The sequence below is a fragment of the Hoplias malabaricus genome, chromosome 1 (assembly GCF_029633855.1).
Source record: "Hoplias malabaricus isolate fHopMal1 chromosome 1, fHopMal1.hap1, whole genome shotgun sequence".
Taxonomy (NCBI): Eukaryota; Metazoa; Chordata; class Actinopteri; order Characiformes; family Erythrinidae; genus Hoplias; species Hoplias malabaricus.
The window spans coordinates 28630400-28688851 of NC_089800.1; the positions used below are offsets into that span (position 1 = coordinate 28630400).

The 58452-nt window shown below is 43.3% G+C and overlaps 1 protein-coding gene across 1 annotated transcript; it reads left to right on the top strand.

The window, feature by feature from the left end:
* The first annotated feature begins 24961 nt into the window (after positions 1-24961).
* Positions 24962-51928, top strand: kirrel3l (kirre like nephrin family adhesion molecule 3, like). The gene is made up of 15 exons (XM_066682348.1): positions 24962-25019; positions 25761-25905; positions 28584-28777; positions 31458-31615; positions 35362-35512; positions 37029-37134; positions 37682-37830; positions 38315-38442; positions 42620-42746; positions 43416-43516; positions 45641-45839; positions 48146-48253; positions 48469-48578; positions 49003-49092; positions 49266-51928. The coding sequence occupies exons 1-15, from the start codon at positions 24974-24976 to the stop codon at positions 49764-49766; spliced, it is 2313 nt and encodes a 770-aa protein (XP_066538445.1). The 5' UTR covers positions 24962-24973; the 3' UTR covers positions 49767-51928.
* The last annotated feature ends 6524 nt before the right edge of the window (positions 51929-58452 follow it).

Here is a 58452-nt window from a genome sequence, read left to right on the forward strand (position 1 = left end):
TATTTATGTTTCTGGGTTTTTTTGTGGGGGGGTGGGTAGCATTAGATGTAGATTAACAAACACACACACACACACACACACACACACAGGCTACATTAAGCACAGTGTTAATTACCTTTGCAGTGGTATAGTCAAAGCCTGACCGACTAATTAACAATCGTCCAGCAGTACACAGAGCAGTGTTTGCTCTCTACATCCCACCCCTAGACTGACAACTGCTCTCGTCTTATTGGAATCAGAGTGTGGAGTGTGAGCTTTACAGCATGTTTCTAAGCAAATATAAAATGAAGGGCTTTCCAATAAATGGATGAATTCATGTCCAAAACATATTATTCATTCATTCATTCATTCATTATCTGTAACCCTTATCCAGTTCAGGGTCATGGTGGGTCCAGAGCCTACATGGAATCATTGGGCGCAAGGCAGGAATACACCCTGGAGGGGGCGCCAGTCCTTCACAGGGCAACCAAAACATATTAGTTGTACAAAATTTTTTTTATTTTAATTTATTGTCTGTAAGTGCTTATCTAGTTCAGGCTCGCGGTGGGTCCAAATCCTATCCGGAATCACTGGGCGCAAGGCGGGAGCACACGCTGAAGGGGGTCCCCAGTCCTTCTGAGGGCAACACACACTCACACATTCACTCACACCTATGGACACTTTTGAGTCGCCAATCCACCTACCAACGTGTGTTTTTTGAACCGCGCCTGGATTAAACCCACGTGGACACAGGGAGAACACACCCAACTCCTCACAGACAGTCACCCGGAGCGGGACTCGAAGCCACAACCTCCAGGTCCCTGGAGCTGTGTGACTGCGACACTACCTTATTTATTAATCTTTTTTAGTTATTAATGTGTTTATTTTTGTGCAATGCATAATTCAAGCATTCTCCCACTCTTGTTATTTAATGGCAAATGTTGCATATTATTAACAATGATAATTGTCATTTTATTCAAAAAGGGGAAAAATTCCAAAAAAAAAGTTAGCATGAAAGTAAGTCGTTTGAAGCGAGAGAAAAACAAAAAACATTCATCTGAAACAACACAATTTAAGACTCTAAAGTGGTCTTCACATAGGAACTCTAGAAAATGTCTGGAAATTTATATCCAGAGTTGCTGTTTCACACAAGTAATGTACAGTGGGAGATTTTTTCCATGTCAAATATGTTCTTGCAGCTGGAAATATTCAGTGTATTTTACACATGGGGCAGTTCTTGTGTAGCGCATGCAGGAAGTCTCTGTAAATTCTCCAGAACCAGGTCTATTCACACATGCGCTCACTCTGACATCACTCAGACTGTACTAGGGGGATGGTAGGTGAAAGTTTGCGTGATGGCTGGTACATCTGTATGAAAGAGGCTTCATTATTTACAATTGATGGACACATGGAGACTCTAGGCCACTCCCTTATGTCCTCATTGAGATCTGTTGGTGATTCATGAGCAGTTGTGTCTAAACTTTTGACGGGTACTGGAAGCATCAGCCTTTCTCTTTTATTCCTGATTATACAGGGGCCCTCCACAGGGGCCTGTCACAAGTTTGTTGGCTAATGCCTAGGCAGGTTTCATGGAAAACTGCCAGACCCATTTAGATCTCGATCAGGTGTAAACATTTTTGATCAGTGCTACATTAAAAATAAAGGCAAAGCCCATGCATTATATCCCTTTGTTGCGATGTCACTCAAACCTTTCAGGAGTTCAAAGAATCTCCAAACCCTAAGAGTTTCAGTAAGTGCTTTTAAGCCTAGTTTAGAAAAACAGTGGTGTCATTATTCAGGCAGAAGCTGTTCCTCACACCAAGGAAGACCCTTTGATGAGCGTGAAGCTTTTGACAGGCAGCGTATGTATGTATTTATATAAACAGCAGAATACAGAGAGGAAGAGCCTTATTATTATCGTCATCTTCTGAACTCCCTCTCCCTCCTTCCACGGTGCTGGAGCTATCCACCCTGAAAGCCCTGCTGGAATGTGAGCGCAAATATTATTCCAGCGATTCAACCATTAAACACAACACACAGCACTGGAGGCAAACGCTGGCCATGGCTCCTCCACCACATGGAGGTGAAAAGCCCCTCTGCTTTGTTTTCAGACAGCTGGGGGTTTCTAGGCAAACTAGGAAACGATACGGCATTTCATTCCGCTTTTATATTGTTGTATTTTCTTTTAACTGAAATATTCTTGGAACCGGCCCCCCGCCCCAATCCCCCACCACTCCTGCATCGCCGGGATGTCGCAAGTTGGATTTGAAAGCCGCGGTGGGAGGCCGGGAGAAAAGCTGGCCAATTTGCTATCAACTGAGGGGTGTCAGTCAAAGCGCATCAATCACGCCTTTAACCGCTGCTCTCTGCAACTCCGAGCTTAGTAATTTTTATCGAACGCTGTGGAGATATGAGAAACAGTCAGGAGTCCTCTTTTTCTTATTTATTTATTTTGATGTAAAACTCTGGGTGGGTGGAGGACGGTTCAGATGCTTTAGCGAGCCAAAGTGTGTCGTCAGAGGATGAAGGGAAAAGAGGAGAAAAGGATGACAACAGAATGATAACATTTACCTAAAGGTACAGCAATTTTCAGCATGGCCTTGACAAGGCTGGTGCAGATAGATGTGGACCAGACTGTGTAAAAAAAACTAGAAGCAGAAGAGAAAGAAGAAGAAGAAGCCAAGCAGGGGGTCAAAGAGATTAACTTCCAATGGCTTAGCCCAGAAGGTAATGGATACCCTTGTACCAAAGTGAAGAAACCCCTTCATTTTATTCCTCCCTTCCCAAAGGATAAAAGGGAACAACAAAGTCCCAGCTGCCGAGGTAGACTCCAGCTGAAATACGAGAGGGGCACTGAAACGAGGCATTTTCAACACCTCTGGGGCAGAAACCTAGCTGTAACTAAGTAGCTGTGGACACTCTGGTTCTTTAAGGGTGGGATACAGGTGAATAGAATAGAAAAGATGGTGGGGGGGAGGGTGGGGGGTATATCCGTGACCTGAATTCGATCCCATGCCTCTTTCAGGCAGTGATATGATGCTGGGCAGTACCCATAGCCCTTTTCTCAACTTCGATTTCCAAGAACCCTGTGTCCAAATGATCCCAACTCTGCACCCAGCAAGAGACAGAAGACTTTCTAATGGCCTGTGAATGCTGTGGTGCAGAAGCATCCAAAACCCCACTGATCCCTGGGGAAAGAGGAGAAAATGCAAGCATGAAAAATGCACACATCCAAGGCTTGTGGTAGAGCAGTGATGCTTCTGGGCCACAAAAGTCACAGACCATTAGAAGCTCTTCCAGCTCTTGCTGGGCGCAGGGTTTGGGTCTGAGAGGCTGCAACGTATGTCTGAACAAAAGGGAAAGCCAGGAATATTGACTGGGAAAGCAGCTAGGGGCATTGAATCACAGTCTGAAAGAGGCTTGGGATCATATTCAGGTCATTGACACCCACACTCTGCTTCGCTTTTCTTTTCTCCAATCCATCCCGATCCCACCCTTGTAGAAACTGTGTATCCAAAAATTGCTTCCAGTTACACCTTTGCCCCTAGGGTGTTGAAACTAAGGCATCATGGTGTACCACATGCTTGTATATTGTGGTGATCTTCCTGCAGTAACACACCTGGTCTAACTTAAATTCTCATTAGAAAGGCCTCCAACAAGATCCCCAAAAATTAGTACATGTAAGGGGAAAAGTAGCAGCCCAGATATTCTTAACATTTCCATGTTATGAATCGTAGTCAGGTTGTGAGCTCCTATCCACTGGTGGCGCTCTATTATTTACCCAGAAAAATATAAACAGAAGCAGTGATGTAAACTGTTGTGGGAGAATGTTACACAAGAGACAAACCTGCAGCTTCTAACATGCTGGAGCTTACGTTTAGTTAAGGTTTAGTTAGTTAAGGATTGGGGCCAGGTTAAGATAGATTATACACATTGTTTAGGCATTGGAAATACATCCACAAAATGCTAATTATATTTTGTATGCGTAGTATAGGGGCCAACTGTATTTTGTACACACTGTATAAAATTCTGGGAAAGGACTTCAAGTAGGAGTCAAATATGTGCAGATTCACACTGAGACGAGGCTGTAGAGAACATTATATTGATGTATTTATAGTCTTTACAACTTGAAGAATGTTGTATATGAAGCAGGTATTGGTGGTACGAGCTAAAAAAATTCTATTTCATTCTTTTTTACTGAGCGCTTCTTTGCAAATGTGAATGCATTCATCACAGTAAAATACCATCCATGGGCTGCAAATGTGAACAACGCAAAGACATTAGCAGTAAAGGCAGCGGGTGATGAGCTTGGAAAAAAAAGTCAGTGTTTGAGCAAGGGAAAGCACTAATGAAGATATTCCTGGACCAGGATGTGAGCTGTTTACTTTTGAAATACCATCCCCAGCCAAACTTGCAGTGGGTTGCTGGTGTGGGGCGGGTTGTCACTCAGAGATAATGACAGAGATAAGACAGCGGAGAGGGAAAAGTGAGAGAGTGGGACGACAGAAAGAGAAAGAGACAAAACAGACAGGCGGTGTGTGAAGACAAAGAGCAAGTGAAGTTGTTTGATTAGCATGATGACAGGGAGGTACGCTCGCGGGCAGGTGACAAACACGGAGTCGGAGAGTGTTTTGAAGCAAGCGCACTTTGAGAGCTCTGGAACTTTCTTTAGATGCAGCATTTTAGCTGCAGACAGCATCTAGGGAAGGATGCTAGGCCGATTCACGGAGAGCGTCCAGCCTCATCCATCATCCGCCTTGGTGCAGGAGCCCATTTGCACCCATTGTTCCTTTAATTTGTTATGTGGAAGTGGAGGAAGGGAGGGGTCTCCGGCTGGCGGCCATTTATCCAGGCGCTAATTATATAAGAGGGACAGCATAATTAGACTTATAGATAAACAGACAGGAGCAGATAAGGCCAGCAAACATGCAGGACAGGAGATTGGAACAGAGGGAAACATGGTCAGATATCTCAGGCGCTAAATGGGGGAAGGGTGGGCAAAAGGCTTACACTTAGACTTAATAGCACTTGAAAACACTGCAATGAAGATGTTTGATATTAATGAAGACATTCGTTGTTGATGTTGCTGTTTACAGACTTTCTGTAATTGTTTTCAAATCTGTGTATGATGGTATGAATATTTTATGCAGTTGTTTAGAGTTTCCTGACCAGGCTCATGATCATCTGTCTTGACAGAAACCAATAACGATAACAAATCATGACATTACCCACCTCTTGTGAACTGCTTGGGGGCATGTAGACACCATAATGATGTGGCTATGAAGAAGCCTCCTTCATATTTCACCTCAGCAGGCTTTACCACCACCACACAGTGTTCTCTCACCCCTCTATGGGGCTAAAACAGCTTTTCCAGGGTAGCGGTTGGGTGTCTGTGGGAAGCTCTTGTGGGCTCTGTGCACCGCAGGCTTATTGGGTTTCAGCTAGCCCTTCAGGGGAGTGAGACAAAGAAGGAAAGAGAAAACAAGAGAGAGAGAGAGAGCAAGAGAGAAAGGGTGTGGTGGTCAATGAGGAATGAAAAATGTACAAGGGTTCAGCTATCAGCAGGTAGAGCCTGGTAGATGAAGGGAGGGATGTGAAAAAGAAAGGGAAGCAAAGAAACTTCCTCATCATTTCTGAAATGCCACTACCAGCAGCAGGCAGAGAGATGCTCTACTTCAGCATGCTAGCCTCAAGCTAACACTCGGAGCTCTCTCCTGACTTTCAGGTAGCATGCTGAGAAGATAGAAAAGACTGATTCATGAAGCAGCCCCTAAAAACAGGGTGGGAGATTGTAAAGGGCTTGAAAGTATAACATCTCCAGCTTGTATGGAGCTGGAGCCTTGAGGAAGAATCCATGAAGGCTCCTTAGATAACTGACGAAGAACATGCTCGTCTTTAAGATCTCGCTGTAAGCCGTCACATCCATAACTTCCGCTGTGTATGGGTGTACACGAGAAAACTACTCTTGTAATGAACTCAGACGACATTAAATGTAATGTAATTGAAGTGGACGAGAGCTAATTCAATATCGCTTGTGTGTGCTGGCGTGTGTTGAGGTCCGGTGTGCGGACATGCTCTTTCACTGAGCTAGCTTAGAGGAGTGATAGATGATCCCCTAATGGTCTACTCAATCACAAGCTACTTAAGCAGGCTGACCAGCAAAGCGAGGGGCAATCAGGCAGTCCCCGAGTTCCTTTCAGCTGAGCCGGAGGGAGGATTGCCGATCCGCTACGCTGGCCGATTAGCTTCTCAGGCGTCCGTATACCTCCGGCGAACTCCCAGCGACCAGACTCTGGGAAGTGCCACGGTTTAAAATTAGTGTGAAAAGGGTCGCTGGCTTTGTAGAACCAGGTCCTCCTCTTTATTCCCCCCAACCAACCCCACAGCCCCTAGAGATCAGGGTAAAGTCGGCCCTTTTGTGCGGCCGAGAAGTGGCAGCCTGGTGCATAGCTTCTTTTGTCTTGCTAATGTTATTAACGAGCTCGCTTAAGTGTAAAAGAGGAGCAGATTTGGCTTGGGAGGGGGATCTGAAGTGGGGAAAAGAAAGGAAAAACGAGGGCGAGAAAGAGTGGGAATTTCTCAGCGCTGGTCTGAAATGTGGCGGTGGCATTCAGCAGACCCAGCGGTATCCTCCAGAGGCCTTCTGAACCTGTCCCCAGCAATGTGGACTTTAATACATTTCCTATGGCTTTGCTCTGATGAAGACAAGAAAAAGAAGATGGGGACACCGCCGGCTGTTTTTGCACAGTGGAGGGAGAAGAAAGGTCCATTAGCCGTTCCTTCAAGCCAGGCAGGGGACAGAGTGAGGCTAGCACTGAACTGCGATTGTCCTCGGCAAACAAGCTGTTCTTTATATCTCCTGCTTCTCTCTCTCTCTCTCTCTCTCTCTCTCTCTCTCTCTCTCTCTCTCTCTCTGTTTTTCACTTTTCTGACTCTCTCTCTCTCCCTCCTCCTGGTTTTTTCCACCTCTCCACGATTGAATGTATTGTGTTAACAAGAGCTAGCCTCATCAAATACAGACAACGCAGGCCTGGGAGTGTGTGTGCGCCTTCACACCAATTAACAACCCGCTTCTGCTACCCACCGAGGTGACGATGGCCTGTCTCTGACCATCCGTGTGCTGTTGCGATGCAAGTGTGTGTGGGGGTGATTTTCTTTTTTGTCTCTGTCATGTTAGGGCTCTGGAAAAGTGGGCAGCTCGCCCTTCGTGTTCATTAGTTAGCAACATAATTAGCAGCGGTGCAGGCTAGCTGTGTGGACGAGCATGCCGAATAAAGGCATAAAGCCAAAAAGGTCTAATAAGTGCAGCGCTTAGAACAATCCGTCCTCGCAAAGTTCACACACCGAGCATTGACGAGCCTGCCTCTTCAGCAAATTAGTGCCTCCATCCTGCCTCATATCCCAGGCCCTTAAGAAGCGCCAAACTCTTCCACCGGCTTCGAGTTTAGAGGCCATTAAAATAAGGCCGGTCCCTTTCCTCTTCACATTGGCACAAGTTGCTTCCCTCCTGGCAGCAGTGCTGACAAATGATTCTGTCCGCTATCCTACTCTCTCTCTCTCTCTCTCTCTCTCTCTCTCTCTCTCTCTCTCTCTCTCATTCTCTGTCTCTCTTTTCCTATTTCTACCCCATTCTTTCCTCTCCCCAATCTCTCTCAATTGAGATAATTCAATCTGTCCAATATCACATAATCACCCGCAATTTTTCAGCCCATTTTAACCTTATCGGCCTCACTCTTCTCCTCGAGAGAGAGAGAGAAAGAGAGAACCATGGCTCATTCCACCTTGTTAAAAAAGAATGAGAAAGAGAATATAAGAAAGACAAAGTTAGAGAGAGAGAGAGAGAGAGAGAGCAATAACCCAAGAAAAGAGGGAGGCTGGGTGTTAGATATCCCTTTTAAGAAGAAGGGAGAACACTCTCTGTTTGCCATTCTCACCAGGCACATGCAAAGGAGAGCCAGAGTCTTTTCTTGTTTGAGGTTCAGGGGGAAAGCAAGGCGAGAGGACGGAGAAAAGGAATGAGAAACTGACACAAAAGAGAAAGAATGAGGGCTGTGTGAGGGAGGGAAAAAAATGGACTGCATTTCCTGGACTGGTCAAGTGGTTGAGGAACTGGGGGCTCCTTTGTGAATCCCACTGCCCTTTTCTCTGCATGGCCCCAAATGGCCTCAACACGGTCTCTGGACTCCTAATTAAAATCCAATATGCTTCACGCCTGGTGGCCATTGTTCTCTGACAGTGTTTTCCCTGTCCAGAAGCTCCGTTGGCCGCTTAATCTTGCGAGAAGCTCCGGGTCGAGAGGTCAGAGCCCACACTATGACCATGGCTACCAGAGAATATACGGGGAGGCCCCTCTGTTTTTCTTTTTTTCTCTTTTCTATTCTTTAGCTTGTTTGCTTTCTCTCACTTGCTCTATCCTTCCCATCATCCCTCTCTCTGTGTATATCTCCCACTGCCCCCCCCACCCCCACTCTTGCCTGACTCCTAATCCGTCCTCCTGATTGTTCTAAGCTGATTTCAGGCCTGCCCTAGGGAAGAGATGGGCTTTTGGAGTCGGTTTTAATTAAGATTTTAAAAAAGAATCCTCCCTCAAGAAAGGAGATTGAGTGTTTTTTAAGACGTGGACTCCAAGGCCGCTCGTTCTGGATAGAGGGAGGGAGAGTGGACGAGTGTAGGCGGAACAGATTGCGCAGCAGAAGACAGCAAGCGCGAGAGGAATAAGCAGTGGAAGAGTGGAGGAAAGCATATTTTCTCCTTTGCTGTCTCTCTCCGGCACCATTTTACCCTCTCACTTCCCCTCCTCCTGTGCGCAAGAGATACCCTCTAACCCTCTCCACTCTTTCATTCTCACACACTCTCTCCCTCACTTTCCCTCACACACAAGTACCCACTGAGGTGGATAAGCCAAATGGGACTTCTTCTTCTTCTTCTTCTTCTTCTTTTTTTCACATTATCAATCTATACAGATTGATCTAGACTTCCTCCGACTCAACCCCCATATCCTGTGAAGCCGGTATTGGATCAGCACAGTAGAGCCGCAGGCAGGCAATCTCCAGGTTATCTGGCCACTCTGTCTAATGATCAATAGTGGCATCTGATGGTTTAAGAGCCTAGTGTGCCTCACTTGTTTATTGGCCTATAAGGCTGAGGCCCGGGAACCAAATATAAACCGGCAAATAAAGTTTGTTTATTTTGTGATTGTGAACGTTTTTTTTTTTTTGTTTTTTTTAATTGACTCATTCCATGCTCTGCCCATGAAAACCTGTTTATTACAAGGGTATTAATTAGGTTGTAAACACTTTAAAGGACATTAATAATAATTTGTAACACATTATCACTGATGTATAAAAAGACACTGTTGGTGGTTAATGCGTTAAATGGGTAAACATATATCAAAATATGTGCTGGAGCTGACGGGGTTAATGTCAACTGATGGAGGAGAAAAACCAAGGTCAGCATTTGGCAAGATCTGAGGTTTAACTGTAGATGGATATGGGTTTACTATTTGGCAAGCAACAGGTCACCGTTGCCCTTTCCATCTGTGTGTTATTGTGTTAATGATTATCAATGACTATTAATGAATTAACAACTTTATAAATAACTATTAATAAAAAGATTTAATACCATTTATAAACCTTTATAAGTGTAGCCTTATTTTTAAGTGGTAAAGCGACAATTGTCACATTGGGCGAGTGTTAGGAGAAAAAATGTACGGGGGGGGGGGGCTGCAAGGCAAATGAATGAGATGCATAATTCATGTCTCAATTATTCCACTGTAAAAGTGATGTCACTTTGTTTTGTTCAATAAGAAGCTACAGTTTTGTACGAATTATGGTTTAAATTCTAATTGAAGCTTCCATCTGAATTATAGTCTAAGAAAATATGGTCACATAAAGAGCATAGTTCAATCATCATGCTCTGAGGTCGACCTAAGTTTAACCTGATTTAAACATGATCCTAGCCTGTGCAGACCAGGGGATTTGAGATAGATCTGGCAATGTTTGGGGCCAAGACACAGAGATTATCTTTATGTTGGATACTTTGTCAGAGACCTAGACATTATTATATCTATATAAATGGCAGGAGAAGGCTAGGATATTCATATATTTAAGCAGCAAAAATCATCATAGAGGGGGTAGGTATATAGCATTAGATTTCGGCCAAACTTGTTCAACTTGGCGACAGTCGCTACAAGTGCACATTAGTGCTGTATTTTTTTTTATTGTTGTCATACTCATGTAGAGGAACCAAAAGTGTTTTAGAGAGTCCCTCTCCCTTTTTCTTTCTCTTGACCGCCCTCTAGTTAATGGCCTCGTACATGGGCGGCCATGTCCCCTCGACGGACACCCCTAGACGTCCTTGTTAGACACTTAATTAAAAGGCTTATCACAGTGAGACATGCTGAGACACTCCAGCATGAGCCTGAACATCAGAGATACTGGCACCACCACCAAGCATCCATCTATTACTGCTGCCTGAGCAGCTGTCCAGCTAAACAGTGTGTGTGTGTGGATACAGGGAACAAGGAGGGAACATTGAGACAATAAGAAAGAGGAGGGGACATATTGGAGGGAAAATGCGCACTTGTTGTTTTTCCAAGCGAGATAAAGCAAACAAACCAGGTTGAGGGAGCGGAGGAGAGGACATGGAATGGACACTGTGTCGTCAGTAACAGCATGTACTGTAAATTTACAGCTATGGATTTGTGTGAAAACATCCACTCCATCTGTCTTCCTTTTCACATCTCACACTGTGGCCTCCCCATCACCCACAGTCTTCATTATCCCCACACCCTCCGCACTCTGTTAACTGTCAAAGCTGGTGGCCAAAGGAGTCTATATAAAGGCCCACAATGAAGTGTTTAAGCTCATCAAGCTTGAACTGGGGTTAAAGCAGGCTAGGTGTTAAAAGGGTTGAGTTTTTCTGGAGGAGGGGTCAAGCATCCCACCCACGGCATTCTTTAGCAGGGCCTAGCTGGGACCGGCACACAGTAACCATATGTCCAAGAGCAGCAGTCAATGGACCAAGCCAACTGGAAGGACAAAGGGTTTTTTTTATTTTTTTACTTGATACAGACTGGGAAAAGCTCTGTGATTCCATGCTGCCAACGCAGGACCAGTCAACGGGAAGATGAAGAGGAACGGGAGGGGGCGAGAGACATAGACACAGATAGTTAGAGCGAGCGAGCTTGGTCTTTTCCGTCACATTAACTGCGAACAATCCTGCTTCACAGCCTTGAGGCCCCTGCTCTGTCTTGTTTTTTCCCCTTCTTTTTCTCTTTTTCTGTCTCTCTCTAGGTCTCTCTCATTTTTCCTCCTCTTCTTCTTCTATGGCTTCCCTGCATCCAAAAGCCCCTGGAGATTATCTCCAAAGCATTTCGCCTGCTCCTGCCGGTCAGAGACTCTGCTAATAATGTCACAGCCAAACTGCTGAGATATATAACGCCAGATAGCTAAAAAAAAAAAAAAAAAGAAGCCCAATGCTGGGGCTGTTCTCTGGGGGGAACAGCGGGGCTTTATAGGGCAGTGTTGCTTTTTTTTCTCCTTTTTCCCCCCTTAATGCTGCTGTAAACTCACACCCATCATAAAATAATAGTGGGCGCAAGGCGTCCCAGAGCAGAGGTGCGCTCATCAGGGGGAGCTGGATGGGGCGAGGAGGAGGAAGGGTACAGAGGAATGAAGAAGAAGGAGGAAAAGAAAAAGATGGCTGGGTAAAGTGCACCGAGTTCCTAAGGGAGAAATAGATCAGGCGTGTGTTCTAGCGAAGCAGCGATTAATATCAGAGGAGGAAAAAAGGTCAAACTTGACTGGAAAACGCTACAGTATATCATCTTCACTGGCACGGCCCACATTTCATACGCCGCAGCTCGCTGGGCAGCACCGGAGCGTCTCCAGCGTCTCCTTCATCTCCAGTGTCTCTGCCATTTCCAGTGTCCACAGTCTTACTGACTGAGTTTGATCAAACACTGATAGTGTGTCACCGTTGGGTGGGAGCGGGGGGTGGTAAATTGGATGTAGAGTTTGCCCCTGACATGCCACTGGGTTACAGCAAAGTCACTGGAATTAGATTATTTCTACAATAACGTTGGTGAGCATAAGTTTCTCAACACGGATTTAAAGGGGACCTCTAGGCTAAACGATTCACTGATTGATTCACTGACTAACAGACTGGTTATTTGACATGTCAGTGGATTGATAGACTTTGTAACTGGGTGTAGATGGGTGTACTGGCTTGCTGATTAATTCGTTATCAAATATATTGATTCACTATAAGTGATTCACTGTCCAACCCTGTCCAACATAATGGGTGATTCATGATCCAGCAGACTGACTCACATTCAAATTACTGGCTGATTCACAATTAAACACAGAATGAGTCAATATCCAACACAAAGGCTGATTCACTTTCCAACACTTGTGATGATTCACTATCCAAAATGAGTGTTTCACTAAACAACATGATTCATTGTCCAACAGACTGACTCACTTTCCAACATCAATCAATAAATGACTCACATGCTGACTCACTGACTTAGTAGCTAACACACTGACTGGCTCACTGAATCATTTACCAACTGACACAGAGTCAACGTATGATCCACAAACTGAGCCACTAACTGACATACTGAGTGTCTGCTTGACTGACTCTCTGATTCACTAAGACTGACTCACAAACTGATGCAGCAGCTGAGACCACTGCATTGGACCCTCTGTCCATTGTATTGTCTGAGTAGCTCATGTCAGTCCCTGGAATGTAAGCTTTGTCAAGCACTGGGAGGTAGTTAGAAATGTGTTTGTGGGGACAATATTGACAGGAGTGTTTGTTAGCTCAGAAAGCTAGGGTTTTAGGCTAAAGCAGACTGTCCTAGACTTGTTTACACCGTACTGTAGTCAATGGTCTGACATTTCCTTCACATATCCATCTGACCACTAGGAACCACCAGACCAAACACACAGTAAAAAGAAGTGAGCCGGAGTGAATGAGCTCCAAAGCCCTAGCTGCATCCATTAGGAGCAGCATGTATTATCTCCCCACCGCTTCTCCTCTTCCTCATCCTCATCCTTCCTCTCCTTTCCTTCGGAGTGCTTGCTTAATAATTAATTGATTAATTAGTTCTCCCATTAATCATTTATTCATTAATCAGGGCCTGATTTTTCTAGAGGAAACGGTGCAATCCGAAAAGAAAAGAGGAGGAAAAAACCCCTGACTTCACATTTCAGCCTAATTACGTTCCTGCGCTAATCAACGCTAAAGAAATGGAGTTTCAGGAAATTACTTTTTTTCTGCCTACTTTTCCACTACACAAAGCAGGATGTATTGAGGTCGACTCGGTAGGTAACGTTCCTTTTCCCCCCTCCTTTAGTTTCTTTTTCTTCACCATCTCTTTCTGGTGTGAGTGTGTGTGTGTGTGTCTGTGTGTGTGTGCCAGCCAGGAATGTATCACTTTGTTGGGACCAAAAGCTATTTACACACTCAGAGTGTGGGGACTTGCCTTCCTTACAAAGTCCTGGTCCCCACAATGTGATCAATACATTTTAAGGTGAATTCATGTTCTGTTAATTAATATGTAAATGTTTATGATATGTCTCCATAATGTCCTCATAATACACATATATAAGGATTGTGTGTGTGTGTGTGTGTGTGTGTGTGTGTGTGTGTGTGTGTATTTGTGCCAGCCAGGAATGTATCACTGTTGGGACCAAACCCTATTTACACACTCACAGTGTGGGGACTTGCCTTTCTTTCAAAGTCCTGGTCCCTACAATGTAATTATTACATTTAAAGTGTGTGTGTGTGTGTGTGTGTGTGCGCTCTCTGGAAGTTCTTAGTCATCAGTAATTGGAAAAGAGCATTTCAAGTCCAGGGCAATCAGATGAGAAGCATAAAGTTGGTGTTTAATTAAAGCTGCGGTTTCTTTCCCCGTCGCCGCTGCTTCGCTCGCACCTTGATAAGAAAAAGAGCAGATATTGTTGGAGATGAGAAAAAGGCCCGACATTGATTAATTCGGGCCGGCTTGAAGGCCATCTGCGTTGGCCTTTTCTCGGTCGAGGAGGCGCTCGCCGCCTCGGCCCTCTCCTCTCCTCTCCCTGGACAGACGGAGTCATTTGTTTAATCGTTCAACGGGTGGCGGGAGGAGAATAAATAAGAGGGAAAGAGGGAGGAGAGGGACTCGGGAGATGCTGGTGATGAGCGCATATCAATTATTTTAATGTAAGACAACTTTAGAGCTAATGTTTTCTCTCTCTCTCTGCTCACACTTTCAGGTTCATTTGCCTTGTTGTGCACTTCCTGTACTCTGTTTTCTGTCATTCTGCTACATCCTCCCTCTCTCTTCTCTTCTCTCTCTCTCTGTCTTTCTTACATTTTTCCCTGAAATACACACACACACACACACACACACACATACACACACACACAGATCCAACAAGCAGGAGGGGGAGCGAAAAAAAAAAAATACATATCAAATTAGTGGGAGAGCTTCAATAGAATTGAAGCCAATTCCGCATTAACCTCGAAAGCTTTAAAAAGCACACACATTAAACAACCTTAACGAGATGCTCATTGAACCCGTCTCTCTTTATTTTCAAAGGCGCACCGCAGCACACATGCACACACAGCTTCGCCTCAAAAAAAGAGAAAGAAAGGAAGAGAGAGAGAGACACAGAGAGAGAGAGTGAGAGAGAAAACCACGCCGCTACCAACTGAGGTTAGCGCTGCCTTTCATTTCTGCGCTGGTGTAAAAGCCGCCGCTTAGAACAACAGCAGGCGCCAGGCCTCTGCGTCTGTAATGAGATGCATACATTTACAACATCACGCCCTCATTAAAAAATAATAATGATAAAGAGAGAGCACGGAGAAGAAAAGGATTAATTATGGAACGTGCTTTTTTTCTGTTCCTTTATTTCTTTCTTTTTTTTCATATTTCCAATTGCGGAGTGCCACAGGGTTCTCCACTGGGCTCAATTAGAAAGTGTAGGCCGCAAATCCCCAGACTAAATTAATTGACACCTCAGGGCATTGGGCCCGGCGTCCCAGCGGCTCATTCTAAGCGTCAAATTCCTTTTGTTTTCATTTGCGAAGCCTTGGAGAGGGCGCTGTCATCGACCCAGGGAATAGTGGGAGGCACGCTCTAACGTGATCGTTTCATTGTCTTCATGGATTTTTAATCGCGTTGTCTTATTTATCATGTTGCTTTATTTTCTCGCATTGTTTACCCACCACCGCTGCCTGGAGGAGAGAGAATGGGGCGCAAACATGAAAATGTTTTTCTAGCTCTTTTATTTGTTTGTTTATATATTTATTCCTTTATTTATTTATCTGTTTGCCCATCACCGTCTCCTTTATTTCATGCGTGTTCTCCGTGGAAAGGCAGCACATGAAGGCGTCTACGGAGGAAACTGAGGACGGTGCTCCGCATCTCGGCAAAGACAAACACACGCTTGCTTCTGTAAACAGAGCTACAGTTAATGTTCTAAAGTACTGTAAATCATACTGGGAGACCCTCGTTGAAGCAGAGAGAGAGAAGAAAGTAGTAGTAAGAGAGAAAGATGGAGAAGCCATAGTAAGACAGGAGGAAAAGAGAGAAGATTAGAAGAAAGAGAGAGGAGGGGGGCGAGAGAGAGAAATGCAATAAGGAGATAGAGAAGATATAGAAGTAGGAAATACAAGAGAAAAAAGACTAGAAGTGAGAGAGAGAGAAAGAGAGAGAGAGAGAGGGAGGGAGGGAGGAAAGAGCATCCGCAGCACTGGTACAGAAAGCACCAGGGGGCCGACAGGAATGAAATGACAAGACCGGCTCAATCAACATCACGTCAAGACAGTTGGTTGATGTGTACAGACAACCTTCTCCTCCTCCTCCTCTCATTCACTATTCCACTTCTCCACCTCTGCACCTTTAACTCACTGTGAGAAAGTTCTTCTGCAGGAAACAGAGGAACAACCATAATCTTGGATGGATCTTGGACCTCCATCATGATATAATTACTGGCTTAGTGGCCTCCCACTGGGTGACCAAACACTGACCAATCACATGCTCCGGAGCAGTTGGGCATCAAGCTCAAAGCCAATCATTGGCTAGAAGGGTTTAATGCCCTCTAGCATTGAGCTATGGTATATAAACACACACACACACACACACACACACACCATGGTCTGGTGCGGGGGAGGGCGGATGATGCATTCTGATGATGTCATTAGAGTGACTGACGGTGTGATTGAAACAGTGTGGGAACATGAGGGTGTGTTTGACGCCTTCAAGCGCTTTCTCTGTGTTTCTTCATTCAGCACTAGGCCACTTTATCAGAAATGCCTCCCATTTGTCTCCAACTTGCTAGACTGGAGCTCATCTGTTGGTGTAGACTGTGTCTTATTCTCAGTGACACTGACCTGGTGGTACGAGTGGATTAGACACAGCAGTGCTTCTGGAGTTTTTAAACCACTTTTTGTCACTGCTGGAATTAGAAAACTCCACCAATCAAAAGTGGTCAGTCCTGTGTCCACTGATGAAGGACAAGAGCGAAACACACTGTGCAGCGACACGGTCTCTGACGTTATATCTACAAGGTGGACCGACGAGTTCAAAAACTCGAGGAGCACTGCTGTGTCTGACCCACTCTTACCAGCACAATACCACCACGTCAGTGCCACTGCAGCGCTGAGAATGAGTGTGTCTGCACTCTACAATTCCACAGTTACACACTGCTGTCCACCTGTTTCTCTGCATACGTTCTAATCCCACTTGACCCTGCTTTGACCCCCACAGGACCCCCACAGAGCAGGCATGATTTGGGTGGTAGGCAGGTGTTCTTAATCCAGTGATTGTTCAGTATTTGTGTGTGTGTGCGCGTGTGTATACCATCCTCCAACTGCTACAGGTGATGTAGATGTGGTGGTGTTGTTTCCCTCCTCTTTTTTTCCCCCTCCATCCTCCGCTCCCTGTTCCTCGCTGACAGGCCGACACCAAACCCCTGTAATTTTCCCTCCTGCAGACAGGAGAAACAGCCGGGAGCTTGTAAAAAAAAAAAAAAAAAGCAGCAAACCAGCAAAAGAAAGCAGAGGGATGAAGGGATGAGGCGTGTGGAAGAGAGGGAGAAGAGCAGGAGCGAGCGTGGAGAAGGCAAATCAACAATTGGTCACACCTTACGTAACTCTGAAAAAGAGCAGCCTTGTGCAGAACTGAGGCTGGGGATCAGGGGAAAAACAAGCGTGGAGGTGGTGGTGGTGAGGCGAGGTGGAGGGGGGCATGTGGAAGGATGGACGGCGGTTAGATGGATAGGAGAGGGGATGAATAGGCGGTGGAGCAAAATAAAAAAAAAAAGAGGTCTCGCTCCGTGCCAGCAGCCTGACAAAAGAGCGGAGCGTGAAAAGAGGAGTGGAGCAGGATTAAACTCCACTGCTACAGCTTTTAAAAAGCTGTTAGGCTGCAATTTAGACACAAAAACAGCTCTAAAGAGGAGAAAAGAGAGAGGGAGAAAGGAGGGGACAAGAAAAGAGAACAGGAATGTGAGGGGGGAGATAAGACAGAGGGGGAGAGGGGGAGAGCAAGAGAGAGAGAAGAGAGAAAGTAATGGGGTGAGAGACTCAGAGAGAAAATGAGTAAGAAGAGAGAAAGTAAAATAGAGAGAGAGAAGGAATAAGTAACAGTAAAAGATAGATAGATAGATAGATAGATAGATAGATAGATAGATAGATGAAGTGAGAGGGATACAACAGAAAGGCAAAGAGAATACAGTGAGAGATGTAAAAAGCAAGTGATTTGAAGGACGGAGATACATTAGAGAGAAAGAGAGAGAAGGAAAAAGGGATGATCTGTCCAGGCCACGGAGCGACAGATTGAGACGCAGGTGGCTGTTCTAAGCGTCCGCTGAAGAAGAAAGCACTTCATTATCTTTTGGCAACATTGTACTTGATAATCATTAAAGTTAGCATGAAGCGGCCTACCCATGCCCCTCCCACAAATATGTTCTTCCATAGCAACAGTCACTAGGTTGGACAAGCTAAAACATTGCAGCACATCACACCAACTAACCTTAGAGAACATTACCCATATATTCCACATATAATCATAGAACTACGATTACGGCTACGGCAGCTCTGTCCAAACACCAATCACGTTTCCAACAGAACGGTAGTCCAGCCCAGGAAGTCCTTATATGGTCATGAGACCTGCTACAGAATGATGGCCTAGCAGTGACCCTGCTTAAAGACAGAATAATCTGGACCTGCGCATACAGCCGCGTGCCTAACCAATATTTTTGGTGTCACACACACTCCAGCACTCCCCCAACCACACCCCCCCCCCCCCCCCCCTTCACACACACACACATGCACACACACTCCTCACAATAAGAGTGAGACAAAAGGGTCCTCCAGCGCTAAACAAAAGGATAGTAATTCCATGGTGCGAAATGGAGCTCACTCTCTATAGCCGGGGTTTAGTGGCCTTATCTGAAGCACACACAATGGATCACTTTTCGCCAACACGGCCCAAGCCTGATAGGGCTTTTTCTCCCCCTCTCTCTTTTTGGGTGCTAATTTTCTCTCACTCTTTTCTTCTCCATGCTCACATCCCTCTTTCCTCTCTCTACTCTCTCTCCCTCTCTCTCTGAGTTGATATTGGAGGATCTGGTGCTGCTGAAACTGAGGGTGGCCCTGGGTGGCATGCGCTGCTCCTTTTTTTTTTTTTCCCCCCTCACACGCCTGGTTGAGTTATTAGTGTGTGGAGCCTAGTGGCTGGTTGAGTGGAGAGCTCTTGTGTGGAGGGATGCAGAGATGGAGGGACGGGAGGGATGGAGGGATGCAGCGCAGGCACATTTTCCTGAGAGGATGATGGCTGAGCGTAATGGATATGAGGGCGCGATTCACACGGGGTCAGCATCGCTGAGGCCAGCTCACAGCACAGAGTGGCCAGACTCGGAGTGTGTGAGTGTGTGTTTGTTTTTGTACCTTTCTAGGACAAGCATGCCATCTTTCCTACTGGAAAAAAAAAAGGGTAAAGGGAAGACTGTCTGAATGTATTGGCGTCTCAGTGGAGCTTCCTTCAAGCTTCAGAAGCAAGTGCTCTTGGATATGTTGTGGTAGCTGGAACACTGGGTATGTACACCTTCCCTGAAAGTGTACGAAAACAAGTAAAAATGCAAACACACACAGAGCTTTACGCTACCAAGGCTCTCGGTGCTGTCTCTGGTGAGAGTGGCCAGAAAGGATCACTGCTAACATCTGTCCACTCGTTTTACCAGAGTCGAGGACATGGCAGCTGTACACGGAGCTCTAAAAATGGCACAGAGAGAGAGAGAGAGAGAGAGAGAGAGAGAGAGAGAGAGAGAGAAGATGTATAAAGTAAAGCTCTTTAATATAGCATGCTGGAATTGGACCCTCTGCACTTAGCTCGGCCTGAGTTACAAAAAAAGCAAAGTCAGAAGTCAAAGTAGCTGCTAAATGTGCCCTGCAACATCCCCACAGCACAGCTGCCCTATTTACAGCACATGCACACACACACACACACACACACACTCTGCCCCACTGCCATCCAGGCCTGTGAAATGATATTCCATTTTGAAAAATCCGGATTAAAGTGTATCAGGCCAAGTGTGTTTTGACCTTGTTACTGTGGGATGAGAGACGGGGGAAACACACACACACACACACATCCAAGAGATCAGGCGTCTTCACAAGTTCTCACTTTTCTCTTTTGAAACGTTTTCCATTGACCTATTCACTGTCATTTAAAGGCCCTGACCTCACTCACTCACTCACTCAGTCACCCACTCATGTTTAAGCACTGCTCCACAAGGGGGTGCTATCAAGCGCTTCATGTCCTTTAAATTAATTTTTATTTACTGTCTACCTATCCATCTATCTGTCTTAAAGCCTACATGTCTACGTTTCCATCCCCCTATCCACCTAGACACCATTAGGTTTGCACAGTTCTAAAAGCTGAAGAGCTTCCAGAAATGTCAGGCAGCTCCCCTCCTTCCCCCTCCCTCTCTCTCACCTCGTCTTTCTCTCGTTCTTTCATCCTCCTCTTCCCCATCAGGAGCGTACTCATGTAATTAAGCTGCTAACACAGCGTCAAAGAATTGGCTAATTCAGCAAGGAGGAATTATTCCAATTTGAAATGAGTCATTAACCAGCAGAGACGTGGTGTTGGGCTTTTCTCTGAGATGAGATTTTGGAGCGCGATGAATCAGTGCTTATGGTGAGAAGCTGTGTGTTTGTGTGCTTGTGTGTGTGTCTGAGACAGGATTAACATTTTTGGCTTGGTCTATAGTGTCTAGGTGGATTGGTTTTAAGACGGGAACCTACAATATACTGGGTTTTGGGCCGGGTTCGGGCCAGTTCCTGATGTTCTGCTTCGTGCTGGTCTTCGGTCTTGAGTTTAGATCAGTTTTTATTTGAATACATTTGTCTACAACAATTTTCCACTGATGATACATGTCCCTCACAACATTCGACTGTAAAACATTGGGTGTTCTCTGGAAAGACGGAGCTACATGAATATGGGTGGTGTTCGTAGTCTGGAACTGATTATCCATCTTGAATAATAGCTACCTCTCCTTATTAAAGTTTATGTGGCTGAATGCCATCCAATTTTTACAGCAACATTAGAACACCTACTGTAAAATCATCCTAGAATAGCAAGGAACAATCAATAAATGAGATAACATCAAGAATACTTTGTATTTCTTAATCTTGGAGAGGGAAACTGGAAAATGGCATGTTTGGCTGGTAGATTGTGCTGTGTGTGTGTGTGTGTGTGTGTTAGAGAGAGAGAGAGTTCTGCAGGGTAAATGAACACAGCGCACTGATGTCTCATAAGGGAGACGTCAGGAGAAGTGTGAATTCGTAAATACCAGGCCGTTGCGATGAATTATCACAAGCCGTAAACATTAAGATACTGGAGCAACATGCTTTAATTGCAATCGATGCTTATACAGTACCTACAGAAACTAATGCAAAACCCATAATCCCTAAAGCACAGCACAATTACAGAGACTGTGAAAAGGCTCAATAGCTCATAAAAGAGGAGCAAAGGGGGACGAGAGCAGGGAGGAGAAAAAAAAAATAAGCGCACATCATTTTAGAGCACGGCTCGAAAAACGCCAGCTCAAACAGAGCACGAGTAGTTTAGTGCTTGATGAAAAAGCATCAGATTGTACTCTTTTGATCTACCACAGGCGCGCACACACACACACACACACTTGAAAAGCCCTTTGAGATGGATTGAGGAATAAGACCTTCCACCATAGCTGTATTCTTCTCTCTCTCTCTCTCTCTCTCTCTCTCTCTCTCTCTCTCTCTCTCTCTCTCTCTCTCTCTCTCTCTCTCTCTCACCACTCTCTCCTTCGCTCATGGAAGAAGACAGTCAGCACAGGCAAGAAGAAAACAGAGAGAGAGAGAGAGAGAGAGAGAGAGAGTAAAAGAAACAGTAAAGAAAAAAGCAAAAGGCAGAGAGAGAGAGAGATGGGCGAAGGGAAAAAAGAAAGATAGAATGAAGGGTAGAAAAAGGAGGAGAGGAAAAAAGAAACGACAGAAAATGAGGGAACAAAAAAGATTGGAGAAAGGGGCACAGAATGAGATTTGTGTGTGTGTGTGTGTGTGTGTGTGTGTGTGTGTGTGTGTGTGTGTGTGTGTTTTAGAGGGGGGTCTTTTCTGAGCCCCTCTCGATGGAGTGGATAATTGAGTGCGGCCCAAACTCTGGCAGCCAAGCTCAGAATCCCCAGCTTTTCAAATGAGAGAGAAGAAAAGAGAGAGTGATGAGAATGACTGAGAGAGAGGGACTCGGTGTGTGTGTGTGTTACAGGAGGCGGGGTCAGTGAAAATCCCGCTGTCCCTCGGGGGGGCTGGAAAGCCGCTATTGAAAAGCCATTAAACTTGCATTTAGCAGGATTGATTGGAAATGAAGAGGCCTATTAAAAGCGAGGGACAGGGGGACAATAGCGCATCTCTGGCCTCCGTATGTTGCCCTGCTTTTCTGCTTCTCCTCCTTTCTGCGCCTCAGACACCCCCCCAATCCCTCCAACCCTTCGTCTTCTCGTCTGTTTAAACACCCCAGGCTTAGACCAGACTGAATGGACCCTGGCTTTATCCTTCACTGGCTCCTTCAGTCTATTTAACCACACACACACACACACACACACACACACAGAGAGAGAGAGAGAGAGAGAGAGAGAGAGAGAGAGAGAGAGAAATTTAAACCAAGAAAGGGGGGCATTCTCTTTTACAAAAGCAAATGCCACCCCTCAGTCCCCAATACAGCCCCTAGGACAAAAACACACACACACACATACTTTCTCTCTCAAAAAATCGTAACAGCTCCAGTGTTTTTTTTTTACATTTTGTTCTTTTTCTTTCTTTCTTTCCCTTTTCTCTTCTTCCTCTCCTTTATTCCTCACTCTCACGACTCTCTGACTCCTTTTATGCACTTGCTTTCTCTCTCTCTCTCTCTCTCTCTCTCTCTCTCTCTCTCTCTCTCTCAACTGAATGGATTAGTCTTCTCCGACTGCTCGCCACCTTAAATCCAGTAAGGTTTTGAAGGCCACAGTGATGAGAAACATGAAGTGAGGAAAGAGCCGCATTGATACTCCGTGTGTGTGTGTGTGCATGAGAGAGTGAGAGAAAGAGAGAAAGTGAGAACAAAAGAAAGGTGAGAGAAAACAGGAACTTTTTTTAACTAAGGTTTTGTAAATGTGTTTTCAGTCGTGAATTGATTAAGACTGGAGAACTGTTCTTGCATATGTAATTCAGAAGGAGGTGGGGGAAGCAGGAAAGAGAGAGAGAGCGAGAGAGAGAGAGAGAAGAAAAAACAGAACGAGAAATTAAAAGAAGTCAAGTGACAACAACAGGGGAAAAAACAATGTTATGGAGAAAGCAAAAGGAACTCAATGGAAATAAAGTGAGAGAAAGAGACTGAAAGAACTGAGAAAGACAAATATAGCATTGTGTGAGAGAGAGAGAAGATGTATAAAGTAAAGCTCTTTAATATAGCATGCAAAAATTCAGAGAGAGAGGGAAGCAGCAAAATTCAGCTTGAGACTAAGCAGTAAAGAAGCAGGTGCTGGACTCTCACCCACTCTCTCTCTCTCTCTCTCTCTCTCTCTCTCTCCCCCTTTCTCCCTTTCCCTCCCTCCCTCCCTCCCTCTCTCTTTGCCCACAACGGATGGCTCTCATGGGATGCCGAACACTGCTTTGATTGTTTAACATCCATTTTTACAAAAGCCCCCTCACACACCACACCCCCCGCCCCCCACCCACGCAGACACACATCCACACACTCGCCTGGCGGAATGGTGACGGATTCCTGGGCATGGCTTCATCGGTCCACACAGGCCGCCATATGGACGGAGGAAAAAGAGTTAAATAAGTCATGACCAGCTGACACAGAACAGCGCGGGAATCCAAACTGTTGTGAAACGTGTGTCTCTCTCTCTCTCTCTCTCTCTCTCTCTCTCTCTCTCTCTCTCTCTCTCCCTCTCTCTCTCTCTCTCTCTCTCTCTCTCTCTCCCTCACAAACTCTGCCACAGCAGAATGATGCAATGCTAGCCCCTCTTAAGTCAACCTGATAGCCCCCACTGTGTGTGCCATCTCACACTGATACAGGACTGCAGACTGGTCCTAAAATAAGTTCATCCGCTCATTTTGCATTTGCATTCACACTTACAGCATTTAGCAGATTCTTTAACACAGAATGAGTTATAATAGTTAAAAAAGTTAAAAATTAAATGTGACTGAATTTGCTTAGGGCGGCACGGTGGCGCAGCAGGTAGTGTCGCAGTCACACAGCTCCAGGGACCTGGAGGTTGTGGTTTCGATTCCCGCTCCGGGTGACTGTCTGTGAGGAGTTGGTGTGTTCTCCCCGTGTCCGTGTGGGTTTCCTCCGGGAGCTCCGGTTTCCTCCCACAGTCCAAAAACACACGTTGGTAGGTGGATTGGCGACTCAAAAGTGTCCGTAGGTGTGAGTGAATGTGTGTGTGTCTGTGTTGCCCTGTGAAGGACTGGCGCCCCCTCCAGGGTGTGTTCCCCGCCTTGCGCCCAATGATTCCAGGTAGGCTCTGGACCCACTGTGACCCTGAATTGGATAAGCGGTTACAGATAATGAATGAATTAATTTGCCTTGAAAATGCAACTTGAAATATAGGAAAGAAATTGACTAACTAAAAAGATGCCCTAATATGTATAATATATTATACATATACTTGGTTTGGTTTGTTTGTAGATGACAGAGGAATACTGCCACTTATGGAGATTGTTGTTAACTGTTGGAAATTGTAGCTACATTTGCCTAGAAAAAAGTCGTTAAGTTAGACTAATTAGTGCATCACTGAAAAGAAAACGCTGAATTTGAAAAGAGCCTCTTTATGGTTTGTATAGTGCTAAGGTAGATTTATTGAAAAATAGTAGCTAATTTAAGTTGGTTTTTCATAGCTGGTTAAAATTTGCTAAATGGCATATTGTTTGCGTACGTGAAACCTGCCATTTAGCTCACAATTACAGAAATGTTTTATTTTCCACCAGAGAGCATGTTAGCAGCAAAAGCACTTTTGTTTATGGAGCATTTGACTCATTTTTACAGCAATATTTTAGCACTGATTTTGCATAATTGAAAACGTTGTTGGATTATGTATATCTGGATAAGCGTATTTGTTAGTTGTGTATAGTTGGACAGCATTTGCTTCATAGCCATGTTTGCATAGCTAAAATATCACTTGGCCAGCCATAAGCGATAAGTATTATTTAGAACCTGGAATAATATTAACAGCATATGCTCATAAACATTAGCAATAAGGACTAATAAAATAGCATGTCCATTGACTACATATGAAAATACCTGGCAGGTACTCTACAAATGTTCAGAAGTTCCTCTTAAATTAAACTAATAGAACACTGGCTATTAAAGACAGTAAAGATTGATGATAAAAGCTTTGGCAGATGAGGAAGAGTTGAGCTAGTGTTTTGAATGGACCATTGCTCTCGCTAAGTGTTTCAGAGTGAGGAGCTGATGCTAGCTCTGGGTAAAGTGACAGTGTCCACCTGGAGCCAGCTCTGTGAGTAATGCTGGTGTTCTGGCTGATGTGTCCAGCTATATTGGTGACAGAGGAGATTGTGAATAGATATGGGTTAGTTTTTGCTGATGCTGCGCTAGCATGCTAACGTGCACTGTGCCTTCTACCATTCCCTCTGCTGCTGTAAAAAAATCACTGACCTCAAAGCACTGGTGCAAGCAGCATGACAGATAGTCTATCAGACTGAGGGAAGAGTCTCCCATGATGCTCCTGCAGTCTGAACAGCTCAGCTGAGAGAAGGAATCAAGCTGGACATGAGGGGAAAAAAGCCTCACACTGCTAGGACTGATGCTAATGAACTCTTTGACATATAAAACCAGATCACATGACTGAGAATACCACTCACTGGTGGGAAAAGTCAATGGCGCTTATCCTTTAAACTACAGACATTTATACTTGCTTATAAAAGTGAGAAATTGTAGTCTTGATCCACATATGGGCCCTTGTGGTGTAACACATAACTTAGTGGTAACATTAGCCTTGAGGAAAAAATAGAGGTAACATCATCCTTCATATAAAAATGTGGTGAATGTTTGTGCTGTAGTTAATAAAGGAAAAATTCAAATTGTATGTGTCTTTTGAAATTTTGGATTATTAGCATCTCAGCTAGTTTATTTGTAAAATTTCTAGAGTTCTGAATTATTTCTAAAAGTGTTTAAAAACTTTTGAATGTTCAAAAGTGATACTAACCTGTTTTCCATTCTGTCTTTTTTCTCCTCACAGTGGCTAAAGCAGCCTACTTTTCCCAGCAGCCCCAGGACCAGGTAGTTGTGGCTGGTCAGTCGGTGACGTTGCCCTGTGTCATCGTAGGATATCGAGGAATGGTGCAGTGGACAAAAGATGGCCTGGCACTTGGTGGAGAAACCAGGTGAGACTTTGAATTGCCATAATAATGTGTGATAGAACATATATGTATATTTATCTATCACATTGGTCCACTATACATATAGAGAGTTAGCCACTATATTATTATTTAAATGCCACTATTGGCCAGATTTGTTTTTATTGGTATACTCTTGTCAGTGCAGTGGTGTGACCCAAAAAATATTCCATCGAGCACAGCCATTATTTAATGTTTTGTCTTGCAATGGCACGTCACACTACGACTTCTAATAATCACCGTAGTCTCAGCACATTTGAGATATGTTGGTTTGCACAACTCTGTTCATTCTTGGTTAATAACCTGGTTTTCACTGTCCACTATTCATTTTTTATTAGCACACCATTTAAATTAGCTTTCCTCAGACTCACTTTCTCCTAAGACAGCTGTTTCACACCTGTGTGTGAGTCTCAGCGCTCACCATAATGCACTGAACTGATTGCCTGAGAAGTGTCTTGCGTGATTTTGAAAAAGTAATACGATCGATTTGTGCGTTTCCTGGGTTGATAAACTGGTACTGTTAATGCAAGATAATATCTTCATTTAAAATAAAAACATGCTGACAAAATGAAATAATACTATAATTTATTGGTTCTAGGGCCAGGTCCTGGTATGACATCTGGGTCTGGGCCTGGACCAGTGTTCCCCTATTAGTGACAGAACCAATCCCCTATTCTGACTGTGCATAAAAAAGGGGAAGCTACACAGGGAAGGGTGGGTGGTGGGGTTTCCTAATAAAGTGGTCAACATAATCATAAAGTTTACACTCCATGGCTGGGTCTACACTGTAAATGCCACAGAGTTAGCAGAACGGTGTGTATCAGATGAAGTGCATACTGCTCTACAGGAGTCCATTTATAAAAGCCAGGCCTGTTCCCATCATCATCATAATCTTTCCAATTATAGACCAGGAGACAAAATTCATTGGAGATCCGACAGGTAAAGGGCATCTTATTGTAACTAGCACTCTCTGTGGGAGATAAAGTGAGTGTGTGTGTCAGAGAGAGAGAGAAAGAGAGACAGAGAGAGAGTGTGTGTGTGTGTGAGTAATGTCATTGGTTTTCCCACTCTGTGCCTGCTTTATCGAGTGGATGAGCGGAAAAGGCAAAACAAACTCTGCATATAATACAAACGAGCGTTTAATTTGTCTAATCATCTCGGCTGTCTGGTCCGGCTAAGGTGGAGAATCAATTGCCGCTCGGCCGCGCACTGACATTTAAAGCGATTTCCCGGTGGCTCTGGACCTTACTGTGTGGGCAGGCGATAGCATCACTATGGCATCTCCATGGAGAGAAATCAGACGTCCACACGCGTGAGGCGTCTCACGTGTGCTTCGGCCCAACATGCTAATGAGTTAAAGCTGAATCTCATTGAGTGGGGGCCACATACAAACCAGGAATGCTAGAAAACAATGTTTAACAAGTTTTTTCCAATGTTATTTTTCCCATATTGAGCGAAAAACATGAAACCAGATTGCTATTTGCCTGTGATTCCTCAGGAAACATTCATTCATTCATTATCTGTAAGCGCTTATCCAATTCAGGGTCGCGGTGGGTCCAGAGCCTACCTGGAATCATTGGGCACAAGGCGGGGAATACACCCTGGAGGGGGCGCCAGTCCTTCACAGGGCAACACTGACACACACCTACGGACACTTTGGAGTCACCCATCAACCTACCAACATGTGTTTTTGGACCGTGGGAGGAAACCGGAGCACCCGGAGGAAACCCACGCAGACACGTGGAGAACACACCACCTCCTCACAGACAGTCACCTGGAGCGGGAATCGAACCCACAACCTCCAGGAGCTGTGTGACTGCGACACTACCTGCTGCGCCACCGTGCCACCCCCTCAGGAAACAAAATGCTTTAAATAGAAATTCCATGTGTGGTATAGCTAAATAAGTCTTGTAGTCATGTTGTGCTTTTTTCACTACATGGTACATCCTCGACTCAACTGGGCTTTTATGTTTTTACATTGGGCAATTTAATACCTGGACTACGTTTTTAGGGACTAAACTATGATTTGATTGGCCAGAGTGACTTGTCAATCACAACAAAATGCAGACTTTTGAAAAGGTTCAAATGCTCCTTGAATTGGTTGTCTTCAGCGAGAAAATCTTCTGATCTGTCTGATGGGCGGAGCACACAAATACATGATGAGTTAAGAGCTCTTGACAGTTGCTGTTGCTAAGGTTTCCAAATCTCGAGACAGTGTATTTTTTTACCTTCACTGGCTGCATTTGCATGGAGCTTTACTTAGGGAAAAGTGATCAGGGACCAGGTCCCAAGAAGTGTGATCAGCCAAGCCAAGCCAAGTAGGGACCATGCATTGGAGAAACACCAATAAGCAGGTAACACTGAACCAAATGAACATAGTAATACTAAAACCATGAGTTATTACAAAAGAATTAAATTACCTAGAGGTGTGATCCCCAACAATAATGTATTTATAATCTGCAGCCAGTGCAAAGAGGTGCAGCACACCATCGTATGTTATGGACATGGCTTTTTTAACACAAAATCATCACTACATTTAGTTTCAGCACTACAGACACATGTAAACAATGAGTTTTGTGGGGCATGATCAGTGGTTGCTGGGCATGACCCCACTAAATGACCACCTGCCTGCGTTAATTACCAAAGTGCCGATTGAAAAAAAACAGCCCCAGTGCTTCACACTCTCCTATTGGTATGATTCCTTCTCCAGGCTGGGCGCGCTACTCTCTGCTGGGGGATCCTTCATCAGGAGAGCACAGTTTGGTGATTGAGGCGGCGGAGCTGGCGGACGACGCTGTGTACGAGTGTCAGGCCACACAAGCAGGACTGCGCTCTCACCGGGCCAAGCTCACCGTTTTGGGTAAGTGCAGAGTGTGTGTGGGAGTGTGTAAGAGCGTTAGGAGCTGAAAGAGAGAAGCCCTCTGCTGCGCACCTCTCCCAACGTAGCGTTTATTAACTGCCAAAGAAATTACAGCATTCCTCATAGTCGCCAATTTCATTAGCGGTGTTTTAAATACTGCCTGAAATGTGGTGCACTGCAACTTTTACCTCTTGCTGCATAAACACTTCCTAGCATCCCCCCCACCTTTCACACACACACATACACTCACTGTAAGTCATGGCTTCGTAATTTATTCCCAATTTTAAATCATACCCCAGCAGTATTTTATTATTGTTATTTTTTTAACCAAGCAAAACTGACTCGACAGAGCCGGTGAAGAAAAATATCCCCCCCCCCCCCTCTCTCCCTCTCTCTCCCTCTCTCTCCCTCTCTCTCTCTCTCTCTCTCTCTCTCCCCCCACCAATAATCAAGCCTGTGAAGGGCCGGGATAATGTGATTGCCGCAGTCACAAATGACTCGCGTGGACGGTTAAAAGTCAAAGTCTGCACAGTTAGCACATTCTACAGTGACTCACAAAATTTGTCAACCGCAGGGCGGCTTTTACATTAACGCAATGTGAATGATCTACATATTCACTGCCATTTAGTGCTGGGGTTGGTAGATTGGGAAAGGGGGAAGGGGAGGTGCGAGGGGTAAAGATAGATCCATGGGGGATTTAAGTTGGTGTAACATTACTGACACCTAGTGGATGGCAGTGGGATTACAGTGACCAGGTTTCAATTATTATAGGCTTTTTATTTTTTTTTTTTTTTTTTTTCCCCCCTGCCTGGAGTGTAACAGTCTACTAACAATACTACACACTAACGTGTATGGGCACTCTGTAAAATCACCACTGAATTGCAGCCTCCGTCAGAGAGGGCCATACGGCTTTGTGTTCCTTTCCTGGGCTTGGCAGCAGTGTTTTTCTTTTTTCTTTTTTTCTTTTTGGCGAGTTCCCCCCGACAGGAGAGGAGCAAATGAAGCTGGTGTGCATGAGGGAATGGCCTGTATGTGTGCGCCCGTGTGAGGAAATCAATGCGGCCGGATGAGACCAAAGCAATCCGATGCAGTCAAAAGAGTCAGCGGCGAGGGTGCAGCCAAGGGAATCCACATGGAAATTAAAATCACCTAGCGCTCGGATTCCATTAGTGTCCGAGTGGCAGGAGCAACAGAAAGAGCCTCAGACAATTCTGATACAGCCACAGAAATTGGCTTGGCGAGGAAACGAGAGAGAGGGAGAGATAGAAAGAGAGAGAGAGGGAAAAAAAGCAGGATGCATGTATGTGTAGGACGCCTTCATCAAAGGTGGCATGCACTGCTTGCCGGAGGGCTGCGGGCACTGCCATGCAAATAAATGAACAAATCAGTAATTCAGATGCAACAGGGCCGAGTGAGAGGCTCTGTAAACAGAGTCATCATGACAAAAACCTTGCCCCCGTTAAAAGGCCAGAAACACAAGCCTTGGCCTCTTCTCCCGGAGAAATCGCACGACTCACTCAGTCTCTCAGCCCATTTGCCAAGACGCCCCGCTCTATATAGGTCAAATATCCGCCAACAGTGATGAATGCTTTAGCGCCGTTCGCTAGGAAAGGCCTCTGTGGGCAATGCCTCATGTGAAACACTATCTCCGCCGCAAGTCTCAACCCTGAATCATCTCCACTGCGCATAGCAGCCCACAACAGCTACAGCTGAAAGGAACCATCTGGCTATGCTTCCATTTTAGCAATGCCATATAGCAGTTGTCCATTTTAACATACAGCGTTAAGTTGTTAGTGGTCAGAAACTACGCAATCACAGATGTTTCTCAAGCTCAACTACACAGTTTGAGGCAAGTGTAGTATTTTAACCCTGTCAATTAGCAGAATACTATTTTTGCATCTATTAGCACCAGTTTGCACAATGCTAATTTGCAAGATTTACAAGCCTGTATGACTTGTTAGCAACATTGGCCTCTTAGCTTCAGTGAGAAACTAAATAAGTAAACTTCACACACCAGATATGTCCTGTTAGATCCTGTATATTTAGAGACGGAGGAGGAAACAATGTTTTGACAAACAGTTATTTAAGACCCAGATTATGCCTAGCCCCACTGTGAAAGGCATGTTCAGGAAAAAATCCATTTTAGTATTTTGTGAATGTCCAAAACTAGAGGTAAACCTTTGAAATTGGCTTCCTGGAAAGGTATTAAACCAGTGTCCGCAATGCCTCCCTATTCACTATTCCCTATAGTACTCACTATACAGTGCACTACTATAGAGAACTGAGCTCAGGAGGGTAGTGAGTGATTTTGGACACTACCACGTGCGTTTTTACCAAACAACATGGTGGATTAAGGGTATCCAATATCCACTTGTGCACATGGGTTGTACACTACACTAATGCGGTGCATTGTGGGATTTGTTTGAGTGCACTGAAAATTGTCCACTGTTTTCAGACACTACTACAAAATGGTGGAACCCCAAAATAGAGCACTATTATATAGTGAATAAGACACAGTTTCAGACAACGGTGCAGAACTGGCATGATCCCTTTCAGAAACTGACCATAGTGGAGTGAGAAATGTGGGCAAACGTACAAACTTTAAACGTCAAATTTCATTAACGTGTTGTTAAAATCAGCTCACTGTTTTTATGCTGATGCTGGATTCATCTTCCGTCAGTACCACCATCTGATCCCATTGTTGAGGGAGGTCCTGTGGTCCGACTGAAGGCTCACACACCTCACAACTTGACCTGCCGAGCAACTGGAGCTAAACCTGCTGCGGAAATCACCTGGTACCGGGATGGAGAGATCATGCAGACTGCTGTCTACTCTAAGGTGAGGTTGCAGTGTTCTTGTTTCTTGTTGTCTAGATGTAGACAAATTATAAGAAGAAAATTAAAAATAAGAATACGTTTCATTTATATAGAGCCTGTCTCAGGTCACTTTACATCAGTACAGGAGGAAGGGAAAGAACATTGCTTTGTTTACATAAAAATGCATGTGCTTTAATGTTGGTATTTTATATTGTCTTTCTGACAAAATGCAATACTCAACAAGAAGCACGGGGGGCGATATTGTTTCCCCTTTCTTGTTGCAAATCATTGTGGGCAAAGAGGTATGTATGCCCAGTTTGCATAATCACCACAGAAATGACGTGAAACTCTCTGGAGCAGCTGTACATGAGCTTAAGGTCCCAGACTAAAGGAATAAATATCCCGGACATTGTGTGGTGGAACAGTGGAATTGTGTACCTTTTAAATTAGTTGGAATAGAGTTTGTGATCCAGAACTAATAACCTTACATCAATACTTGACCTCATCTAACACTCTTATGGCTCAATGCCATCACAGAATTGTTCCATCTTCTAGTTCAAAGCCTTTGCAGAAGAGAAGACAAGGGGGACAACCTCTTAACATCAGGAGAAATGTTGGACGAGCAGGTGTCCAGACAATTTGGGCTGTATTATATTGTAGCTTAGTCAAATACACAGTTGGAGAAATGCTGGAGCAGACGGAGTAGGGTCTCAGTGGTATCATGCGCAGACAGCAAGTCTGCAAAAGTTGAATATCTGTGAGGCAGCAGGTCAGAGCTCAGCTGGATAGGTCTCTCTCTCTCTCTCTCTCTCTCTCATATCTGTCTTCACCTCCATGGCTTGTTCTGTACCACAAAAGTTGTAACATCAAAAAAATCTTTATATCACTCTTTCTCTCTTTCTTCTCCCTCTTCTTGCACCTTTCATACATTTCTGTCACTGAGGTGTTACTCTTTTAGCTTTTCCATCATTCTTCCCATTGCACTCACTCTCCATCTCTCACCACAGCCCATCAAGGACCCGACCTCCACCTATCTCTCTCTCTCTCTCTCTCTCTCTCTCTCTCTCTCTCTCTCTCTCTCTCTCTCTGCTCCGGCACTCCAGCATAACTGGAGCATGGTGAAGCTCAGACAGGCATAAGTGTTTGATACAGTGGAGTTTCTGCAGAGGGGGTGGGTGGGTGTGGGGGGGGGGGGTAGAGTTAGCGAGGAAGTACAGAGGGAAAGGGGGGTTAGAGAAAGGAGAAATCAGCCACAACAACTCCGAAACACAATGGAGAATGCGGCAGAGCGTGAACCTGCGACAGCCCTGAAAAGTGTCACATTTGTCATGCTCCCTGACCACGCTAAACACCACTAAACTCTACGTTTAAGGAGGCAGGGAGAGGAAGAGAGACAGGGAGAAAAGAGAGATAAACAGAGACGAAAGAAAGAGACTTGATGCCACCACGTGATGGAAAGAAAAAGAGGAAAAGGCACTTGTTTAAGAGAGTGGGGCGAGTGACAGGAGGAGAAGGATGACAAAGAAGCAGGTGAACAATGGGAGAATAAGGAGTGAGAGCGAGAATGAGGGAGTGGAGGAAAAAAGGAATGGTGGCAGAAGGAGGAAAAAAGAAAGGACAAGGCAGGCAAATGATAGAGAGAGCTGGAGAGCGGGACAGGTAGGCGGATGAAGACAAAGAATGCTAGAATGCAGGAATGGAATATTTAAAGAGGAGTAGTCGAGAGGAAAGAAAAGAGAAACAAAAAAGAAGGGAAGGGATTCTGGTGAGAGGAAAGGAAACATAGAAGGTGAATGACAGAGAGGGACGAGGCAGGTATGCAGAGGAAGACAAAGGGTGGATGAGAATGTGAAGGGAAGAGAAGGTGAAAGAGGAAGGAGAGGGAGAAGGAGGACAGGCTGCAGAGATAGGGTGGAAAAGAAAGATGGAGAGAGAGAGGGGGACAGATTGGATGGGTGCTGACAGAGAGCAATGTGATTCAATCTAGCATAAAAACGCTCTGAGCGAGTCGGAGGTGAGGCTGAAGTGACTTGGGCATCGATTGATGCCCCCCCCCCCCCCCCCCCCGCTGTCCAGCCATACAGACAAAACACCTCAAATACAGAAAATGTAGTACTTTATTCCTACATCATCTGCAAGCTTGCCATAAATTCACTACACACTCAGAACACAGTTCACAACTATTCAAACATACACTAACTCTAAATACAATATACACAATATCAGGAGAACACTACACAGCAATAAAACTGCCAAATGATACAATGATACACAAATGATACAAATGATACACACTGTAATGCATGTGAAACCAAATACAGTGACTGTGACATCACAATGGTTATCAACATCACAGTCCAATTGTGACATCACAATGTTTAAAAACATCAGAGCCCAATTTATCACAGTGCACCTTGCTAAAATTTAAAGGATTGTTACAGGATTTTTTTTAGAATTTACAAAGATAACAATTCAGAACATTCAAGAAACAAATTCAAAAGCTTAAATTCAGCTTTGCAAAGCTAGAAAACCTCTCAAATTCAACACTCCAAAAAAAATGAAAACCATTCCAATTCCTCAATCCTAAACTGAAATACTGTTCAAATTCAGTACTCCAAAATTAGAAAACATTTAAACAATTTTAACAGCCCAGAAAACTTTGGGTAAACTGAGTATTTAAACTCTGTATTTAAAGGCAACACCTACAATTGTGGGGAAACAACCTTCTCTCATTTGTTTACGTTCAGAAGCTCCACATTTTTAAGGTGGAATGTTGTGTTTGTGGGGAGTGGCACTGTAATTTGTTACTTGAGTTGTTTAGTTTTGTAGCACACACGAGTGACTGTGAGAACACTCACCCCTGGAGCAGCAAGCTGCCAGATATTCCTGGGGGAGCAGTGGGATATTAGGTGCTTTTTAAGGGGCAATGTGCCATGTATGTTGGAGGAAGAACAGTTATTTTTCCTTCCAGTCATGGAGATCAAACCAGCAGCCTTCAAGTGTGCTTCTCTAACCTTATTTAACATCCACTCCAAACAGCAGTGAGTGATTCTACTTTGTTGTATGCACCAAGCTGTACCAAGCTGTATGCACACTGAAAATCAAAATCAGAATCAACAGACAGGTTGTAACTGAATTTAAATCCAGTTCCACTATCAGAGCTTCAGTGGTGTTTTAGGGGTGGCTAAGCCCAAAAGCAGACCACAGCCTCACTTAGCCGTATCGATCCAGACGTGCACAATAAACAGATTTAAAAGATGATGCTGAACAGGAAGAGCTGATGGAGGACTCTCTGGGAAAAAAAATGTGCTCGCAGCAAAACAGCATCATAAAACACTGGAGCTCACCTGCCACACTCAGGAGAACTGCGTTCTAATCCTGCTGAGTACTCACCGCGCAGAAACATCCACATTCTTTCAGGCAGGATTAAAACGAGCTGTGGCCAGCTGCCTCACAATATGATGAGTCTTCATGATACGTGACTTAGGATCTGATATGGCAGAGCGGTTCATGATATCGTACCTGGAACCATATCTTCAACAGAAATTATGAATTATGATGGCACTAAAAGGTTTACAATAGATGTGTAAACATTGCTGTGAGGATTTGATAATATTCAACATTTTCCTGACACTACCCTCATTTTTTCATTTATAAAATTTGAAAAACCTAGAAATAAAAGATCAATAAACACAATAAATGAAATGAGTAAATAATACACCGCACTGTAATTGTCCTGCCCTAACTCATGTCTACTTTGTTCCTCAGTCTCTGATGGAGGATGGGAAGAGAGAGTCAGCGGTCAGTCTGTTACCCATGGTCCCTGAGGACCGCGACTCTGGACGCACATACACTTGCCGAGTCCTGAACCCAGCCGCCCCTGCTGGACGTCAGACCTCCGTCACCATCAACGTCCAGCGTTAGTGACCTTTCAGCTGTTCACAACACAACACTCATCACGATGTTAGGAGCTTTAGTTCAGCTCAATTGCCACCATCTCATTGTGGATGTATTGAATGGAATGGTGTGAGATAAACCTTTGAGAGAGATAAATCAATTCTTAGACCATTAGTCAACTTTAGGGACTTCAGGTGCCAAAGAATAGCTTCACAACAGCAAGCAGGACTGTGGTCTAAGTATACAGCTAAAGCAGCTGGTTCAAAGAAATCTACTAACTCATTTCTGACTCAGCACACACAACTCAAATAAAAACTGTGATGTTTAAATAGTGGTTTTGTTTCTTTCAACACTTTTAATCCTATATATACATTAGAATTAAAGAATATAAGTATGGATTCCTGACCCCATTTATCTATGTCACGTTTTAAAACAGAGCTCTGTTCATCAGTAAAGGAGCTTGGGCTCCATCCCAAATAGTGCCATACACCTCACATAGTGCACATAATATTTAATAACACTACATGAGTGCAGTAACTATTTTATGACCTACACTGTACCCTACAGAGGGTGTAGGAATTCTTTTGGGATTCAAACTGGACTTTGCTGCAGCAAAGAAACACCTCTCACTGATCACCCACATTTTCAGGCAAGAAGAACTACTTTATAAACATTAAGCCAAATCAGAACAATAATTTAGGCAGACAGTTGTGATAAAACATTATCTCCAAGAATCTTTCAATAACTCAGATATTTAACCTGTAAGCAGAAGGAAAAAATTTGAAAAATATATATGGCTTGAGTGAAAATACATGATTTCTGAAACTTGTATATAATCTGAGTATGAATAACTCACTCGGATTTGGTCCTAAGAGCAGAGAAATATACTGCTATTTAACAGTTTTCAATTATATCCTATGAAGAAAAGGCTAAAATGGCTAACAGCACATAATGTTATTTTCTCCTAATTATGAATCGCTGTGGAATCATTAACACCCGGCACACAAAGTGACCAGCGCAGGGAGAGGAGCTGTGTATGAGAAAAATATATTTCACATCTGTTTACATTAGTGCTGCGCTCTGAAACCAGACAATATGGCATCCACATCACAAAAAATAATCATGTGATTGCAAGCCATGGTTAGACTGAGGCTTTGCAGCAGCTGCACATGAGCCTGAGGTCACCATACCCATTGAAAATGTCAGGTAGAGGGATATAAGCAGTGGACTTTGTCATCAGACCTTCACCAAAATCTTCTGACAGCTAGTATAAATCCTTCCTAAGGAAGCAGATTCATTCCTATTATTCATTCATTCATTCATTCGTTCATTATTTGTAACAGCTTATCCAGTTCATGGTCACGGTGGGTCCGGAGCCTACCCGGAATCATTGGGCGCAAGGCAGGAACACACCCTGGAGGGGGCGCCTATCCCTCACTAACCACCTATTAATAACATTGATTTCACATGAAATGTTGGAAGTCTAGTAACAGTCTTACAGCTGTGATCCTCTCTGACCTGGCGCTGTCGTGTTTCAGATCCCCCTTCAGTGACTCTGTCTGTCCAGCCGCAGACGGTGGTGGAGGGAGCCAAAGTGCTGTTCATCTGCTCCGCCTCAGCCAACCCAGAGATCACCGGCTACAGGTAGAACAACACAGCACTGCTATCAGCACATAATCCCAGATTAGCACAGCATTAAAGGACACAGATATCACCTCTGATAGGATTTGGATTATTGCTGGAATGTCCGGCTCATAGCTGTTTCAGCATATTTCAATCATGTGACACAGCAGTTAAGTGTTTATGGTTGTACACCATGTTGTTCCTCTATCTCACTGATCATGGGGTGTGATCACTGGTTCTGTATTAAAGCTTAAGTTCCACTGTCCATACAGGAGCAGTTTGTAATTGTGCAATTACATGAACCACAGGGTGGCACTCACATCAGAAAGCAGGTGTGATTTAGCTGGTGGGTTTTTCTCAAACAAACTGGTAGTGAGGTATTACTGTGTTTTGATCTGGTATGAGTGGATCAAACACAGCAGTGCTACTGGAGTTTCTAAACCCCACAGTGCTGGACTCAATAGTACAGACAGCCTCCAAATTTTTTGACCATATATTTTGTTCTCATAACTTTACTGTGGATCCTGAATAGTTATCATGGTCTAAACATATTTCAATGCCCCTCTAGGTGGTCCAAAGGTGGCATCCCCATCTCTGAGGCTAACGGGGACAGTCTGGAGGTGACAGTTGATTACTCATACTTTACTGACCCTGTGTCCTGCGAAGTGTCCAACTCTGTGGGCAGCACCAACGTCAGCACCCTGGTGGATGTGCAGTGTAAGTGTTTCTACACTACTTTCACAATTGCTAACATTGTAATCAGTTGTATTACTTTTCTATCCACTTTTTAGGCATAATAGCTATGCTGCATACATCCAACAAACCCAACCCATGATTACAGTCTTTTTAATATTATTATTATTATTATTTAACAGCTCACCATATGCATTTCAAGCCCTCTCTTACTATACTCTTGATTGCTCTTGTTTTGAAAGTCACCTACTGTCACGCCAAAGTACATCCCTTTCATTTCTCAAGGCTGCAGTCACTTGTGACGTAACAAGCTGACGCACATCAGACACACACACGCGTGTGCATACACAGATCACATCAAAAGCTCTCATCTTCTCATGAGACCGTCCCACTGGAGACACTCATCACGCAACACTAATGAAAGTCTTTGTGCAATGTTTATATGAATAGCAGCATCAATCTATTTATCTACATTTTCTTTTCTGTTTGTCCTTCATTCCTGCTCCAGTTGGCCCAAGGTTGTTGTCTGAGCCCAAGCCCCTCACTGTGGACACAGGTATGGATGCTGCCTTCACCTGCGCCTGGACGGGAAATCCTCCTCTAACTCTGGCCTGGACCAAACAAGGCTCCAGTGTGGTATGCCACCTACTTTTCTCGCTCTTCTAACAGTCTTCACAGTTCCCTGAGCATATGGCCAGTGTTTCCCAAGTCTCCTACTCAGGGGCTTGACTTTTCTTTGAGAAGTGTGGTGTGTTCTCCCTGTGTCTGTGTGGGTTTCCCCCAGGTGCTAGTTTCCTCCCACAATCTTAAGACACATGTTGTTAGGTGGATTGTGAAACAGGCCTGTTAGCCAGTGACTGGGTGAGTGAGTGAAACAATTGAATGAACAAATGAATGAAAAAATTACAACTGATAACTACCATCAAAACCATGGGAACATATCATATCGTTCGATTTTATAAGCCAACGATATATCGGTCCAGTCCTGAACTGGATATTTTTGTCTCTAAACCCTGACTCATATCTCCTCAGCTAATTAAAAGCTGTTCTAGTCATTAATACAAACAGGATATACACAGAAGTTCAGGGGGTCCTCCAGGACCAGGAGTGTGGTAAACACAGATCTCAAGTATTAAAGATGATCTGTATTGATTCATGATGCGGAGCTTAAGGAAGGAAACACTGAGCTTAATCACAGCTGATCTGCTCCTGGCACAGCAGTGAGATGAGTCTGATCAGTGTAGGAGGATCGGCTGCCATCTCTGAGCTTTATCCCTTCACCAGAGCTGGCTGACAGTCAGCTCGCTTTCCATACACCAGCGCTGCTGTGTTTCAGCCCACTGTAGACCCTCTGCATCATGCTGCAGACAAATATCTCCTGGGAGCAACTCTCATGCCATCTAATCGGATTTCACAAAGAGCCTGAGAAAGCAAACAAGGACTGAGAGACCGAGTTTAAAAGCTAGAGGGCCGTGCTAAAGCAATGGGCTAATATTTTTATACTACAGTGAGCCCCCTCCCCACACCCTTCAACCCTGTCTAAGAGCAGGTCTGATCTAATCTTGGCGGTGCGTTTACTTCATCGCCATGAGATATGGATTAATTGACTAATTCGATGAGTGTCTGCGAATGAAAAATCGAGGGGGGGCGCTAAACGGATTAATCTGAGTTTAGCGGGGTCACGAGGGGAGGGGTGTCTAATGATCAATGGCGCCTAACGAGCCACTGCTGCTTGTGTTACTAACACGGCAGAGGTGAGAATAAAGCACAAACCTGAGTGCCAGCACATACACTTTTACCAGCTTTGGAGCCCTGCCATTGAAGAAGCAATTCTGCTTTCCTAACTGGAGCTTTCAAGATGCTTTTAGACTGGGGTTTTTAAAAGAACTATCTATGGAAAGGTGGGAAATCTCCAAAGAACCTTTTCTAGCACATATATTAATATGAGCATAGGCCCAATCCAGTTAATGAATGCACTTTAGACGGTGACTCAAAAATTAGAACAGTTTTTTTAAAAAGTCTTCTTATTAAAGAAGCACGCTTCTAAACTAAGAAACACTGCAGGAGAAATGAGCTCCCCTAGGCTTGCCTTCACCAGGCAGAGAACTGCATCCAGTTTTTGGGTTAGAAATACCTTAGTACAAGGAAAAGCATAAAATCTGCTCAGCAACATTACCACCTTGGGTTATCATGCCCATTATGAATGACTGTTTTGAACATGCTAACCGTAGTACATTAGCAAAAAGCTGTCATTCTCCCAGGGATACAACAAGAGGGATGGAAATAACACAGAAACCAGCTAGAGCACTCACTTCGGGGTGTTGGCACTAGACGTAATTCCTCAGTGCACTTCTCAAGTACTAATAATTACAGATCAATTTGGGCTTTTTTATAGACACAGCCTTTATGTAGGAGCAGTACTCAGCTAGCAAACCACTGGTTGAGCTGGTTGGAGGGGCAAGGCTACACAGATTTGAAATTAGTTATTTTGGGGGTTTTTACATATTTTTATCATTATTTTCTGTGGGCAGGGAATGTCCGACACTGCTTTAGTGTGGCAATATGTATTTTTGGTCATTTTACACTTACAATTGGTTATAACTAGAATATAATGTTCTGAGAAATAATCACATTGTCTTTTGCTTAGCTGACATTTTTCATTATTACTCTTATTATTTATGAATGTCAATTACTCAGTGTAAAGAAATGAAATGAATTGGCTTTGACTGAAAGCATTAGCTGCTCAAGCTTTTGGGAAAATGCTGGGGTATTATGGGAAATGTAGTGCCTATAGTGAATTCATATGGTGTGTTCTGTAGCTCTGCTCAGCAATCCAGGCTCAAACTGACATTTTACCTCTGTGATTTTATTGGGGCACAGCAACATTTTACTGAGGCATGTGCCCCAGTATAGGGATACCCTGTTAGTTAGGCATCTAGTGTTGGTTTAAAAAGCCATTAACAACAATGTTTTACATTTCTATATAAGTATGTCAATTATTCTACTCCTATAAACTCTAAAGCATTCAGTCACATCTGAGCTCTTCGGATTATAAACAAACTCCTGAATCAAGCTCAAAATAACACTTATTGTGAGATAAATGCATGCAGAATATAATATCTATCCATGTAGTATGTAATATAACATTTTCACTGTATTTTTATTAATAATTCCGCATAATGATACCACCCCATCACTATACGCATGGGATAACACTACATATACACAACGACTAGCAATGACAAGATCATCCTGAGAAACATCAAAGCGAAGGACTGTAAATATTAGCCCAAATGCTGGGGAAATTTTGAGAGGTGTTTCTAGGAGCAATTTTGCTGTCTCATTCTATGCCCCATTACCGTCAATGGGAGGTAAATTTTGCGCTATATTGTATTTCTGGAGCACACATTTCACATAAAAAGCCCCCCCTTTAATAAAGTGGAAATTGGAAGAGGTCGGGCCATTCTTTAATGCAAAGAAATTACAGCTTCCAGCAAAAAGTATCCCCTCGGCATCGGCGGCAGCGGGCTTCCTCTGGTGTACGGCTCCAGTAATGAAATGGATGACTGGGACTAATGGTTATGGCTCTCTCTCGGGGACTAAAGAGCTGAAATAAACACACTATTGGCTTTTCAAGACCGTCCCCAGCACATGCAGTGGACATATATTGATGATGTGATAATGATATTCTCCATATGGGAGAATTTTGAAGGCAAGGGATTGCAGCTGTGTTAATCAATAGCTCAGCATGAGCACTGTAGGTTTTTTTTTTTTTTTTTGGTCACCGATTCAGCTCATACCCAACACTTCATTGCGTTTTCAATAATCAAGTACTGTTACTAACTGTGGTTAATATGATTAAGTATAAGCTTAAGCTTAAAACTTATATTTATTCATTCATATATTCCCAGAAAGCATTTATTTATTTATTTTCCGGAATGCTATGCGCTGCAGTGCTATGCTAAGAGTTCTTCTAAAGCTTGAATACCTGTGTGTGAATACCTCATGGCCTTGCTGATAATACAAGATTCGAAATCTCTTTTCCAAATCTCTCTTCGTGGCAGTCCATATTATTTGGTTATCATCCAATACCTAGATTCACTGGTTAATAAATAATGATTTTAAATAATGTGTGCTGTTAATTTAACAAATTCATTCAATTAAGAAGAATCTGAACAGAACATTGTTCTTCAGACTCACTCATATCCTACTACTTTATAGAAAAGAAATGACCTTATATTTCTTATTTGTATTATATTATTCTTTTTTTGCATTTACTGTGATTATATATAACTTTATACAAGCACCATGCGTACTGAGAAGGCATTAGTTTAATCTTATAGTTAATTTATCTTATGTGCCTAAGATTCCTGCACAATACTGTGTAATCCATCTACCAATGTGTGCTTTTGGACCGTGGGAGGAAACCCATGCAGACACATGGAGAACACTCCTCACAAACTCCTCACAGACAGTCACCCGGAGCGGGACTTGAACCCAAAACCAAAAGCTTTGTGACTAATTATATATATATATATACATTTAAATTTACATTTATTTAAATTTATGCATTTGGCAGACGCTTTTATCCAAAGCGACTTACAATATATATATATATAAGAAAATTTTGGTTATAAGGTCAAAACAGCTGAAAACCAGCAATATATTCATCCCCAAGTTCAGCTTCTTCAGTGTGTGCCATGTCAGTCCTTTATCAAAAACACAAGCTCTCAACATTTCTTGGAGCAGGGATGTAAGCGTTCTCTTAGCATCGCTGTGTTACTGATGATGTGTTTGTGTTTGTGAATGGCAGGTGCTCAGCAACAGCAACACTCTCCAGTTAAAGGCAGTGACTCAAGAAGATGCTGGGACTTACACCTGTAAAGCCATCGTTCCCAGGATTGGTGTCGCAGAAAGAGACGTCACTCTCACAGTCAACGGTAAAGTCTCTTTTCTCTCTCTTTTTCTCTCTCTCTCTCTCTCTCTCTCTCTCTCTCTCTCTCTCTCTCTCTCTCTCTCTCTCTCTCTCTCTCTCTCTCTCTCTCACACACACACACACACACACACACTCACATACATGGTTCCAAAGTGCTTATTAAAGCTCTTTATAGAGTGTAAATGAATGTAAATGTCAGGAATAGCTGTTTCTGAGGAAGCTATTTCAGGAGCTCATTCCTGAATACAGTGCAGTCTCCGGTGCTAATAATGCAGGACTCGCTCATTAAAACCGCTTCACACTTCTCCACACATACACACACACACATACACACACACATGCTCACTATCTCTCTGAAAAACACACATGCTGCCATCACTTCTGCCTCAAGGTTTCTTGCTCACATGTGCACACACACCGGCTTCCATCCGTTTACATGATAATAATAAACTTAATAATATGAAAAATAAGGTGAAGGAAAATAAGAAGAATACTAATAAACTATTTACTTGTAATGTATTTTCTAAAACGTAAAGCTTGTTATATATCTCTATATGTGTCTTTCTCCCTCCCTCTTCTTTTGTCATTGGATCACAACTGTTACTCTTACATTATAATAAGGATATTAATGATAATAATAAATTATCTCTCTCTCTCTCTCTCTCTCTCTCAGGTCCCCCCATCATTACAGCTGAATCCACTCAGCAGGCTGTAAAACATTCAAAGGGAAAGCTTGAGTGTTTGGTTGGGAGCAGTCCTCCACCGGACAAGATTGTAAGTGTGTTTTATTGCCTTGGCTGTGTGTGTGTGTTAAGCAACCCCCCCCCCCCCCACCCCCCATGTCTTTTTGGTTGGGGATAATTTCCTGTGAGTGGAGAGGTAATCAATGTAATTGTTGCACAAGTTCCTCAGTGATTTCAGTCCTGTCTGTGCAATATTTCCAATTATCTTCTTCCTCATGGAGGTGTTAAACAACATTTTCTAATATTTTCTGCAGCCCAAACCTGGCAGATATATACTGAGCTACATCAGAACATGGCAGCGGTTAAATATACATTTCCAGGCTAATGCTTATGGTTTTACGGTGCTGCTTCTAATGGACTGCACTGGTGTAAGACAAGGTTAACTGAATGTAAATGTAGCTGAATTAGATATAGATTAAAAGTATAAATGTATGCATATGGTAAATAGAGCATAAACACATTTATTCACAAAGTTACTGCAGTAAAATTATGTTCCTCACAATTTAATACTAATCCCATCTGAATGGTGTTTAACACTCTTCACAGCTTTCCAGTGACAAGCTTTTCCCCAAGCACTGTCTTTTCTGCTATTTTGTTTCTACCCTCTCTCTCTCTCTCTCTCTCTCTCTCTCTCTCTCTCTCTCTCTCTCTCTCTCTCTCTCTCTCTCTCTCTCTCTCTCTCTGTGTGTGTGAGTGTGTGTGTTTTAAACACTTGAGGCTCTCCTCCTCCCACCACCACGATCAGAAGCAAACTTTCTCTTCTGTTGTTGCTTGATTTTTTTTCTTGCTGTCTGCTTCTATTTGTGTATCATACACACACACACACACACACACACACACACACAGCCCCATTAGAGGCTGCTGGCTGAAGAGGTTACTCCTGTAGCTCACCTTTCCCACCCCCACAGTTGTAGAGTTTATACACCTCTCTCTCTCTCTCTCTCTCAATTAATGCCCAGCTCTATGACCCCCCTGACCCCCACAACATGAGCAAAGCCTTCAATGGATAATTAGGGTCTAAGGTGGAGAGAGGAATAGACAGAGAGAGAGAGAGAGAGAGAGAGAGAGAGAGAGAGAGCACAAAGAAAGTGTAAGTAGATAAATGATGGGCATTCACAACAAGGAAAGAGCAACAGGAAGCAAAGAGTCAAGAAGAGGCAGAAAGAGAGAAAAGGGAGTGAGAGAATGAGAGAAGGCCAAGAAGAACAAAAAGCCACCAGGACAAGAATGTAAAGAAAACAGAGAGAAAGAGAGAAGTAAGAGAAGTAAACAAGAGATTAAAAACAGAGGGAAGGATAAATGATGGCGTGTCACAACAAGAAATCAGGCAAGAAAAATAATAGAGAGAGAGATACGAGTGCTGTTGTACAGGTGCAGGTGGTTATATTGCAGGTTGTTGTTAACAATATAACAACCCTAATAAACACATACCTCACACACCCCCCTCTGTGATTTTATACCGACCTGAAAAAGAACAGCTTGCCCTCTCTCTCTCTCTTTTCTTCTCCTTCCATGCATCTTGCTTTCGTTTTCATTGCATGTCTGTCCTTATTACATTATTTTTGTCTGCCCCTACTTTTTATTTTTCATGTTTCTTTCTTAGTTTTTCATCTCATACTTTCACTTTTTTATTTGTATCAACTCTCCTACATTCTTTTATTGTCTTACTTTCTTTTTCTTGTTTTCTCCATTTTGCTTTATTGCCCCCCCCCTTCCCCACTCAACTCTCTCAATGCAATATACTCAGTCAGTGAAGAAATACAGTTATAAACCCTAACAGCAGCCCTTGTGAAGCTCAGATTAGGTTCATACTTCAGTCCATGTTAATAGATAACAGTATGTCATACAATGTCAGTAACAACATAATTATAATCATAAAACAACTTAAGTCAGTTTATTTGATGCTGCTTATTCGTATCAAATGAGTGTGTGGTGATCTACAGTTTGGAGCATAAGGCAGAAGCTTCCATAACTTTAATAAGGTTTGTCTGTTTGTTCATTCGTATCTCACGTGCAAAGCTAAAGAAGCAAACTTCAGACACCATACATGCCTTGCCTGACTGATTATGTTTGGGATATGAAGAAAATCTAGGATCTAACTCTTGATTTGAAGCAATGTTTTTTAAGTCTAACTCTGTCACTCATCCATCCTCAGATGTGGACGTTCGGGGAAATGAGCTTGTCATCCGGCTCCTCTGGTCGTTTCTCTGTTCAGACCGTCAACAGCGACCGTGGTGTCCTGTCCTCACTGATCCTGTCTGAGACACTTGCCCAAGACTTCCAGCTAAGATACAACTGCACGGCCTGGAACCGCTTCGGAACAGGCACCGCATTCGTCACACTCAAAGAGCAAGGTGAGCATCTTCTCCACAACTCAGATTTATGTGTCAATGTCAATGTAATTCCTGCTGGCTTGTGGTTCCAACCAATTCGAGTAGGGATAAACTGTCACGTGTTAAGTTGCCGAGCACAGATTGGCCTGATAGACTTGTCAAACACAATTAAATGCAGATATTCTGCAAAAACTAGCCATGTTTTTAAATACTTCTGGATAGTGCTTCAAGAGCTGGACAGTGCAACAAAGAGGAAACAACTGATGGGCGGAGCTGTGTTCAGTCCCAAACAACAACAAAAACAACAACAACATGCAAACAATGCCTAAAGTTACAGCCACCATTTTTGTGGTTTCCAATGCTTGTGGTTCCTGTTAGAGTCAGTGATTTGTGATGTCACCAGCTACATTCCAGGGGGTTGCAGTGATAGTGGAATACAAAACAGGTATCAGGTATGAAAAAATGAGTAGAGCTGGGCAGAGTAGGTAACATGCACTGGAAAAGCCTATTGCAAATTTCTTGTTATCACAACATTTGCAGCAGGCAACATTGCTGTTGGCTAGATGCACGTAGGTTTTGAATCATAAATAACCAGTAGCATAGGGAGACATATAGGCACAATATGGTACAATGAATAACAGACAGTCTTGTAACTTCTGAAGCTGTGACTAAACCTGCTTCAGTTGAAGAGAAATGACAGCTGGACTGACTCAAAAAGGTACAAAGACAGATTTAAGACTTTAAGGCTCTTTTTGTGATCAATATTTCACTTTCTCTTGTGCTAAGGGGAGAGTAAGAAAGGATGAGAGAGGATGAAAGGATGCAAAGATTTAAGACAGGCTTTTAAAGCCAAAGCCTTGCTTTGGTCATTTGTAATGTGAGGAGATGCGAACGAAAGCAACTAAGGAGCGGGAGAAGAAAAATGCCAAGACATGCAAGTGAAGAGGTGCCAGGGGTTTTGTGATGAGACAAGTTTGTTCGGCGCGTTTGGGGATAATGTAAGGGTTTCATTTAGTAGGTTAGAGCCTGTGAAGTGAAGGGTCCTTTCTGGCTGTCCTTTTTATCCTGGATAAATCGTGACAGGTCCTTCTTCAGAGTGAGCGGCCATCACATGCAGGAAACTGGCTAAGGCGAACCAGAGAAAGGAAAGCCCTCCAGTAGCACGCTTATCTTAATTATACACTGGCAAATCAATATCATTTAATCAGGAGATGGTGTACTTAATGAATACATCTGCCCCATAACACAGATATAGATTTTGAGCCTGAATCAATTAATTCAAGGGCCGATGGGTGCCCCTGTGTATCACTTGGCTGGGCCTTCGCTGGGCTCACGTAGAGGCACTGGAGCAGAGACTCGCTTAAATAAGGTTGAGCGCAGGGTAGTGGGAGTGGGCCTTTTGTAGTGGAAGACACCGAAAATGAGGTCCTAGCCAGCAATTTGCATCAAGGCAGAAGAGGCTCGTCTCAGGAGAGGCAGGCAGCAGTGCTATCTCCCGCAATCTCTAATTAGATTAGTGTCAGCTGCCTCGCTGCACGTCAGGCCTGGTTACCCCTCTTCCAGCCGAGATTAGAGCCAATCGTTGGGCCCCAGGACGCCACACTGGATGAATTTCTATATGCGGAGCCACGGCTGGAGATGTGGCTGAGGCGGATGGTTTTGAAGCACATTTGGCACTCCGCTCCAGATCCTCCTGGGAATACGGCAGGACTCGCTAGTTTCTGCGCCCACGCATCTGGAATGAAAGAGTACGATTCTTAAATATTCTCAAGATTTGTGAGCTTACCATTTGGCATAAAGGTGCATCCGTGTTTTAGTAATGATTAAGATTTCGAAGGAATGGCTAGGAGAAAAACCATAGGTTACCCAGTTCTGCCTTTGTGCTAGTTGTGTCGGTCAATTAAGTTAAGCTTGCTTCTTTAGTTTTACACTGGTTAATACATCACACACTGTGTCTTTACTGCAGTGAATTTTTAGGTAATTTCAAAGAGACTTGCTTATATGGTTTCTAACAGTGTTGACATGTTTATAAACATAGATAAAAGTAAAGGCAAACAGAACTGCTACTGCTTCTTTAGCTACATTAATGCATGTCTTACCATGCGTGTAGAAAACTGAACGTCAAAGATTGCCAATCTTACACTAGACCAACATGAACTTACTTTGCAACCCTTTGAAATACAGCTACCCTCTAGGTGCTGTGTGCACCATCATTTTCCAGAAACACACTGACACAGCTGTCAAACACACGTAAATATTCGCCCACATGCCAGCATTCAGGGTCGACTCTGTGGTAAGTGTTGCACCTTTCCCTCTGTGTGTTACAGAAGCTCTCCCCATGCTGATCATCATTGGCGCCTCAGTCGGAGGCGGCTGCGTTTTCATCGTCTGCGTCATCACCCTGGTGTCCATCTGCTGCCGCCACACTGCCAAAGGTGAGGTCAAATGTCAGTTTGGGGTGTGGGCTCATTTTTCTATGTGCATTCAGAACACGACTGGGTGGCAGTCAAACTGTCCAACTAGTAAGAGGTTAATTATAAGGGCAGCTAACTTTCCTGGCAAAGCGCTGACCTCTGACCCTCTGCGGAGTGCTTTGTGAAGTTGTTCTCTCATTAATCTCTGTCCACTCTCCCCACTGCTCTGCCCACAGGTAAAAAAGGGACTCGACTGTCCAAGAGTGACATCCGTGTGCAGATTGTTCACAGTGACCACAATGCTGCCCGCGGAAACGACGATGAGGAGGATGTGAAGGAGCCAATGGTGAGCAGCCCTATGATGTGTTTGGCTGAATCTGACTGAAATAGCTTTACAGTTCAGTAACCTCCACGTAACGTGCATGTTCTATCACATCTTTAAATTTGTAATTACTAGTCTCCATATATGATGTGAAGACTTTTGTAAGGAACCGAATGTAGTTTTCTAAGGTCTTGCTCGAAGAACACTTGCAGAACCTTTAAACAAACTGAGACGAAGTAAAAAAAAAATGTAATTTAAGTCGTAGGAGTATCATAAAAACATTAGCTGACATAAAGACATTATCCAGCACTGCTGCCTTTTTAAGCCTTTTCACGCTTGGCCACACGTGGAGTAAGAACATCCTGATGTATTCAGAGCTCAGCTGGTTTCCAATGTGAAAGTGCAGTCACAGCAATATGTAACCCAGGCGTGTGTTATTCTTTCACAGGCTCCGAACAGCAGCGAGTCTCCTGGGACGTCCCGCACAGAGCACAGTGATCTGCTGGAGGAGGAGGATGATGAGAGATCAGATATCAAGGTAGTGCTCTCTTTCATTAGAGTAGTCAACAAATGCGGGAAAATTAAATTAAGTTTAGTGCAAAACTGCAGGATCTGAGAAAGCAACATCTTGCATTTCTATGACCACTGTAGCTGTTGGACTTGAATCTCAGGGGTCCCATATTCATGTGCATCTTCCCTCTCACCCTTCAGGACCCCACCAACGGCTACTACAACGTCCGAGGCCATGAGGACCGCCACATCAACCGTAGCGGCTTCTCCGAGTATGTCCCCAACTCTCGGCCAGTTTACACGCCGTCCCAGCTGCCCTCTCCCACTCCAATGTACGGACAGCAGGCCAACGCACAGACCCGCGTCTATGACTTTTCTAACCGCTACGCCACCACACCAGGCACACGCAGCAACTATGAGCAGCAACCACAACAGGCAACACAACAGCAGCAGGCCACACCAACCGCTTACCCTCAAGAGCCCGTATACTCCGGCTCTGGCTACCTTCCCTCCACCTACGGCCGTGCATTCACCAGCTACGTCAAACCGGCCTCTTATGAGAAGGTGGATGGCTATGAGAACTCGGACCAGGCCAGCAAGGTGTCCAGCTCGTCCCGTTTCTCCTACGCATCCTCGCAGGTCTCCTCACAACAGTCCGACTATGGACGCCCGTCCCAGCAACGCATGCAAACACACGTGTGAAGGACGTGGTGTATGTAGAGACTCACCCATGGCATGACACGTTCAACCAGACAAGGAACTGGAATCAGAATTGGAATTGGCTCAGAATTCCCCCTCACCTATACACCTTTTCTGAAGGAAAGATTTGAATGCTGGATTGATTTGAAATGGGACTTGAAGGGCAATGGGGTCTAATGTTGTACCCTTGCCTTACTGTCACTTCTTGCTGAATGTGGAATCCGAAGGAAACTTTCGGAGAAAGGGGAGCTCTGTGGTGATGATCCGTCACTTCTTGACTGTACAAGCTAATTAAGTTGTGTTTAGCATTGTCTACTAGCTAAACGTCTGGTGAATGAATTCCATTTTGTTATTTCACTAGACCTGTATGCATTTCTGCAAGGAGACACATGAGAATGCTACAAGCCATCCCACTTCTGGACCTGTGAAGTGGCTGACGTAGTGTTGGGACTAGTGGACTTAAACGTGAAACTAACCTATGTAAATGAGAACCTTGTGACATTACGCTGGACCACAATCAAATTTAACATTTAAATAATCAAAAAAAAAAAAAAAAAGAACAACAATGTCTTACTTGATGGCATGCTGAAGGAATTGTAAGCACATTAGTGTGTCTAGGACATGAGGACTACCCTGCAACAAAGGAGTTCAAGGATAAATAGACCTGACACGAAAGAACTAGTGGATGTTCTTTCTGGGTCTGTTTTAGAAGCCTTCTGTCTGCTGTTTGTGTCATGTTTGTTTGTGCTCTTGAGGGGCTATTTTTGAAGAATAAAAAAGAACTCTGCAGATCAGCAGGAGAAGCAGGAATCTGAACACAGCGAATACAGGCTACATGTGGCACTTTGGGTGTATTTCTGTCAATTCTGTGGAACAACCTCAAGTTGAGATGTAACCCAGATGACAGAAGAGGTGGCGGTTTGAAACCGTGAGGCGAAAAACGGCATGAGGCTGCCCATAGAGAAAGTGACCATGTTGCAATATGCTGTCAATATATTCCGATGTGTACATCATGGAATATACTGCTGGAATATACTGTCAGTTTATTGCTATTTCTTACGATTGACTTTGCGATTCTGGCATAGTCTGGAATTGCTGCCTTTGCTGAATGAATGGTGCCTCTGCTGAGTGAAATTTGTTGGTGGCAATCTGCACTCTACGCCACAATGGGTTCTTTAAGAGATGCCAGAAGATGAACCAGTGTCCTTGGTTGCCAGAGGTAGATCTGAAGAACATTTTAAAGGTAATGCAGATTGAAGGTTCCTTCACATTTTGCAAGGCACATTTTGCATATCTCATGAGCAAAGATTCTGATTCTGAATCCCTAGTTCTTCAGGGAGCCAGGATTGGTTCTTTTTCAAATACTTGACACCAGAACTCTGTTCCATGGCATCATGCAAAGAACCCTTTCTGGCACTTTCATCTGACACAAACACTACGCCTTGAGACAGTTAAGCAACTACTGTGGGGTTTTTTTTAAGTAAAGAAAGCATGGGCTAGGTCAAGACTTTACAAACTTTTGTCGACACAATCAAGTATCTCCAAGATGTTTACAGAAAAAAGAAGCAACCTACAAAAGCTACAGATAAACGAGTGTAAAAATCCGGGGTACTCCCTCCTCCTCCTGTCTGTTGCATGCAGATGATGTGTCTATGTGAACGTACTTGAGCATTTCTTTCTGTGTCCATTCCCTGTGTAAGACATTGCTTTAATGCACCCTTCACGATTCGGATCGGATCCTGGCAAAATCCACGTGTGGGTTTTGGGGATTTGGGATTTTGGGTTTTTTCCTGTACTGCCATTTTTTTCTTCAGACCTGAGTGGTTGGCTATATTGGGGAAAAAGAAAAAAGAGACAGAAGAAATTCACAAAGTGAACTGTGTCGAAAATACACAACATTGCTCGTCTTTATTTTTATACTTTATATAAGCCTTAATGTACAGCTCGTAAGCTGCTCTACTGTAAAATACATTTATATTATAAATGCATATAAAAATATATCTGAATTGGAATTTTATTTCCTCCACAATCTGTTCGCCCTTAGGCCTGCGTTTTTGTCATCGTTCTTGAGGAAGTGAGGGGACATCATTTTGGTTTGTTTTTGTTTCCTCGAGACACAATGAAATGTCCTTTTTCTTTTTTAAAGACTATGTATTAAGGTTTTACTTGCTAAAAATGTTGCTTGTAACTTTGTACACATATTTATATTTAAATAAAATCATTTCAAATAAAAGAATGAAGCCGAGGCTCTTGAGTCGGGTTGCCACGCTCCGGTAGATCTTGTCAGGGGTCACGTGGGAGTGGAGATAAAAAAATAATGGGGTAGCGGAGCTGATGAATACATAAATTAAAGACTGTGGCTGTGTTGATTCTCCAGTCCCACTGTGCCAGGCGTGGTTTTTAATAAAGATGGATGAGTTTCCACGGCCTCCCTGCTGTCTCAGAACCAAACAGAGCTGGCAACACACGTCTCTCTCAGCACGCCGTTCTGGGGGCTGGGTGAATCTCTCTTTTTTTTTTTTTTTACTTTTTTTTCTCCATTTATCCCTGTCTCTTTCCATATTTATTCTTTCTCCTCTGTTTCTCTATCTTTTCCCTCTATTGTTTTCTCTCCATTTCCTTTTTACCCATCTTGGGTCTCTTTTTCATACACTTCATCCCACCCTCCTCTCCCTCTATTGCTCTCTCACAGGCTTATCCATGTCTTTCTCTCTCATGTTGTGCCTCTTTGTGTGTTGTGATCTCGCTCTCTTCTTTTTTTTCCTGATTCTCTATGTATTTCCCTGTCCCTGTTTCCCCTCTCTCTCTCTCAATTATTTGCTCTTCATCCATTTTTCTATTTCTTTCTATTTTTCTCTCTCTTCTCTCTCCCTCTCTGGTGTTAAAACTGAGATAGACACAAAACCACAGTCAGCATTTATCAGCTGAGGGATGACCCCAGGTCATAGTTGGGCTATGTTTGAGTGTCCTTTTACTGAACAGAAATAAGCAGCATCGGATTTAATGTAGCTCTCTGCTGTCAGCACATCCACAGTGGGGTTTATGCAGAATACATTCCCTCTAACATCTGTTTAAATACCTCTAAATATATAAACAAATCTCTTAGCCTTTAATATCTGAGACTTCTAAGGCCTTGTTTTAATTATAGGGTATTCCTTTGGCTGACTGCATCTAGACACTAGGTTTGAGAAATACTTTGAAAATGACAACAGCTTGACCTGTCAAGTTTAGAGATTGACTTCATATGACCAGGGACATAAAATATAAATAAATAAATAAATAAATAAAATGATTTCTGATCTAAAAAAGGAAAAGAAAACTAATATTATTCAAGAAAATATTAGGTTCTACTAGCACACCTATGGGACTTCTGATATTTATGTTATTTATAATAAGTCAATATTATGATGCCCCCTCCAGGGTGTGTTCCCGCCTTGCGCCTAATGATTCCGGGTAGGCTCTGGACCCACCGCCATCCTGAACTGGATAAGGGTTACAGGTAACGAATGAATGAAGAATATTATGATATTTGTGTTGAACAAGAACATTTTGGATGACACAGACTTGTTTGTATGTAGCAAACATCAGATAGGTGTATATCTCTGCTCACAGATAAACGAGATTCAACTACATGGTCATAGACAGTGTTTACACTGGTTCTCCACAGTTTTTTTTTTATTTTTCTAATGTCTGGTACTAGCTTTTAGTGGTGTATGGAGAATATTGAAGATTATATATTTATATATACAGGGGTTAGACAATGAAACTGAAACACCTGTCCTTCTAGCGTGGGAGGTTTCATGGCTAAATTGGAGCAGTCTGGTGGCCAGTCTTCATTAATTGCACATTGCACCAGTAAGACCATGTGCATCCAATGGTTCAAACATTGTGTCCTGAAGGTGGTGCCGTGTATCAGGACGACAGTGTACCAATACACACAGCAAGACTGGTGAAAGATTGGTTTGATGAACATGAAAGAGTGAAGTTGAACATCTCCCATGGCCTGCACAGTCACCAGATCTAAATATTATTGTGCCACTTTGGGGTGTTTTGGAGGAGCGAGTCAGGAAACATTTTCCTCCACCAGCATCACGTAGTGACCTGGCCACTATCCTGCAAGAAGAATGGCTTAAAATCCCTCTGACCACTGTGCAGGACTTGTATAGGTCATTCCCAAAAAGAATTGACGCTGCATTGGCCGCAAAAGGAGGCCCTACACCATACTAATAAATTATTGTGGTCTAAATCCAGGTGTTTCAGTTTCATAGTCCAACCCCTGTATATATTAATATATATACATACATAGTTCCTCGGAATGTGTGCAAGTACAGTGATTCATGCAGTGCCACGGTGTAAACATTTATAGACTAGCAGCAGTTAACAGCCATGCTTATGTTAAGCTCATAAATGCCATTGGAAATGCCACACAGAGGGTCAGCAATAAAGACGCTCAAAACATTCTTCAAGAAACAAAAGACTAAACCTGTCCTTCTATGGTAACGAAGCTCTTACAGACCTCCAGTACAGTTGGTTTTGTTTCGCAACATCAGCTCCATCACCGGTTCCCTCCATATGTTGTGTTATACTTCACTGATGTTTCTCTGCACGGATGGAGCCTTTAAATGAGGCTTGAAGTTTTTCACTGCCACTTCAGTGAGCATTTGGCTGCATTTGGGACTGCATGAGGGCTTTGGAACTGCAGAGTCCAAAACTCAATCCAAAAAAACACTGGGGGGAAAAAGACAACGCTGCGTCACATGCCCGGCTTTCTTTTCGAATATGTGACTTTCACCGTTGGGAAATTCAATGACTATAAGCCAGTTCTTTAGGCATTGTGCTGTAAAAGTGATGGATCTCCATCCAGTCAAGAGCTAATCATCCAACATCAGCACCTGAACACACTAAATCTCTCAGCTGAAGGCCATCAGATCCTTAAAAAAATGCTTCAGCGTCAAGCGTGAAGTCCTACCAAAAAATCAGAAGTTGTTTCTCCATTTCAGATTGAAACGTTGGACGAGCAGGTGTCTACATACTGTTAGACATATGTCCGCCATGCAACAGACAAGCATCAATGGATAAAAACATGTGCACAGACAAAGGGACAAGCAAGACTCAACATCACATTTTTCTACAGCTGGAATTCCCCAACACTACCAACACTAAAAAGAGCAGTGAAACATATTTTTCTTATTCCGCTAGATTTTTCATTGGCTTTTCTAGATATTAACCAGCCCCAAATCTTTGCATAACCTTGGATTGCTTTAACCTGACTTTCTTCAAGAACAGAAAAACACTCTCTGAGCTCAGAAGGCGCTGTTAAGAGCCGTTCTTTCTTGCCGCTGTGTAGCATTCCACGGCTATTAATCCTTTTTCTTGCTGTTAATGGGAAAAATCTGCCCATTGTGACTGTAATCAAAACTTATTCAGAGCTGAACAATGATGGCCAGGGCCTGCTCTCGTCACCCTGAATTTCAGCGCAGCATTGGTGCCAGCATAAAGGCGTCTTTTATTCTTCTACTTATTTATTTTTTTTATTTATATATTTATTTATCTTTATGGTGGAATAAGGCTGTAACGCCGAAGCCGTGCGTCTAACATTAAATTAAGTCTGACACGTTTTCAAACAGCTCATCTCATCTCTGTCAGTCCTGTCTCAGCTGTCACCCAGGGCAATGTCACACCTCATAAAGAATCACGCAGTGCGCGCGCACGCACAAACACACTCACTCACTCACTCACACACTCACACACACAGAAAGTCAAACACACATTTTACACATCGCTTCATAAGCACTGAGTGATTGTGTCATATGCTTCTGCCACATTTTAAGTCATTTTCTTTATTTATTCTGATGGAAAGCATGCTCCTTAATCCTGAAATGAAGCTCAATAACTTCCCCAGACTGAGGCCTAATTTACACTGACTGGGAAATTTAACCTTCCCAAGAAATAACGCCACGTACGAAACAAGATCAGATCTTATTCTGAAGCATCTGCATCATCCAGAGCTCATTTTGAAGCCATACATATGGCTTATGTCCAATTAAAAATAAATAACTATAATTAATAGAAAAATAGCAAATAATGCATCTGTTTGTTTATATATTATTTCCTTTAATTAATAATTATTATGATTATTTCCCCTGCACCACTTGAATTCACAGCTGTATGCTGTGTCCTCTTTATGCTGTGTAAAAAAGTCATGGTGAATGGACCAATAGAAATGCTCCAAAATGACCAAGTATTAAAAAAAAAAATATATATATATATATATATATATATATATATATATATATATATATATATATATATATATATATATATAAATTTGTTTGACTTTGTGACATCACAAAAACATGGATTTTAAACTAATCTGTTTTTGAGTCTATACATTTACTGTACAGCACAAGAACTGGGATACAAACCGTACAAAAATCAATCAATAGCATAAATTTTAATAATACGTTTCCCTTAAAAACATATCAGAGAGTACCACCCTGCCCAGTGGAAATACACCAATGGTGTATTTGATGCAAATCAATGAATAGCAAATCTCTCTGTAGCAGTATGAATGAATGAGTGAGTGAGTGAGTGAGTGAGTGAGTTGTGACCTCACTTCCATGAGGTGCCTCTCATCTAAAAACATAAGCCCTTTAAATAACATAGTAAATCGAAGCACATCTATAAAATATATCAATGTTTATGTGTTTTCATATTTATTTCTTAAAGAATAGGCCAATCAAAAAGCTCCAAAGGTAACTGGACATTTGGCTACATTAATAAACAAAAAGGCAGTAAAAGCATTTTTCCTTTTCCTGAACAGTTACCATTTCCCAAACCTTTCATTCTGTCATTTCTCTGAAGCAGAGCAATAAACATCATTACAGAATATTTAGCAGTGACCACAGACTGAAAGGGCAGGAGTGGTGCCATTTTGGGAAGATGACATTTATTTATTCACAATAAGCTGCGGCTGACCTCTGGAGGCGTGTCCCGAATGGTGTCGGAATGACAATCATCACAGACTGACCGGTGTGAATGTTTAATCAGTGGACTGTGGTTTTCAGCAGAGGGACGGTGAACATTTGCCCTGAAAAACTGTAGCAATCATGTGTCAGAGTGTTGTCAGGTAGCATTTAACTGCCCCTTTCAGCCCAAAACTAGCATTGTTTGTGTTGTTCGAAAATTAAAATGTTATGAAATATTCTGTAGCACAGCATTGCAGTTTGAATTAAATCGTGATTTATTTTGCTGTGTTTAATATTCTTTCACTACAAACAATTACTAACACCCAGCAAGCACTACACACAGGGGTGGATGTAGGCATGGGTGATATGGGCAGCCTCCCAAGGCAGTATCTTACCAGGGTTTGTGCAGAGATCTTTGTATGATTTGGACATTTATTTTTTGCTATGAACTGAGATTAATAATACATTTATTAATACCACAGTTAGTTCCGCCCCTGCAATGTGATTGGCTGAGAGACGTTCCAGGAGTGTCAATATTACACGATTATTGCACTCTGACCAAAGCTCTTCAGGTATCACTCCGCAAAATACATGTAACCTAGCAACGACAACACGTTTACAAGACAGAGCTGTGCCTGGACTTTTTCACCCAACGGGGAACTGGTTCATTTTCCGTTTGCGTACTTTATTTTGAACAAAGTAAAGAGTTATGGTGCTGTGGACTCTGATTATCTGATTTGTAAACAAAAGAAATTGGAAAAAAATAATGTAAAAAAACCCAGCAAACTGCTATGTCTATGTGGTTTCTGTGATTGTGGTTAACTCAGGTCGAGGCACATCTTTTTTTCCTCATCTGCTCTCGTTCGACAGCTCTGCAGCATGGCTTTGGAGCAATACTCACTCACTTTTAACTTAAACAGAGGGAACTTGTCATTGTTTAGTGTAACCCACCCACCTGCATTTAAATACACTTAGGTCCCAATTATATTTGTTCTAAATACTTCAGAAATTACTCTGATTTTCTAAGTGGGTAATTTAAAACATTCTGAAACAATCACGACAAGGACAAAGGCCATAGGAGTCTAGAACCTTCGGGACCTTCAGATGGGAGATGGAGGAGTGAGTAGAAAAACTGCTTTACATCCCTGCACATAAAATAGATGTGGATTCCTCTAAGTCCTCAACCCTTTGATGGAGAGCACTTCCTGCAGCGTTGCTGCGGCAGCCAGCTGCGACATGTTGATTGCTCAGGACGTTAGCATGCGGCAGAAAAGGCAACCCGGCTTGGCCCTAGACGCTTCGGGAGGACAAAAGAGACAGAGACCTGCTTTTTCCTAATCCTCCATTTGAGCGTATTCCTGAGATCATACATATGGGAGGTGGAAGAAAAAAGGTGGAGCAGAAGGGCGGAGTTGAAATTTTGAGATTGCAAAGAAGAAATCAGGGGATGTCAAACCCATTTTGGCAGGGGAGATTCTCTCTTTGGGCTGTATTCATGAACCCTTCTCAAATTAAACATTTTCCATTCAGAAACAAATGAAGAAATCAGCCAAGGCCATCATCTGAAAACAAGATAAGAACCCGGAAGTAAAATCTCTGCAGTGTTTAGCATTGTTAGCATGACTGAGTGGTGTGGTTTAGAGGCAAGACAATGTATCATTTGGGAAATAAGCGTTCAGTTCTGTGGCTGACTATCCCTGATTTAAACCTTCAGTGTCACA

Coding starts and splice junctions, on each gene's coding strand:
- kirrel3l (XM_066682348.1), top strand. CDS start 24,974: ATGCTAGCTCTGGGTAAAGTGACAGTGTCCACCTGGAGCCAGCTCT. Junction 28,778..31,457: donor GGCCAAGCTCACCGTTTTGG/GTAAGTGCAGAG, acceptor ATCTTCCGTCAG/TACCACCATCTGATCCCATT. Junction 42,747..43,415: donor CGTCACTCTCACAGTCAACG/GTAAAGTCTCTT, acceptor TCTCTCTCTCAG/GTCCCCCCATCATTACAGCT.